At 42.2% G+C, this 72,089-nt stretch overlaps 1 protein-coding gene and 1 long non-coding RNA gene across 2 annotated transcripts; both read left to right on the plus strand.

The window, feature by feature from the left end:
* Positions 1-8,752: 8,752 nt before the first annotated feature.
* Positions 8,753-24,360, plus strand: LOC106605180 (uncharacterized). The gene is made up of 3 exons (XR_001328805.2): positions 8,753-8,862; positions 9,139-9,255; positions 24,028-24,360. It is a non-coding gene; the product is annotated as an uncharacterized lncRNA (long non-coding RNA).
* Positions 24,361-24,380: 20 nt separating this feature from the next.
* On the plus strand, positions 24,381-41,125 carry LOC106605132 (R-spondin-1). Its single transcript, XM_014200478.2, has 5 exons — positions 24,381-24,784; positions 28,995-29,186; positions 33,193-33,336; positions 34,399-34,605; positions 39,618-41,125. Exons 1-5 carry the CDS (start codon positions 24,685-24,687, stop codon positions 39,881-39,883), a joined length of 909 nt encoding a protein of 302 aa, XP_014055953.1. The 5' UTR covers positions 24,381-24,684; the 3' UTR covers positions 39,884-41,125.
* The last annotated feature ends 30,964 nt before the right edge of the window (positions 41,126-72,089 follow it).

Raw genomic sequence — 72,089 nt, forward strand, 5'->3', positions numbered from 1 at the left:
GGAGTTAAATAATGTATCCAGTCAAGCATACACTCATCATGTGGATGAATGAGCTAGTTGGATATTGAACAGGGTTGGCAAGAAGTGTGAGCTAGGATTAGACTTTTGAAGAGACATGCATGTTTGCATTACTTATGCTTTATTGGTCCCCATTCTCAATAAATTGCCTCGTGCATTGTCTACGATTTTTATCCAAGCTGTCTTTGTCGCCGTTTTAAATATTTCCCAGCCAATACAAACCCTCTAAGCTCCAGCAGCAGTAGGTGTGATGTCCCCTACAGTGGGGAGTTGAAAGCCCAGTTTGTGTCTGATTGAATGAGAGCTGTGTGTTCATTGCATGCAGCAGTGGAAAAGCACATAACTCATTTCAGAGGGCCTTAAGCAAATTTAATGTGGCTGCAAGTGTAGTAAGTGTGCCTAACTGAGATAAAAAATACTCCACTGAACTGATTAGTTCAATCAGACAAGAATGAGACATTCTGGAAGATAGTATTTAAGTAAAGACTTTATCCAAAAACACATTTTTCCCCCACCCAAATAAAAACCTCACAATTTCTTCACAATTATATTGACTTCCATCTAGATTGTTTACTGCTGAATACAATTGCAGCCAACATAAACGTGGGATGTTCTGACTTATTGAGCAACATCTCATATGAACAGAGTATGTAAAACAACCCCCTCTGTTTTCAGTTTTTTGGCTAAAAATATCAACTTAACAACAGCCAGTAGAACATTTATCCATCTACAGTATTAATAATTATTCCCAGCCAGTCCCATCCATTATGTTTGAAGTGCTCATGATCAAGCAAGGCTTGTCCATGCCCAAAAGGTTAAAGTACTTATGTTAGTACAGTAGTCTGAGAACGGCTATTCTTATATTCTGCATTAGGAACTAGGCATGTTTTTGCTATTACGTGGTGAACAACAGGGACTGTGCTTTATTTCATTTCATTTTTTTCTTTCTTTCCTCTTTTTGGCAACTTAAGTTGATATTATTTTCCTTTGTGTGTGATGGATTTGAAGCACATTGATATATTTTATTTTGACATTCACGTCCCGCTGTTCCGAACAGTCTGATTTTGGAGTCATAAACCTATCATTAGGCATCATTAATCCCCAGGCCCCTCGTTAAAGTAGCTCTGCTACACTCTACCCTGGAGGTATTACGATGACCTTAACTACCGTTGGCTGATAGACTATGACAGAAATTATGACCTTAATAAAGTCTATTTTGTAATATTTGCATGCATAAAAAATATCATATCTGACATAAAAAAAGACTGTCTGACTCGGTTTTAGGGCTCCCTCAGGATGTCTCTTGGCAGGCGGAGCGATATGTGGCACTGCAACTTCGAGAGGGATTGCAGTGGATGTGCGTATGACTAAACGACCATTGCGGTCATTAACAGCGACTTAGAAAGTGCTTAGGGATCTCCGGTCAAACTGGACCCATCACACATGGATTGTGCTGCTTGTTATTTGCTTTCTTTTCCTGTTATACTGTGAAAATAAGTGTTAACTGTAGAAAGTGGTAACATTCCTTCTGATGCTCCAACTGAGATCTTAAATATATGGCTTATAGAGACTGTGTGGTCACCAAATTTAGTGTTCAAGAAAAACACTGTGGTCACATCAAGAATCTATAGACATCCGGGTTGGTGGGTTCAAATGATGGCATTAACTTATTCTAATCTTTGACATGTTACAATTTGACATAGAAGGTGCCAAATTATAGTAAAATTAAAAGTTGGCTTTGAATATGTCGAATAAACAATAAGAAGCTGATCAAGATGGTTGTTTGTTACTAGTGCTCTGCTATACAGTGTCAATATGTATGCTTTGGTACATAATAGATTCACCTATTACAAAAACAGGCAAACTAAAATCAAACGACTTGTACAAAAGGTCCAAAAAGCCATAGGCATGCCATTTTGGACCAAATGTATGTAAATTGAAAGCTCCTAATAAGAATTTGCCCCCAACGTGTGCTTTGGAATGTGTACAGAGTTCTCGTTTTCCAAATTTAGATGTTTAATAGAACAACTGTAAAGAAAGTACAACAATAAAGCATGGCTATTATACTGTAAAACAGAACATGAGGGTGCACCATGCTGTCTATATACACTACCGTTCAAAAGTTTGGGGTCACAGAAATGTCCTTGTTTTTGAAAGAAAAGCAACTTTTTTTGTCCATTAAAATAACATCAAATTGATCAGAAATAAAGTGTAGACATTAGAGGTCGACCGATTAGGATTTTTCAACACCGATACCAATTATTGGAGGACCAAAAAAAGCCCATAGCGATTAATCGGCCGATTTTTATATATATATATATATATTTGTAATAATGACAATTACAACAATACTGAATGAACACTTATTTTAACTTAATATAATACATCAATAAAATCAATTTAGTTTCAAATAAATAATGAAACATGTTAAATTTGGTTTAAATAATGCAAAAACAAAGTGTTGGAGAAGAAAGTAAAAGTGCAATGTGTGCCATGTAAAAAAGCTAACGTTTAAGTTCCTTGCTCAGAACATATGAAAGCTGGTGGTTCCTTTTAACATGAGTCTTCAATATTCCCAAGTAAGAAGTTTTAGGTTGTAGTTATTATAGGACTATTTCTCTCTATACCATTTGTATTTCATATACCTTTGACTATTGGATGTTCTAATAGGTACTTTAGTATTGCCAGCTTAATCTCGGGAGTTGATAGGCTTGAAGTCATAAACAGTGCAATGCTTGAAGCAGAACGAAGAGCTGCTGGCAAATGCAGGAAAGTGCTGTTTGAATGAATGCTTACGAGCCTGCTGCTGCCTACCACCGTTCAGTCAGACTGCTCTTTCAAATCATAGACTTAATTATAATATAATAGCACACAGAAATACGAGCCTTAGGTCATTAATATGGTCAAATCCGGAAACTATCATTTCGAAAACAAAACGTTTATTCTTTCAGTGAAATACGGAACCGTTCCGTATTTTATCTAACAGGTGGCATCCCTAAGTCTAAATATTGCTGTTACATTGCACAACCTTCAATGTTATGTCATAATTATGTACAATTCTGGCAAATTAATTACGGTCTTTGTTAGGAAGAAATGGTCTTCACACAATTCGCAACGAACCAGGCTGCCCAAACTGCTGCATATATCCTGACTCTGCATGCACAGAATGCAAGAGAAGTGACACAATTTCCCTAGTTAAAAGAAATTAATGTTAGCAGGCAATATTAACTAAATATGCAGGTTTAAAAATATATACTTGTGTATTGATTTTAAGAAAGGCATTGATGTTTATGGTTAGATACACATTGGTGCAACGACAGTACTTTTTTCGCAAAGTGCAATGTAAGCGGCCATAATCGGTGTCCAAAAATGCCGATTACCGATTGTTATGAAAACTTGAAATCGGCCTTAATTAATTGGGCATTCCGATTAATCGGTCGACCTCTAGTAGACATTGTTAATAACTATTGTAGTTGGAAACTGCAGATTGTTTATGGAATATCTGCATAGGCGTACAGAGGCCCATTATCAGCAACCATCACTCCCGTGTTCCAGCGTTTATCATTTTAAAAGGCTAATTGATCATTAGAAAACCCTTTTACAATTATGTTAGCACAGCTGAAATCTGTTGTGCTCATTAAAGAAGCAATAAAACTGGCCTTCTTTAGACTAGTTGAGTATCTTGGAGCATCAGCATTTGTGGGTTCGATTACAGGCTCAAAATGGCCAGAAACAAATAACTTTCTTTTGAAACTCGTGAGTATTGTTCTGAGAAATGACGGCTACTCCACGCGAGAAATTGCCAAGAAACTGAAGATCTCGTACAATGCTGTGTAATACTCCCTTCACAGAACAGTGCAAACTGGCTCTAACCAGAATAGAAAGAGGAGTGGGAGGCCCCAGTGCACAACTGAACAAGAGGACAAGTACATTAGAGTGTCTAGTTTGAGAAACAGATGCCTCACATGTCTTCAACTGGCAGCTTCATTAAATAGTACCCGCAAAACACCAGTCTCAACGTCAGCAGTGAAGAGTCGACTCCGAGATGCTGGCCTACAATGCTTGTTTTGTCACATTGACTGAAATTAAGTGAACTATTAGAATTTAAGCAACCAGGAAATGGTAGAGCAATTTCTGCATAATGCACCTTTAATTTTTTGTGCGAGGCCTCTTTTATTGGTTATAAAGCAATTATTCTGTTTGGCATCAGTTCAGCTTTTGAACTCCAGTCTTCTCTCAGACAACATGAAGGGTCTGGACTGGGCACCGGTGCAGAAGAAGGCTCCGGCCATGGAGCAGGACTGGACGGCGTGCCTGGACATCGGCGCAGAGGAAGGCTCCCGCCCTGGAGCTGGACTGGACGCCGTGCCTGGACTGGGCACTGGCGCAGAAGAAGGCTCCGGCCTTGGAGCTGGACTGGACGCCTTGCCTGGAAGCTCCGGACCGTTGACCGTCGCAGGAGGTTCCGGACCGTGGACCGTCGCAGGAGGTTCCGGACCGTGGACCGTCGCAGGAGGTTCCGGACCGTGGACCGTCGCAGGAGATTACGGACCGTGGACCATCGCAGGAGGTTCCGGACCGTGGACCATCGCGAGTGCGAGGAGCAGGCACAGGACGTACCGGCCTAGGGACACGCACTTCAGGGCGAGTGCGAGGAGCAGGCACAGGATGTACCGGAGACACGCACTTCAGGGCGAATGCGAGGAGCAGGCACAGGACGTACCGTTGACACGCACTTCAGGGCGAGTGCGAGGAGCAGGCACAGGACGTACCGGACTGGGGAGGTGCACTGGAGGCCAGATGCGTGGAGCCGACACAGGTTTCACCAGACTGCTAACCGGACGTTCTGGTCGAATGTTGAGCAGAACACACTTGCACAACATCTCTCTCCCAACTTCTCCATTGCCTCCCTGACAGTCTCTGGCTCTTCCATGTGCCCCCCCCCGTAGCCGTGGTCTGACGACACGCTCTTCCAGAGTTTGCCATTCGGGCTCTGGCACTCTCCTCAGCTCGACCGGCCACCCCTTGTGCCCCCCCCAAAAAAAAAAATCTTGAGGTTGTCCTTGGGCTTTCATTATTACCTTCCGTCTGCCGCCAAGGAAGGGTTTCGCATCCACCCATCACTTCTTCCCATGTCCAAAACTCCTTTACCTGGTGAACATGCTGCTTGGTCCTGGTTTGGTGGGATATTCTGTCACGTTCTTGGAAATGAGCGGACCAAGGCCCATCCTGAGTATAGTTCCACATATTTGTTTAAGTGAAACTAACAAAACTTACAAAGACTGTGAGGACATAGTGCCCAAACACACTAAGAATCAATCAATATCCCACAAAACACAGGTGGGGAAATAACTACCTAAATATGATCCCCAATCAGAGGCAACGATAAACAGCTGCCTCTAATTGGGAACCATATTAGCACCAACATAGAAATAAACATACTAGATCATCCCCTAGCCACGCCCTGACCTACTACACCATAGAGAACCAAGGGCTCTCTATGGTCAGGGCGTCACAGGGGTGGATTTCAGCAATCACAGATTATTAATTTCCTCATAACTGACTGAAAAGAACAGCCTGGTCCACTGAGGAAAACTAGAGGAAAAAAGGACACTCTCTTCAGACTTGCTTCTGAAAGAGTCATTACTGTGTGCAGTTCTTATACAAAACCTTATTAAAAGAAAATTCATTGTCATTTATTCTACGTTTGTCATTTCGTTCTACTCTCACTCTCATTCTCTTATTCTATTGTCAGAAATACTCTGGTTGATTTGATGGGTATCTAAACAATTTTGGTATCTAAACATTCTGCAACACTTAGGTAAGCGAAACAAGTGTGCTGACTGTTATTCATCACTGGGAAAGAGAGCGGGAGAGCGTGAGAGAGATTGATGGAACTATGAGTTTCCTATTACTAAACAACACTTTAAGCATGATCATTCCATGTCATGCAAGATTGGTTTATATGAGGCCAGTTCTGGTGTAAATAATACATCATCTCTTATAGGTGGATTGGTGGGCCAAAACTCATTAGAAAACTTTCCTGCTCCTTATTAGTTAATAGCACAGACTCTCGATCTTGCCCCTCTGCAAAATAGAGAGGTGGTAGGAAGGAAATATGTGGGGAGTGTTAAGAGATACATGACCGAAGTACACAATATTTAGTTTAAAAGGGCCCAGGGTTGTGGAGGTATATATAATATTTGCAACTTTTCTGTTGAAATTGTGTTTATTTTGCTCTCTGACTAGGTTAATTATTGTTCATGACAATAAGTGCAACATTTTGGGAACTCAATGGCTTATTCAACATTTGCTATGACTCCAGGACCACTCTGCCTACTGGCCCACACAGTATAGCCTACATTTAATAATGCCCTTCTGTCACAGTTCTATAACTTTATCCAAAACAGGTGGTTTTAAATACGTTTTTGAACATTAGAAAAGGTAGTACTTTTAGACCATATTATAAAGGGCAGATCATTTTAATTGTATTTTATTTATTTATTTAACCTTTATTTAACTAGGCAAGTCAGTTAAGAACAAATTATTATATACAATGACAGCCTACACCGGCCAAACCCGGACGACGCTGGGCCAATTGTGCGTTGCCCTATGGGATTCCCAATCACAGATAGGCTACCAATTGAGACAAATGAACTAACCTTGCTCTTCGAAGTCATACTGTATGTCCTAGTCATGCCCATGTAGCAGTTGCTTCCATCCCTCCTTGCCTTTTTTTTCTACCTAAAGACAAGGACAATTCATTTAAGATAATGATTGGCAATCAGTGGTGTAAAGTACTTATTTAGAAATACTTTAAAGTACTACCTAAGTCATTTTTTGGGGTATCTGTACTTTACTTTACTATTTATATGTTTGACTACTTTTACTCCACTACATTTCTAAAGAAATAATGTACTTTTTACTCCATACATTGTCCCTGACACCCAAAAGTACTCCTTACATTTCAAATGCTTAGCAAGACAATAAAAATGTCAAATTCACACACTTCTCAAGAGAACATCCCTGGTCATCCCTACTACCTCGGATCTGGCGGACTCCCTAAACGTTGGATTGTGCCCTGGCTATCCATAAATGAAATAAAACAAGAATATCATGCCTTCTGGTTTGCTTAATATAAGGAATGTGAAGTGATTTATATTTTTACTTTTGATACTTAAGTATATTTTGGCAATTACATGTACTTTGATACTTAAGTATATTTAAAACCAAATACTTTTAGACTTTTACTCAAGTAGTATTTTACTGGGTGAATTTCACTTTTACTAGAGTCATTTTCTATTGGTATCTTTACTTTTACTCAAGTATGACAATTGGGTACCTTTTCCAACACTGTTGGCAATCAATATTACTTGAGCAAAACTGGACACTTGAAAAGAATCAAACATACTTCGACATATAAAAGACAATATTATTTGTTTGGCATTTTTCACCTTGTTCACACTAGCGGTTCTGGGGGGCAGGGGAGGCCAGTGCCCCTGTGACAACAATTTTGGACTCCCTTGTGGCCCCCCTAAATGTGGAGTATGAAATCATTTTTACATAAATACATTTTGCTATCATTCTTTTTCTTGCATCCGTTATTAGACAGTGGCAACAATGACGTGAAGAAAACGATATGACAACAATAGCGTCTAATGTAACTGGCCCCTCTAACAGTACAACTGGCCCCAGCTTGCCCCCCCCCCCCGTTTGAAATGGTCTAGAACCGCCACTGCTTGTTTGCACATGGCGCCAAAACGTCCAGTTCTCGCGCTCTTCTTTTGCACACATGTCGGCAAGCACCTGTCAAGGAGAGTTAGTGTTATCAGCTACTGCAAATAAAATGACAGATGCACAACCACCATGGACGATATATTTTGGCTACTATCCTAGATAATAAAAGAAAGGTAGCACTTTCGGTAAGTTACAACTTTTGTATCCTGTATAGCCTAAAGGCTATGAGTAGAACACGTTGCCCCTCAAAGTCATACAGTACTGTATGTACTCTAGTAGGATTTTAGGATAGTAATAGCATAGTCTACCTACTGTAGTAACCAAACGTTTTACCTCAAATCAATACTATTTCATTGAACAATTCCAATTGCCAGTTAATATTAGCCTAACGCAAATATGGCCAATTCAAAAAAAATAAACAAACAGCTAACTCAACATTTGAATGGTGATTTCGACTTGGGCAAAGTCTACCTTTCTTTTGCATTCTTTGCACGGTCCTTACACTGCGCCAAAACTACACGTTCGCGCCCTGGCAGGAAACACCTGTCAAGGAGAGATATGCATAATCAAATTGATTCAATAGTCTTATTAGTGTAGGCCTAGTTGTCAGTAAAAACGACTAGACCTACGCACAGCCACTGAGGATGGTGTATTTAAATGCAAGGTCAAAATATGTTATCTTAGGAAGAAAAATATTATCATTAGAAAAGTCGTTTGGCCCGTAAAATAAGATTGTAGCCTATCAGTTGTCGTAATAGCCCTAATTTAAATGCCTCACGTTAAGGGTAAACCAATTCAGCTGGGCAAGGCTTGATGGCCGAAAGTTACGGGTATTTTTTCGTGCTTCATTACAACACAGATTAGAGCTAATGGTATTTAACAAGATTTGTTGATAAAAAGAAACAGCACAACCCAACTGTGTTCCACCTCTGGTTTTTCGTTTCGCAGTCTGTGTGAGTTTGAGGGGTGGGGCCAACTCAACTTCATGCATGCGGAGACTCCTGCACTAAATGGGGTTGGATGCAAATACCCCAGGATTGTGAATGACTTGTCTGGGTTGGAAGGTTTCCGACGCTTAAAATTGGATTTATGTGGAAATTGCATCAAGTGAGTGATTTACTAGCACGAGCCTTCTTATAAATAACTGCGCTGACTGAAAGAAATAGCAAAAGTTATACAAACATTTTTCAGCGGATTGCAATTGAAAGATTAGTTTCTCATTTTATTTGAAATGAGTTGCAGATTTTTGAATTTCCATAAATAATGCACACGGAGAGCTCAAATGTTTGATGGCAACATAAATTGCCAGCTGATAAAATACAACAAAGGGAATGATTTGTTTCTCTATAATGATCTAATATCTCTTTCTCATCTCATGTGAAGGTGTCATGTAGGAGGAGTTCTTTGAAACCAAACAAGTTACGAATTCTCCCTTATAAAAAAGGAAATTGAGACCCGACAACTCACTGGATCTCATCATAAGAGGTTTGCAATGCACAGGTAGGTCGAATTTCCAAGCTGTTATTCTGCTGTGGATTCTGTATGACTGGAAACTGATAATGCATTTTGGAATAGTTTAGATCTCTATAATTCTCGTTTTAGTAATATGGGAAATAAATAAATCTAAATTACTCATTTTGTAGGCCAGCCTATTAGCCTACTATGGCTTAATTAACTTTTAATTAATTACGAATAATAGGCCTACCTCTAATAAACAACCCTTATTTAATTGTCAAAATGAAAGTATTTTTGAAGTGTTATTAATCTTTTTTTTTATTATTAGGTTTTTTTCATTATTGAATGATTTTAGTATTCAACTTTTTAAATGTCAGTGACATTGAAATTGATCTTGTTTTATTTTGTGAAATGCAACATTATGGAATTTGCTGTTATTATGCAGAACCAGGTCAGTGTCAGGAAAAAATTGTTTTTGTCTGAACAATATATTACTGTCATTAACATTCAGAAATGCATGTCGGAAGAGGAATCATCTGATTTCCAGTAACCTGTGTGCATAAGGAACCCCATGATATTTAATAAAACATATTTATCTCACTTTTTCTGGAGAAAAAAAATCTGAAATTTGAGACATCCTAAATGCTTCCGTTTGTATCCATTAGGGGTGCCCTGATTGTACGAAGGCATGCTTTTGGTTCTGCTGGTCGCTTTTCAAGCATATTTAGGGAATAGAGTGTGCAGAAATTGAGCATTTATTTTGGAACTCCACATGTGGCAGCAGCAATTTGGCAGTTAATTAAAACAGCACTGGCTCCTTTTATCTCTCCTCTCTCCCTCTCGCTCGCTCTCCTTCTTGCTCTCTCGTTCTCACTCTCTCGTTCTCGCTCTCTTTCTTTCACTCCGTTTTTCTGTCTCTGTCTGTATCTGTCTGTCTCTGTTTGCTTCTCCGCCAGTCTTACATTAACACTGACCACTTGAGTTCCTCTTCAAAAAGAGAGTGATAGGCAGGTAGGGAGACAGACATTTGTAGACTGAGATTATGGGAGAGAGAGATGCTGGAGTGGACTGGGGCAGGTGGGGATCTCCAATAGATTTTCCTTTCTCCTCAGAAGACCAATGTAGGCAGCTGTAAGTCAGCATGGTGTGCTAGCATGTGCGGCATGCAGACACACAGCGCGGCTAACCCTGACTGCTGGCGCCCCATAGACTATGGGTGCGTTTGAAAGTGCAGGGTGGTGATGGGAACACAGAGGAATTCTCCTCCTTGTACAACTCAGTGGGAGAGATCAGACAAGGAGGTGGAGGAGGAAGGAAGGAAGGAGAGAGATCTACTGTACTGTACAGAGCAGTCAGTCCTATAGTGTTGTAGTCTACATCTGTAGCACATTTTACCCAGCTTTCCCTGCACAGGAAGTGATTACCCAAATGGGCTGTGGAGGCTCCTGAAGCATTCCAGTGGCAGAGCCAGGTGTTTTTCAGCACACGTGCACATGCAGATGCCCTGCATGGTGCTACTACTACCTGCTGCTTTAGATTAGAGAGTGTCAATGGTGCTGAGCAGTCTATGGGGCCTAGAACATGAAGGAGAGTGACTACTGAAAACGCCTTCCTACCACCTATTTTCTCACAATCATTGCCTCACTCACTCTCTCAATTAAATTAAATTCAAAGAGCTTTATTGGCATGGGAAACACATGTTTACATTGCCAAAGCAAGTGAAATAGATAAACAAAAGTGAAATAAACAATAAAAAAACGAACTATATACATTGCACTCATAATGGTGTTTATTCTGCACTTGTTGCCCTTTTCTTGTGGTAACAGGTCACAAATCTTGCTGCTGTGATGGCACACTGTGGTACTTTATCAAAATTGAATTAGTTTTTTAATTCTTTGTGGGTCTGTGTAATCTGAAAGAAATACAGTGCCTTCGGAAAGTATTCAGACCCCTTGACTTTTTCCACATTTTGTTAGGTTACAGCCTTATTCTAAAATTGATGAAATTGTGTCCCTCATCAATCCACACACAATACCCCATAATGACAAAGCAAAAACAGATTTTTAGAAATTGTTGCTAATTTATTAAAAATAAACATCTGAAATATCAAATGTACATAAATATTCAGACCCTTTACTCAGTACTTTGTTGAAGCATCTTTGGCAGCGACTACAGTCTTGAGTCTTCTTGGGTATGACGCTACAAGCTTGGCACACCTGTATTTTGGGAGTCTCTCCCATTCTTCTGTGGATGGGGAGCGTTTCTGCACAGCTATTTTCTCGGTCTCTCCAGACATGTTCGATCAGGTTCAAGTCCGGGCTCTGGCTGAGCCACTCAAGGACATTTAGAGATATATCCCGAAGCCACTCCTGCGTTGTCTTGGCTGTGTGCTTAGGGTCGTTGTCCTGTTGAAAGGTGAACCTGCGCCCTAGTCTGAAGTCCTGAGCGCTCTGGAGCAGGTTTTCATCAAGGATCTCTCTGTAATTTGCTCTGTTCATCTTTGCTCGATCGTGACTAGTCTCCCAGTCCCTGTCACTGAAAAACATCCCCACAGCATGATACTGCCACCACCATGCTTCACCGTAGGGATGGTGCCAGATTTCCTCCAGACAGTGGTGTAAAGTACCACTTAAAAATACTTTAAAGTACTACTTAAGTATTTTTTTTTTGTATCTTTACTTTATTCTACTATTTTTATTTTTGACAACTTTTACTTTTTAAAATAATGTACTTTTTACTCCATACATTTTCACTGACACCCCAAAGTACTTGTTACATTTGAATGCTTAGCAGGACAGGAAAATGGTCCAATTCACACGCTTATCAAGAGAACATCCCTGGTCATCCCTACTACCTGATCTGGCAGATGAACTAAACACAAATGCTTCGTTTGTAAATGATGTCTGAGTGTTGAAGTGTGCCCCTGGCTATCCGTAAATGAAAAAAAAACAACAACAAGAAAATCGTGCCTCTTGGTCTGCGTAATATAAGGAATTTGAAATAATTTATACTTTTACTTTTGATACTTAAGTACATTTTATCAGTTACATTTACTTTTGATACTTAAATATATTTAAAACCAAATACTTTTAGACTTTTACTCAAGTAGTATTTTAATGGTTGACTTTCACTTTTACTTGAGTCATTTTCTATTAAGGTATCTTTACTTTTTCTCAAGTATGACAATTGGGTACTTTTTCCACCACTGCCTCCAGACGTGACGCTTGGCATTCAGCCCAAAGACTTCAATCTTGGTTTCATCAGACCAGAGAATCTTTTTTCTCATGGTCTGACAGTCTTTAGGTGCCTTTTGTCAAACTCCTAGCGGGCTGTCATGTGCCTTTTACTGAGGAGTGGCTTCAGTCTGGCCACTCTACCATAAAGGCCTGATTGGTGGAGTGTTGCAGAGATGGTTGTCCTTCTGGAAGGTTCTCCCATCTCCACAGAGGGACTCTAGAGCTCTGTCAGAGTGACCATCGGGTTCATGGTTCATGGTCACCTCCCTGATCAAGGCCCTTCTCCCCCGATTGCTCCGTTTGGCTGGGCGGCCAGCTCTAGGAAGAGTCTTGCAGGTTCCAAACTTCTTCCATTTAAAATGTATGGAGGCCACTGTGTCCTTGGTGACCTTCAATGCTACATAAATGTTTGGTACCCTTCGCAAGATCTGTGCCTGGACACAATCCTGTCTCGATGCTCTACAATCAATTCCTTCGACCTCATGGCTTTGTTTTTGCTCTGACATGCACTGTCAACTGTGGGACCTTATGTAGACAGGTGTGTGCCTTTCCAAATCATGTCCAATCAATTTAATTTACCACAGGTGGACTCCAAGTTGTAGAAACATCTCAAGGATGATCAATGGAAACAGGATGCACCTGAGCTCAATTTCGAGTCTTATAGCAAAGGGTCTGAATACTTATGTAAATAAAGAATTTTTGTTTTTAATAAATTTGCTAATATTTCTAAAAACCTGTTTTTGTCTTGTCATTATGGGGTATTGTGTGTAGATTGCTGAGGAAATTGTTTAATTTAATACATTTTAGAGTAAGGCTGTAACATAACAAAATGTGGTAAAAGTCAAGGGGTCTGAAAACCTTCCGAAGGCACTATATGTGTCTCTAATATGGTCATACATTTGACAGGAGGTTAGGAAGTGCAGCTCAGTTTCCACCTCATTTTGTGGGTAGGGTGCACATAGCCTGTCTTTTCTTGAGTGCCAGGTCTGCCAATGGCATCCTCACTCAATAGCAAGGCTATGCTCACTGAGTCTGTACATAGTCAAAGCTTTCCACAATTTTGGGTCAGTCACAGTGGTCAGCTATTCTGCCACTTTGTACTCTCTGTTTAGGGCCAAATATCATTCCAGTTGCTTTGCTTTTGTTCAATTCTTTCCAATGTGTCAAGTAATTATCATATACATTTTTTCATGGTCTAATTGTGTTGCTGTCCTGGGGCTCTGTGGTGTCTGTTTGTTTGTGAACAGAGCCCCAGTACCAGCTTGCATAGGAGACACTTCTCTACGTTAATCACTCTGTAGGTGATGGCTTTGTTATGGAAGGTTTGGGAATCGCTTCCTTTTAGGTGGTTGTAGAATTTAACAGCTCTTTTCTGAATTTTGATAATTAGCGGGTATTGGCCTAATTAATGGTGTGGTGTAGAAGGTCCTTCTTGCCTTGTGTTTCAGATCGTTCACATGTTTGTGGAAGTTACCTGTGGTGCTGATGTTTAGATCGAGGTAGGTATATTTTTTTTGTGTGCTCTAGAGCGACGTTGCCTAGATTAAATGTATATTTGTGGTCATGGCAACTGGACTTTTTTTGGAACACCATGTCTTACTGAGATTTACGGTCAGGGGCCAGGTCTGACAGAATCTGTGCAGAAGATCTAGGTGCATCTGTAGGCCCTCCTTGGTTGGGGACAGAAGCACCAGATCATCCGCAAACAGCAGACTCTCTCTGTCTCTACCCCTCTCTGTTTATGCTGGACTGTTGTCTCGAGGCAGCTGGCCATCGTGTTTGTCTCCCCTATCATCGACCTGTGGGCGGGTTTGGCTAATGCGACGAGAGCTTACAGCTCGGAGGCAGAGATGGGAGTATAAGAAAATAAAAGTAAATCAAACATTGATGTACTGTATACCTGGGTGAAAGTGCACATAACTTCCCTGTTTCTTCACTGCCTGCAGTTGTGGAACCAAATAATCTGGATCTGAATCCAAAGAAAAAGGCTCAGTTAAAAGCCCTTACGCTGGAGCCAATCTCTCCATTCGGTGCCCATGTGGCAGGCACCACCTAGCAGTAATTTCATTATATTACAAAAACAGGAGGATAGGAGGTGTGTTGGAGTACATAAGCAGCACCAGAGCAGGCTCTGTTGGCTGCCACAGTTTTTAGTTGTTTCCCTGTGCCTGTGTGGAAGCAGAGGAAGGCAAGGCAGCTTGTGGCGGTACTGGGGAGGACAGGGCATGAAATGTGGGAGTGGAACGAAACGTTTGTGTGTACTCTTACTTTATTCAGTGCTTTACCACCGGTTGTGTTTATGGCCTGTTTACTGCTCTGCTCTTTTGCATTGTCCCACTCACACTTGCTGGTGATTGCAACTGCTAGTGTTCTGAGTTTAAAAGTGCGCTATGCAGAAATCTCTCTGCCATTTCCTGGTTGCTAAAATTCTAATTGTTCACCTAATTTCAGTTTATGTGACAAAACAAGCAAGTATAGTGTAGAGAATCATTGTACCATCTAAACCTCTGTGAAATATATTTTCCATAACCTAAAATATTTTATTTTAAGCCATCTAAAGGTAAAGATGCAAAAACTATATTTAAGAACAGGAAGCATAGAAATGGTGCACAGATCCACCGCTTCTTAAACTTGCTTTCAATGAGAATGATAGCTAGAACTCATATTTCTATGTGAATTTGGTTGGGTGGCCCAAAAAGCTAGATATTGCAGCTTTAAAATGGCTAAATACGATAGAGAGCTAAAGACAGCTTTTTGAAATATTGCTGGATTTACGTGCAGTTTAGGGAGATTTTTATTTAAAAAATGTACATAGAAGTTGATAGTGGAGATGGCTGTTTTGGCTTCATGATTCTACAGTATAAGCAGTGCTTGATTTGGGCAGGAGCTCACCGGAACTTAGTACCGGCACCTCTGATTTTCTATTGCTTGAGTTCTTGCACCTGTTATAGATAGTATTATTAGCTCAAAGTATTGCTGAGTTCCTGCACCTAATTCAGTCCAAGTCAAGAACTAAGAATAAGTGTGTCTGATTTTAGGACCCCAAAATGTACAATGTTCTCGGAGTCACAATCAGAACATTGGTTTTGGCTAACCATAATAAACAGGACTATTTCAATGCACTTTTGGTCTCTTTAATGTTGTTGCATTAACTTAATTTACATTAGGGTATGCAGACAGTCCTGATTTTTGATTGGCTGGATGCAATAGAGTATGATACAGTGTCACTCCATTATTGCTTTACCGAGCTCACATTTTTCTTGTACTGCTCCTACCACATCAGCCAGTGAATTAGGCCTCTGTGAGATCTAAATTACGTTATTTTGACAGGTTCATCGATAGGCTAAGTTTCTGACTCTGAGCTCTGTGTAGTGGCACTTTCTCACTTTCAACAAATTCCCAGAACGGGAGCTCCCTTTCACTGGAGCCTGCCTGATTTAATAATTGATTCATCAAAAGGACTTACAAAGCAGGGCAATTGAATCTCCTGACTATTTGATGAGGGAGTTCAGTTCCATTCAGATGAATGGAGCCGGCAGTGAAGAAGAGGCCATAGTGCTTGTGTCTGTTTAATGGATGAGGGAACCGAGACAGAGCACATAGAAAACTGTCAAGAAGTGCCACTGTGACCCCAGAGCAGCTCAGTGAGATGTTCCTCATATCCAGAGGACAGGTCAGCTGTCATGTGGAAGGATGATACTTATGTTGTCATGTGAGTTTTGTGCCCATCTTGCGCTTGATCTGCCTTGCTTTCTTATCACTAGACATATTTTCAACTATTTTGTCTTTCTTCATCATATCTCTCTCGCTCGCTCTCTCACACACTACACTCTCTCTCTCTTCATCTCTCTCTCTCCTCCTCTCTAGCCCCCCTTCTCTCTCTATCTGAGTAGGAGTAGTGCATAGCCACTTCTAGGCTTATCGCCACGCTGTAATATAAAGGTCCGATACGGATGGATGGGACAGAGTGGCAGGTAGTAAAGAGTCGTAGGCAGATTTTGGTGTGAAACCGTCTCTGGCACATCTCCTAAATGACTCAGCCCTTGTCTGGACGTGTTGTTCTAGGTTGTTCATTCCCCTGGTCCAGGGCATGTCCTCCTCGCTCTCAAAGCATCCTTCTCAATTAACAAACCTTAGCGTTTTTGGCTCTTGACAGTAAATATAGAGGGAGTTGTTGAAGAAATGTGTCTAATATTCACCACAAAAGGCAAATAAACCCGGGCGGCAGCAGCAGCGGAGAAAGCTGGGGTGCAGGTGGGTGTGCGGGTGTTTTTGGAGCTAAAGAAGTCCCCCTCTTTATCCTTGTTAGGTTGTAATTCTCAGAGTAAGTATATTTCATATTCTCAGAACCCAAGATCCTCTTAAGCTCGTTAACTGAGATCTTTGACATGGCTTGGCAAGGCAGTCTGCCTAGAGGAGTATTTAGCGTGTCAAACTGTTTGTCCGTATGCATGTGGACCACAGTATGTGCGATAGGCTATACACTGTGTGCTGCTGTGGTGTGTTATTGTGTGTGCTTGTTGTTGTTCTGTTTCAGCTTCTTTACTTTGTGTGTTTTTCAAGTTTTATTAGTCACATGTATAGGATACACTTGGTATACACCGTCCAACTAAATTATTACTTACAGGTTCCTTCTCAACAATGCAACAACATTAATAAAAAACTAAATATAAGAATATGAACATAAAGTAAATGGCTCAGTAGAATATAATAAATATTTTAGCATAAGTATAAAACAGGAAGGCTCAATTTCTAGTCCAATATTTACATGTGTTTTGGTGAGAAAGTGTTTAAATTGTGCAGTATATAGCAATCATAATAAGAGTCTATTAGCAGCAGTGTGTGTGTGTGTGTGTGTGTGTGTGTGTGTGTGTGTGTGTGTGTGTGGCATGAAGGTGTGTGTTTGTATGTGACTTCTTCACATACTAACTCGCCGCAACAGAGGGACCCAGACAGCGGCCCTTAATCTCAGAGACTCCCCTCAGAAAGACACTCTTATTCAGCATGATGGACGAGACCCTGTAATTAAATACTGTCCCTGCTCACATTAATATTGTTTTACAATAGCAAGACATTTTTACACAAATGGGCTCACTGGAAAGGGGCTGCCTGGTCGATCTCAGCCACGCTGGCTATCAATCTGTATTCATTTTCTGCCATGTAGTTAATGACACGTGGATGAATGCTTTGTTATTTTTCATTCCAGTCCTCCTTAGTTTATTACAGAGTTCAGTGGATTACTCTCTGATTTTGTAATCTATCTGGATTCCTTGCACAGCCACTTGAGTTTAGGGTCAGAATTGGAGGCTAAACTGCCTTGCGGGGTTGTGGCAGTAATGTAAGACAAGCATGGTAAGATCTAGCTGGGATTCTTGCAGGTTTGATTCCAGCTTTCTTTAGGGACGCTATAGTGCAGTTTAGGGACATTGTAGTGGATTGTAGGGACGTTATAAGTCCTTTTGGAATGTTAAAGGGTGTCTGCACTAGAGGTCGACCGATTATGATTTTTCCACGCCGATACCGATTATTGGAGGACCAAAAAAATGCCGCTGCCGATTCATCGGCCAATTTTTTTTTTCTTTATTTGTAATAATGACAATTACAACAATACTGAATGAACACTTATTTTAACTTAATATAATACATAAATAAAATCAATTTAGCCTCAAATAAATAATGAAACATGTTCAATTTGGTTTAAATAATGCAAAAACAAAGTGTTGGAGAAGAAAGTAAAAGTGCAATATGTGCCATGTAAAAAAGCTAACATTTAAGTTCCTTGCTCAGAACATGAGAACATATGAAAGCTGGTGGTTCCTTTTAACATGAGTCTTCAATATTCCCAGGTAAGAAGTTTTAGGTTGTAGTTATTATAGGAATTATAGGACTATTTCTCTCTATACGATTTGTATTTCATATACCTTTGACTATTGGATGTTCTTATAGGCACTTTAGTATTACCAGTGTAACAGTATAGCTTCCGTCCCTCTCCTCGCTCCTACCTGGGCTCAGAAATTATGACCTTAATAAAGTATATTTTGTAATATTTGCATGCAGAAAAATATCATATCTGACATAAAAAAGACTGTCTGATTCGGTTTTAGGGTGATATGTGGCACTGCAACTTCGAGAGGGATTGCAGTGGATGTGCGTATGACTAAACGACCATTGCGGTCATTAACAGCGACTTAGAAAGTGCTTAGGAATCTCCGGTCAAACTGGACCCATCACACATGGATTGTGCTGCTTGTTATTTGCTTTCTTTTTCTGTTATACTGTGAAAATAAGTGTTAACTGTAGAAAGTGGTAACATTCCTTCTGATGCTCCAACTGAGATCTTAAATATATGGCTTATAGAGACTGTGTGGTCACCAAATTTAGTGTTCAAGAAAAACACTGTGGTCACATCAAGAATCTATAGACATCCGGGTTGGTGGGTTCAAATGATGGCATTAACTTATTCTAATCTTTGACATGTTACAATTTGACATAGAAGGTGACAAATTATAGCAAAATTAAAAGTTGGCTTTGAATATGTCGAATAAACAATAAGAAGCTGATCAAGATGGTTGTTTGTTACTAGTGCTCTGCTATACAGTGTCAATATGTATGCTTTTGTACATAATAGATTCACCTATTACAAAAACAGGCAAACTAAAATCAAATGACTTTTACATAAGGTCCAAAAAGCCATAGGCATGCCATTTTGGACCAAATGTATGTAAATTGTAGAATCTCCCAAGGCTCCTAATAAGAATTTGCCCCCAACGTGTGCTTTGGAATGTGTACAGAGTTCTCGTTTTCCAAATTTAGACGTTTAATAGAACAACTGTAAAGAAAGTACAACAATAAAGCGTGGCTAATATGCTGTAAAACAGAACATGAGGGTGCGCCATGCTGTCTATATACACTACCGTTCAAAAGTTTGGGGTCACATAGAAATGTCCTTGTTTTTGAAAGAAAAGCATATTTTTTTTGTCCATTAAAATAACATCAAATTGATCAGAAATAAAGTGTAGACATTAGAGGTCGACCGATTAGGATTTTTCAACGCCGATACCAATTATTGGAGGACCAAAAAAAGCCCATAGCGATTAATCGGACAATTGTTTTATATATATATATATGTGTGTAATAATGACAATTACAACACTTATTTTAACTTAATACATCAATAAAATCAATTTGGTCTCAAATAAATAATGAAATATGTTCAATTTGGTTTAAATAATGCAAAAACAAAGTGTTGGAGAAGAAAGTAAAAGTGCAATGCCATGTAAAAAAGCTAACGTTTAAGTTCCTTGCTCAGAACATGAGAACATATGAAAGCTGGTTGTTCCTTTTAACATGAGTCTTCAATATTCCCAGGTAAGAAGTTTTAGGTTGTAGTTATTATAGGAATTATAGGACTATTTCTCTCTATACGATTTGTATTTCATATACCTTTGACTATTGGATGTTCTTATATTGCCAGTGTAACAGTATAGCTTCCGTCCCTCTCCTCGCTCCTACCTGCGCTCGAACCAGGAACACATCGACAACAGCCACCCTCGAAGCAGCGTTACCCATGCAGAGCAAGGGGAGCAACTACTCCAAGTCTCAGAGCGAGTGACGTTTGAAACGCTATTAGCACGCACCCCACTAACTAGCTTGCCATTTCACATCGGTTACATCAGCCTAATCTTGGGAGTTGGTAGGCTTAAAGTCATAAACAGCACAATGCTTGAAGCATTGCGAAGAGCTGCTAGCAAACGCACAAAAGTGCTGTTTGAATGAATGCTTACGAGCCTGCTGGTGCCTACCATCGCTCAGTCAGACTGCTCTATCAAATCTTAGACTTAATTATAACATAATAACACACAGAAATACAAGCCTTTGGTCATTAAAATAGTTGAATCCGGAAACTATCATTTCGAAAACAAAACATTTATTCTTTCATCTAACGGATGGCATCCCTAAGTCTAAATATTGCTGTTACATTGTACAATCTTCAATGTTATGTCATAATTAATTATGGTCTTTGTTAGGAATAAATGGACTTCACACAGTTTGCAATGAGCCAGGCAGCACAAACTGCTGCATATACCCTGACTGCTTGCACGGAACACAAGAGAAGTGACACAATTTCCCTAGTTATAAGACATTCATGTTAGCAGGCAATATTGACTAAATATGCAGGTTTAAAAATATATACTTGTGTATTGATTTTAAAGAAAGGCATTGATGTTTAGGGTTAGGTACATTCGTGCAACGACAGTGCTTTTCTCGCAAATGCGCTTGTTAAATCATCACCCGTTTGTCGAAGTAGGCTGTGATTCAATGAGAAATTAACAGGCACCGCATCGATTATATGCAGCGCAGGACACGCTAGATAAACTAGTAATGTCATCAACCATGTGTAGTTAACTAGTGATTATATTAAGATTGATTGTTTTTTCTAAGATAAGTTTAATGCTAGCTAGCAACTTACCTTGGCTTCTTGCTGCCCTCGCATAACAGGTAGTCAGCCTGCCACGCAGGCTCCTCGTGGAGTGCAATGTAAGGCAGGTGGTTAGAGCGTTGGACTAGTAACCGGAAGGTTGCAAAAACGAATCCCCGAGCTGACAAGGTAAAAATATGTCGTTCTGCCCCTGAACAAGGAAGTTAACCCACCGTTCCTAGACCGTCATTGAAAATAAGAATGTGTTCCTAACTGACTTGCCTAGTTAAATAAAGGTGTATAAAAAAAGTTAAAATGTAAATTAAAAACAAATCGGCAAATCGGTGTCCAAAAATACCAATTGTTATGAAAACTTGAAATCGGCCCTAATTAATCGTCCATTCCGATTAATCGGTCGACCTCTAGTCTGCACTTCCTGATTTGGCCTCGTTTTAGATTTGGTTCATTAAGAAATGCTAGCGGCCATGACTGAATTCAAACGCGAGTTGGTTTCAGGGTGGGGATTAATGTGCATGTCTCGTGTTTGTTTGCAGGTGGGAAGAGATAGCTAATTTATTTAGACAATTGGCTTCAGTCGGCTGGTGTGAAACTGTGGCAAAATTGGTTTGACTTTGGATAACCTTGGATAACCTATCTCTGAGGCTAGTTAGGGACCGTCAATACATTACACAATGTAAATGAGACAATATTTGCACACCTTTTTTAGTTTTTTCATGAAATGCTTATCATTTTGTATATGAATTTCTACAATTTATAGTTGGTTTGAGGTTTTTAAGTCATTGGAATTTGGAGCTATTGGAATCTTAACAAATGTCCTATGTACATTTTGTAATTTACCCGATGGTCCCTAACTAGCCCCATAGGGATATCCAAAGTCAACCATGCAGCTAGCTGCCCCCAGTATTGATGATTACTTGTGTGCTGTCGGCATGTGACCTGGATTGAAACAAATCCAACTTTAATTTATATTGTGATGCAGTCACGGCCACAAGTAATAAAAACAACAACTATGTTTTGTTCAAGACTGACTATGACCAAAATTATCCTATTTACACTTTGTAGTACATTTTGACAGTAGAATACATGTTTCTGACTCATATCTATGCCACATAGGCTGTTTTCTAAATGAGAAGTTGTTTTTTTAGGGGAAGTTGCTCTTTAAGAACTGTCTTTGTAGGCCTACTCTGTATGATTCACAAGCCACAATAAGTACAACAGCCAAATATGGCCTTGTTTTGCTGTTTCACCCTTGGGGTAGGAGACCCTGTTTGCACTGTTCCAGACAAGCTATGCCTTATGTCTTCCGTGTGCAAGAGCTGTAAATATAGCTTGACATTATCTGAGAAGATCTCTGCACCAATGTTACAAGGTTGTTCATTCCAAGTGTTTGTAGAAGGACTATTGTGTTTTTTCATTATTTTATTTTATTTTAAGAATGGAGCAAACACATTTTTCAAATCAACTCTCTTCTCCAAAGGCAACTGGAAGTGTAGCAAGCGACCCAAAACTATTTGTGGTATTTTGTTTCATTGTGCCATAGCTGCTAATAATTTGAATGAATCTGCATCGATTTCAAAGCTTGGAAATGACTGAGGTCCATTTAAATCTGGAAAGAAAGTGCATTATCTTATGCTTTGATTTCAGGTCAAAAGACAAATGGATGCTGATTGCCCTAAACAAGTCTTTTACTTATCAGATGTAATACTGTGTACTTTGGAAATGTTTCAATACATTTTCCCTCAAAGTAGTTTAAAAAAAACAGAGGAATCAAATTACTGTCTTTGAATTCCAGTACTTATCATTGGTTCACTGTTGGTTGGAATTTATATAATTTCCGTTCTTGTTACAAAATCTTTTATCTGTTTCAGTCTTGGCCAAGAGGTGGATTTTCTCTTGACATGCTAACTTAATGGCTTGGTGTTTTAGAGCTCATGTCTTCTCTCCCTGTCTCTCTGTCTCTGTCTGTCTGTGTGTGTCTCTCTCTCTGTCTGTGTCTCTTTCTCTCTCTCTGTCATGCCCTGACCATAGAGAGCCCTTGGTTCTCTATGGTGTAGTAGGTCAGGGCGTGACTAGGGGGTGATCTAGTGTGTCTATTTCTTTGTTGGTGCTAATATGGTTCCCAATTAGAGGCAGCTGTTTATCGTTGCCTCTGATTGGGGATCATATTTAGGTAGTTATTTCCCCACCTGTGTTTTGTGGGATATTGATTGATTGTTAGTGTGTTTGGGCACTACGTCCTCACGGTCTTTGTCAGTTTTGTTATTTTGTTTTGTTAGTTTCACTTAAATGAATATGTGGAACTATACTATACCTTGGTCCGATCATTTTCAAGAACGTGACAGAATATCCCACCAAACCAGGACCAAGCACCGTGTTCACCAGATAAAGGAGTTTTGGACATGGGAAGAAGTGATGGGTGGATGCGAAACCGGGAGGCAATGTCAGGGAGGCAATGGAGAAGTTGGGAGAGAGAGAGATGTTGTGCAAGTGTGTTCTGCTCAACATTCGACCAGAAGATCCGGTTAGCAGTCTGGTGAAACCTTTGTCGGCTCCACGCATCTGGCCTCCAGTGCGCCTCCCCAGTCCGGTACGTCCTGTGCCAGCTCCTCGCACTCGCCCTGAAGAGCGTGTCACCAGTCCGGTGCAATCTGTGCCGGCCCCACGCATCAGGCCTCCAGTGCGTGGGGGGGGTGGTACTGTCACGCCCTGACCATAGAGAGCCCTTGGTTCTCTATGGTGTAGTAGGTCAGGGTGTGACTAGGGAGTGATCTAGTATGTCTATTTCTATGTTGGTGCTAATATGGTTCCCAATTAGAAGCAGCTGTTTATTGTTACCTCTGATTGGGGATCATATTTAGGTAGTTATTTCCCCACCTTTTGTTTTGTGGGATATTGATTGATTGTTAGTGTGTTTGGGCACTACATCCTCAGTCTTTCTAAGTTTTGTTAGTTTCACTTAAATTAATATGTGGAACTATACTCACGCTGCGCCTTGTTCCGATCATTTTCAAGAACGTGACACTCTCTCTGCCTGTGTGTGTGTCTCTCTCTCTCTCTGTCTGTCCTTTCTCTTCTTCTCTTCTCTTCTTTTCTCTTCTTCTTTTCTCTTTTCTTCATATTTTCTCTTCTTCTTTTCTCCAGCAGGTCCTGGCACAGACAGATGTGTTGTCACGCGTAGGAGTCCAGAACCTTTCTCCAGCTTCTATTAGCAGCCCCACTCCTCTCCCTCCCCCCACGCCTCCTCAGAGCATCTTTAATAAGACACATGCTCCGGGGCTCGGGCTCTCATTCACACCAAACGCTCCTTGGCGATCCTCCAACAGGCTGCCTGCTCCACTTCTAGCCCCGCCGAGTCTTCATGGGTTGAACCGACAGGAGTGCCACACTCTCCTCTCCTCCTTTTTCCTCCTCTCCTCTCATACACCACGCATCGCTCCTCCATTACATCGTCAACCGACCCCCCCCACCCCCCACCCCCCCACACACACACACCACCGTTATGGCTTGTGCCCCGGGCATGTTTGGATTTGCAGCTGCAGCAGCATAATCCTCTACTGAAGGGATTTGTGGACGCAGCAGCCCGTAGAGAGAGACAGTGAGAGACAGAGAGTGGGTGAGAGAGAGAGAGAGAGAGAGACCCAGTGGACAGAAGCAGCGGAGGGAGGGAAGCAGCAGGGAGGAGCAGCAACAGCAGCAGCGGCGGCAGAGTGATCCACCTGTCACAGAGTGGAAGGGGCCCCCCGCCTGATCCGTCTGCCTGCAGGGGGGACCCCGCGTGGCCGGTCAGCACCAGGGACTATGCAGCTGGGACTGGTGGCTCTGGCGATGGTCTTTCTCGGTTCCATGGGTCACAGCGACAGCGGACTCAAGCTCTCAAAGGGACGGAGGCAGAAACGGAGTGAGTTACCAAATCCCTTTCTCTCTTTCACACTCACTCTTTCTCTGGTTTCCATGCAGCCTCTGAGAGCCACAGTGGTACATTTCTTATAAACATTTAATGGCCGCAGTAAAGATTACATGTTGTTTATTTTTCTAGATCCTCATTATTTGTTTTGCCAAGATGGATTATGGTAGCCTCAGTTGTCTTTGAGTGACCCTCTTTTTATGATTATGCCTTTCTTGGTTTATGTTGAGCTTTTATGGGTATTAAGAATGTTTATAGTCGGGTTTTAGGCGGATTCACCCTGGGTTTTATGGCTAGAGCTTCAGCACCACAGTTCTCTCCATGTCTGCCTCTGAGGCACTGAGTGGAACAACTCTGACACTTCAGCTCATGGTTGTTGGACCATGTTGCGTTGTTTGGTTTTCAAGTAGTTTTATAAACACTTTTCTGACCTCATGCACCCACAAAGACAGAGCTTACTCTCAGCTTCAGTGTCTGCCCTCAGAGCGGGGTGAATCTCAGTGCAAGGCATTACCACTGGTTATAATATAATGCCTTTTCCCTCAGAAGAGCTTTTAGAGGATACCAGCCTCTGCACCCCTACACCCCCACCTCACAAAAACATCCAAGCAGTCAGGAGAGGTCAGAATTTTATTGAGCTTGGCTTTGGTAAATAGAGCTTGGCTTCGGCGTGGCAATAGATGTCCAGAAGAAAGGCTAATCAGATGGGTCTTGCTCGAATTTTTGTCTTTTCATTACACAATAAATATATATTTCTGATGCCCAAAGTGTGTTTTACCATACCTTACGAGTTAGCAATGACCTATGAATCATGTGTCAATTGTCATGTAAGAGCTTTATCCCAGGTGAACAGTGTTCCCCCTTGAATTTTGAAGCGATTTTTCAAGTTTATTTTCTGGGTTATTTAAAATATACTAGAGCGCCCTTTATAGAGACTGAGAGTCTCTGTGAGATTGTGAGATTGTGTGAGATTGACCCGGCATGGTTTAACCCACAGACTATGTTACCCACTGCTGTTGGCTGGCAGGTAGATAATCATGTGGTTGAAGTGTATAATTTAGGGTAACTCATCTTGTAGGAGTTAGACTCAGGGAAACAGGTGCTTCAACTTTGCCACGCGCAACAGCCTTTATATGTTAGGACCGAAGCTGTTTATAGATTAGAAATGAGAAATTGACATATCTGCATTGAATTTACAGAACATATTTTCATCACATCATCTCCGTATGTTCTGTGCCCGTCTGTCCTGGTTCGACAACACTTCATCCAGAGTAGTAATATGGCTGCTCATGCTCTAGTACGTGACCTCTATCAGCAGGGTCAAAAACTGTCCCAACATACAGTGAGGGGAAAAAAGTATTTGATCCCCTGCTGATTTTGTACGTTTGCCCACTGACAAAGAAATGATCAGTCTGTAATTTTAATGGTAGGTTTATTTGAATAGTGAGAGACAGAATAACAACAAAAATCCAGAAAAACGCATGTCAAAAATTTTATAAAATGATTTGCATTTTAATGAGGGAAATAACTATTTGACCCCTCTGCAAAACATGACTTAGTACTTGGTGGCAAAACCCTTGTTGGCAATCACAGAGGTCAGACGTTTCTTGTAGTTGGCCACCAGGTTTGCATACATCTCTGGAGGGATTTTGTCCCACTCCTCTTTGCAGATCTTCTCCAAGTCATTAAGGTTTCGAGGCTGACGTTTGACAACTCGAACCTTCAGCTCCCTCCACAGATTTTCTATGGGATTAAGGTCTGGAGACTGGCTAGGCCACTTCAGGACCTTAATGTGCTTCTTCTTGAGCCACTCCTTTGTTGCCTTGGCCGTGTGTTTTTGGTCATTGTCATGCTGGAATACCCATCCACGACCCATTTTCAATGCCCTGGCTGAGGGAAGGAGGTTCTCACCAGGTTCTCACAAGATTTGATGGTACATGGCCCCGTCCATCGTGCCTTTGATGCGGTGAAGTTGTCCTGTCCCCTTAGCAGAAAAATTTTTCCACCTCCATGTTTGATGGTGGGGATGGTGTTCTTGGGGTTATAGGCAGCATTCCTCCTCCTCCAAACACGGCGAGTTGAGTTGATGCCAAAGAGCTCCATTTTGGTCTCATCTGACCGCAACACTTTCATTCAGATGTTCATTGGCAAACTTCAGACGGGCATGTATATGTGCTTTCTTGAGCAGGGGGACCTTGAGGGCACTGCAGGATTTCAGTCCTTCATGGCGTAGTGTGTTACCAATTGTTTTGTTGGTGACTATGGTCCCAGCTGCCTTGAGATCATTGACAAGATCCTCCCGTGTAGTTCTGGGCTGATTCCTCACCGTTCTCATGATCATTGCAACTCCACGAGGTGAGATCTTGCATGGAGCCCCAGGCCGAGGGAGATTGACAGTTCTTTTGTGTTTCTTCCATTTGCGAATAATCACACCAACTGTTGTCACCTTCTCACCAAGCTGCTTGGCGATGGTCTTGTAGCCCATTCCAGCCTTGTGTAGGTCTACAATCTTGTCCCTGACATCCTTGGAGAGCTCTTTGGTCTTGGCCATGGTGGAGAGATTGTAATCTGATTGATTGCTTCTGTGGACAGGTGTCTTTTATACAGGTAACGAGCTGAGATTAGGAGCACACTCTTAATCTCAGCTCGTTACCTGTATAAAAGACACCTGGGAGCCAGAAATCTTTCTGATTGAGAGGGGGTCAAATACTTATTTCCCTCATTAAAATGCAAATCAATTTATAAAATTTTTGACATGCGTTTTTCTGGATTTTTTGTTGTTGTTATTCTGTCTCTCACTGTTCAAATAAACCTACCATTAAAATTATGAACTGATAATTTTTTTGTCAGTGGGCAAACGTACAAAATCAGCAGCGGATCAAATACTTTTTTCCCTCACTGTACATGGCATTCCATTCCCAGACAATAGTGCCACAACCCGAAAACACCCCCCTCACCTTTTGGTTAACTATTACACAGTGTGATTGTTACTTTTATCATTATTAAATTGTTAAGAGTCTGGCTGTGTCATGGCTACATCCCCATGCGAGGTTACCATGACTCAGGCATGGTGTACTTGATTTGCGGGGAGAACATTTTTAAAGCTTTTACCATCCCAACTTATCTCTGGGAGACAGGGATGGCAGATTGATTGCAGTGTGAGTGTGTGTATATTTAGATGCTGATATCACATAGGCCTGAAAATCAACCGGGATGAACGCCATTTTGGCACCAAATGGCCCCTAGAAACAGGATGTGGATATTGACACGCTTTCTGAGCAATCATTTACATTTACATTTTTTACATTTTAGTCATTTAGCAGACGCTCTTATCCAGAGCGACTTACAGTAGTGAATGCATAAATTTCATAAATTTCATACATTTTTTTTTTTGCTGGCCCCCCGTGGGAATCGAACCCACAACCCTGGCGTTGCAAACACCATGCTCTACCAACTGAGCTACAGGGAAGGCATTTAAATTACTGGCTGTAGCAGAGCAGAGTGTCCGAGTTCTAGCCTTTTGGGAAGATGAGGGAATAGGGATATGAAGTATGATCATGGGCTTATATGTGGATGAGAGCCAAATGCAGATGGGGTGCTTTGAGACAGCGTTTTGTGGCTCAGTAGAATTCTTAGATTGTTATATTCAGCTTCGTGGGCGGATGGTTAAAACACCAAAACATGTTCGGCTCTGTATAGAAGTGTTGGGAAGAAACTTAATGCATTTTTGCGCATTTCCCTTTTTGTCTGGCATGTTCGTGTAATTGGCGAGATCCCGATGGCTGAGTCACTTTTAGTTGACCCCGGGGGGGCCCCTGCTGTGTGATGTCATGGCATGATGTGGAATCGATCATCGCGGGATGTCAGTCCCAAACACCCGGGCTTCTTCAACTAAAATCTGTTTAGGATCTCCGGCGAGCAGTTTCAAGTAAACAGTGAGAAAACTGTTCAAACAAAGATGTTTGGCATGGCCCCTGGTTAGATTAGCTGCAACATGAACTACTGCCAGGTTTATGGCTATGTGGTGCAAAAATAGAAAAGGGCCATGTCCTCACTGATACTGCCAGTGTTGAATCTAGTGTTTGTAGCCAACAGATAAACACTTCTCTTTATTCACTTTGTGGTAACTGGACCTTATATGTTGGTTTTTAATGACTGTTGTCTTTCTCCCTCTCCTTCTCTCTTTCCCCTCATCTTTCCACAGTTAGCACTGAGGGGCCACCATCTTGCTCAAATGGCTGTGAGCGATGTTCCGAATACAATGGCTGTATAAAATGTAAGCCCAAACTCTTCATTCTCCTGGAGCGCAATGACATCCGCCAGATAGGCGTGTGCCTCGCCTCGTGCCCACAGGGATACTTCGGCATGCGGACTCCCGATACCAACAGATGCATCCGTGAGTTTGGATTCTTGGACTTTGTTGTTCGTTTTTTAAATGCATTGTGTCATAAGTAGGGCGAGGAGTTTTTCGTGACTATGATGTGAACTGACCAGGAAAGCCCCAGTAAGAAGGTTTCCAATATTTGTATTGACATTTTTTCTGTGTTGGACAAAACAAACCACATCCAATAATATTCCACCGTACAACATGTATATCATCTCAATGTTTCACCATAATGGTAAACACACAATGGGCACTAATGTGGTCCAGTTGGAAGTGAGGTGTAATTTCCATTTTGAACTGCTGTGCCATGTGTGGAAGGAGCTCTCTTCACCACATGACCACAGCCACAGCAATGACATGCAACACGACAACACACTCATAAAGACCAGCAAATAGTATCTGTCAAGCTGGAGATGGGCCTTGAACTGAGACATGATTTGTTTAACACTGTTTTGGTTGCTACATGATTCCATATGTGTTATTTGATAGTTTTGATGGCTTCACTATTATTCTACAATGTTCTAAAAAGTTTGACCGGTAGTGTACATGGGACAATATTTGAACATTTCAATAGCTCCAAATGTCAATGACTTAAAAACCATTAAACTGATTATAAATTGTAGAAATTCATATTGAAAGAATTCAATGAGAACTAAAACATGACATTTACATTGGGTAATTTATTGATGATCCCTAACGAGCCCGTGACATAGGCTATCCAGTCAAACCACTTTTTCAATGGTCGCACACCAGCCGGCTGAAGCTAATTGGCGAAAGAAGTTGGCTAGCACTAGCTAGCCTAGGCTAATTCCAGACACAAGACCTGGTTAGACTGTTTCAAGTTATCTAGAAGGGTGAGTGACTGTAACTGTGTGTAACGCTCGTCGTTCGAAAGAGAAGTGGACCAAGGCGCGGCGTGGTAAGTGTTTATGATTCTTTATTTTCACAACACACTCAAACAAAATAACAAAAGGCGAAAAAACGAAAGCGCACAGTTCTGTCAGGCAACAGAATGCTAAACAGAAAATAACCTCCCACAAACACAGGCTGAAAACAGGCTGGCTAAGTATGATTCCCAATCGGAGACAACGATAGACAGCTGCCTCTGATTGGGAACCACACTGGCCCAAAAACAAAGAAACAAAAACATAGACTTCCCCACCCGAGTCACACCCTGACCTAACCAAACATAGAGAATAATAAGGATCTCTATGGTCAGGGCGTGACACTGTACTGTTTTTGCAGAGTAAATGTACTAACACTTCCCACATGCAAACACACACCCACATTAAACCACACCCACAAGACAACTCTCATTTGGCTTCAGTCAAGGCAGCTGCATTTCTTAATGAGCAAGCAAAAATACAGAGAACAAATCAGTAGGTCCAGCCCTCCTTTAAGGGGTGTGGGTTGAAATAGGGTGGAATAGGGTTGGTATACATGTGTACATGTTAATGTTTACAAAACTACTCCATGTTGGTTCTGGTGGCGCAAACACCTTTTTTCTGAACCAGGGGTGCCAAGAGCCCGGCTCGTGGTCTGTTTTCTCTTACTTGTGGGTGGAAAACAGGAATGGAAGAAACTCAAAAGAAAAACATTTCTAATGCACTGTTGTTTGTCTGTTTCTTTCAAGGATGTCTTTTTTTATTTTGTCTCGCGAGCCAGGGGTTCATGCCAGTTCACAGTCCCTATTCATTGAGTTTTACCATTTATGTATCAAAACATCCATCTTTTTAAAGTAAATTTTAATTTTCTGGACACAACTGAATTATTCATTTGGCAAGTTCCCTTGTGAATCATACAACTAAACTTGCCTCTTCAAAGGTAAATTATATCTTCTTCTCATTTTTTAGGAAAGTGACTATGATGATAGGCAATTAGAGAGCAAGGCAACTAACTTGTAGTCATATTTTGTTACAGGAAGAACATGCAGGTTGTTTTGGTGTATGAAAGTTGTTTTGTTAGATAGGTTGTTGCAACATCATCTAATAGCAGATGTCTGTAATGTTTCGTTTATTTCTATTAAAAACAAACTTCCTAACAGGTAAACTCATGATGCAACACAAATATGGAACTGAAATGGTTCAGGGGTATTGCCCTTTAGTTTTTCTCCATCAGTCATAAGGCACATGTCTTTGAAAACAGAATCATAAGTCATGTTCATTAGTCACCAAATTGAAGAAATATGACTGAAAATGGGAGGGAATAACTGGACTTGTCCAAATAAGAAACACCCATTTTCGTTTTCTGTTGCAAAACATTTTAAAATGTGAACATGACCAAGATTTGCTAGTAGTCTCGAAACAAACAGAGGTGTCCTGTGGTTCTCCATATTACAGTACCAGTCAAAAGTTTGGACACCTACTCATTCCAGGGTTTTTCTTTATTTTTACTATTTTCTACATTGTAGAATAATAGTGAAAACATAAACTATGAAATAACACACATGGAATCATGTTGTAAACAACAAGTGTTAAACAAATCAAAATATATTTTATATTTGAGATTCTTCAAAGTAGCCACCCTTTGCCTTGATGACAGCTTTGCACACTCTTGGCATTCTCTCAACCAGCTTCATGAGTTAGTCACCTGGAATGTATTTCAATTAACAGGTGTGCCTTGTTAAAAGTGAATTTGGGGATTTGCAATAGCCTGACAAACATTTGTACATGTACTGTATGTGAACATTATCATAGGGCCATAAACTCAGAGCATGTCTGTCTGCTAGGTACTCAGGAAGTAGGTTTGGGAAAATAGTCAAATTTGGATAAAAACAACAAAACTTCTGGCTTACTCTAATCCCCACATTTTTGTTAATGTTTTACTGTCACTTGAAATTAACTTAACCTTAGCCGTTATTGTTTCAATGTTGTCCACTGAATCCTGAAAGGCCGCTGTGCATGCTGGTTAGTCTCCTCCACCTCCTTCTCAAGCCTCTCCGTGGCTAACCTGCTGTTAGTATCCAGTCAGCCGCTTCCATTTAGGACATATCGAAATCCCCAAGATGTCTTGTTAGCCACATTTGTTTTACATTATGTCTGCATTTGTAAAAGTATTTTCTCCAAACATCACTAAAGTCAAATTTAGCTGTCAAGAGCTTAAAGTAATAATTGAGGTTAGGTCATTAAAATCCCAACGAGGATTCTTCCCTTTAGCTCGTTTCGAACTCCTGGCAAGACTCCAGCCGACTAGACATTATTTATTTTAGTTGTTTATGGGAAAGGTGTCTAGTGTTTTGTGACTGGATATTCACAGATATTCCAACCCAGAGATGTAAGGATTACATCTGTGACCTTCGCTTAGCGTGCCTCTGTTTCTCCACTCTGGTTTTGGCAGAGAAAATGTTATTATTTCAGAATAAGATAATGATGGTAATGAAAAAGGTGGGCTAGGAGAAGGGTTGGGATGGGAAAGGGGGGCTCTTGGTAGTCCTCTAAGGTGTCTGTTTTTCATTCTCCCGTGCCCATAATTACCCTCAATTTAAAGTAGTTGTTTGTTTGACTGGAGAAGCTGAGTTTTTAACGAGGCAAAGGTGCGTGGAGACCTCTGGAAATCCGCTGACGTGCTTTCTACTCTTGGCCCGTACTCGGGGCCACCCGCTTTCCAAAAAATGTAGCCGTGGTATGCATATGCTTTTAAGACATGGGTGTTATTCATGCAGAATCCCCCCAAGAGTCTCTCCCCATTGTTTTATCACTAATAAATCTCTCATAGGAGATAAAAATCAGGCTACATTCTTGTCCTCCCCCGAGGAGAAGAGGATCCTTTCGTGCAGCAGAAAGGCTTCACATTTTTTAAACATACTTTGCTGTTTTTGTATAGTAATACTGTATTATTCTGTATTAACACGGAAGCTTGAAGCCAGAACAATTAACAGTGATGTGTTATGCTGTCAGTTAATGCAACGTGTACATGTATACTATGTTAACACAATGAATATGAACTCAACTAAGTGCGCTTTAATTTTCTCATTCTCTCCTCTCTTTGTCTCATGGTCCCCCCCCCCTTTTCCTTTCAGAATGTAAAATAGAGAATTGTGAGGAGTGTTTCAATCGAAATTTTTGCACAAAATGTAAGGAGGGCTTATATTCACACAGAGGGCGATGCTACCCCAGCTGCCCTGAAGGCCTCAGCACCACCAACGGTACCATGGAGTGTGTAGGTGAGTGACCTCTGACCTCTCTTCCTTTCACCCCCTGCCACAGCTTCACTCACAGCTGACACTGAACTGGATTATGAACTATGAGTTTAAGGGCATGTTGCCTTTTGGCACATATTAGCTTTTGAATAAGATGGCTAAAATGTTAGTTCACTATCTCAATGGCTCAGAGAATATTACTGTAAGTCCCACACTACCCATACATTGAGTGTTAAGCATATAAAGTTAAGTGTGATGAATTTTTGTGTTGAGAGCCTGTCACAAAGTCTTAAATGTTTCTCAGGTGCATATTTGACCCCATCATGCACCCCCGTTCACCCTAACCCATCGCACATGGTATACTAAATACCCTTCAGCTATCAGCAGCCAAGTATGTTCTGCCTGTCGGATGAATATCGTCTGCCATATGAGAGTTAAGTTCAAGACTTGATTGACGTGGAGAAGCTGTGTTCTGTTGAGCTCTCCTCCTCCTCTGTTCTTCTTTCTCTGTCTGCTGTTTCTCAATCACCAGCGAGCGAGCTGAACTTCTGAGGGAGGCCTGCTGGATGATAAGGACATTTTATTGATTTCTTTTGAAATTATTTCTGTCACAAGTAAGCAAATAGAGCACTAATGGCATTACTCTGCAAGGCTAATTTCCCTGTCATTGTTTTTGGCAGTATGAAGTTTGCTTGCTTCATCCCCTCCCACCCCCCAGCCTTTCACAAAAAAGTCAAAATATTTTCCCAGAAAAGGTAGAAATTTCCCCCACGATTGAAACCAGCTCCTGACAGATGGAGTCATGACTTAAGCTCAACAGCATGTCACTAGGGGTAAAACAGTTGAGGTCTCTAGATAAACTGGACAGACTTGGTAACATAGAGGCTTTGGGCTTGATAAGGCCAAATGGAGGATGTCTGATTTGGGTGAGATAAGTTCCTCTGCATTATTTTCTCACTGTGAACATGTAAGACCTGTTGAAATCTAAAGCTTACTGGGTTTCACTTGGGGCTTGTTGCATGTCATCTATGTGTGTGCATCTAAAACTGTATTTAACTTCTGTCCTCTTTTCTATCCCACCTGTAGAATGTGAACTGGGCGAATGGAGCCCATGGGGTCCCTGTATGAAGAAGAACAAGACGTGTGGCTTTAAGAAAGGCACACAGACCAGAATGCAAGAGCTTCTTCATGCCTCCAGCCCTGACACGGTCTCTGCGTCCTCCCCCCGGCCATGTGCTCCACAGACTGAGAGGCAGAAGTGCACAGTGCAGAAGACACCATGTGGAAAAGGAGGTGAGGACTAACACATACCTACAGTAGGGGAGTGGCAACGAGAGGAAATGGAGTAAAACAAATAATTAATATATGGATGGATAAAGGACAGGAATGAGACAGTAGATGAAAGATGACAAAACAACACTTCAACACAACTACAAAGTCAATAATATTGTGATTAGCACCTTTTCTGATGAAGTCATAAACTCCTTGCTCTAACCCCCTGTATGACCATGACCTGGAACCTCAAAAGTGTTGGCTCAGTAAGGACACTGAGCCTCTGACTGCGAACCATGTAAACAAACACTCCTAAAGAGCCAAACAGGCAAGGTAGATGGGAGGGTGCCATGCAGTGCACTGCAGAGTTGGACGACGATAAGAGCTGGAGTTGGACTGTTTGTTTTGAAGCTCAACGAGGCGTGAGGTTTACATGGCTCTGACATGTTTGCTCTAGCTCTTATCATTCATCCACCATCTTGTTTCAGAGCTGGCTAATGTTGCTAAGCTAAATATCTGCCCGGTAACACTCAATTTGATAACACATTAATCATGCTTTAATTAGTACTACTCCGTTGTTGTTCTTTGGCACATAACACTTTTTTAGTAGAATTTGGTTTTATAAGATGGAGTTTATTCAAGTAGTCAAGAAACCAAAAGGCCTCTCCTTTGGTCAGTAAGTGTTTTTATTGTATTATTTTTGTATTTTGTATTATTTTTGTACTTTTCTCCCCAATTTCGATCTTGTCTCATTGCTGCAACTTCCCAATGGGCTCGGGAGAGGCGAATGTGGAGTCATGCGTTCTCCGAAACATGACCCGCCTAACCGCGCTCCTAAACACCCGCCAGCTTAGCCCGGAAGCCAGCTGCACCAATGTGTCAGAGGAAACAACGTTCAACTGGCGACCGGGGTCAGCCTGCAGACACCTGGCCCTCCACAAGGAGTCGCTAGAGTGTGATGAGCCAAGTAAAACCCCCCCGGCCAAATCGTTCCCTAACCCGGACGACGCTGGGCTAAGTGTGTGCTGTCCTATGGGACTCCCAGCCACAGCCGGTTGTGGCACAGCCCGGGAATGAACCCGGGTCTGTAGTAACGCCTCTAGCACCGCTGCGCCACTCGGGAGGCCCGGTCAGTAAGTTTCAATGAACTCTGCCTTATAAAATAAAACGGACCAGTCAAAACTTTATTGACCAGCATGGCTGAGATGCTTAGCCTTGTGATCGACCCAATAAAAAGGTAGAGAAAGGTTTGGAGTCGATTTGTAAATGTTGATTTGAAGTGAAAGGAGTTGTTTTGTATGGCTTGGATCGGCTGACAACGGGCCCATTTGGCCACTGTTTCTATCTCCTACTTTTCCCACTGTAATTCCTGGTTTTAATCCATGTGAATATTTTATTTGGCAGCTAATTAATGTACATGTTGAATCAAAGTTGGAAGCTTCCATTTCTTTACAAGGACTTAGTGTGCAGTAAACAAACAATATTCCCAAACTTTATGAGCGGGTGGTACGCTTATTGGATTTCAGGGCTGCTACTATTTTGATTAACAGTTTTCAACAAACGTCAGTTTACCCATTGTAAAGAATCAATGAAGAATCATGTCAGTTATGCAATATGTAACAGATGGAATACGTGAAAATGCACACAGAAACAACATTATACAACATTAGATGTAGAAATCCTTAGAGGGAGGATATATACGAGCTCTTGCTTGTAATTCTTCAGGGAGGAGTGGGCTTGCTTCACACTGGACAGGACCAGGACAGCACTGTTTGAGAAATGAGAGGCAAATTTACACTGCTTGACGCCTGCATCCTGTAAAGAATTTCCACCATGGATTGAGAAGAGTAATTAACAGTGAAATATTATAAACTGCCCCATAAATGTGTAGTGCGGAATGCCAAATTTCTAAACTTAGCGAGTGGTGTTGTGAAAGGAGGGAAAATGAGGGAACGGGCTGCCGTGTTGGAACAATTGACTGTGGTGTGTCAGGACTCAGGAGTCTGAGACGTATGATTGAGACGTATGATGTGACTCCAGTTGTGAAATGTTGACAGCTTGACATTGAGAGATGACAGGCATTAGCTTCGACTTGTTTTCCTTATTCTGGTGTCAGAATACACTGTTGTGAAAATGAGTAAGTATCTCCTGTCAAGGCGCATAACAAATAAATGTTCTTATGTGAATTAATTCATAGGCGATGGGTATCATGACCTTGACTAAGCCCTTTTTCATGTGCTTAAAAAAACTTGCCATGTGCTAAATTAGCGAGGATGCGAATCCATCTGCAAGACTTGGCCGACGGGGCCGCTGTAAAAAAACACAGGGTGCAGTGCTTGTATAACACCAGTGATTTACTGGTCTGCAGATCTCACGCTTTGTGTCGATTTGGCCAAGCTTTCCCCTTTTTCTTCCTGCAGCTTTTTACAAATAGGCCCGCACGAAAACAGAATTTGCTAAATGCGTGATTGCTTTTGTCAGGCCATAGTTGTTTAGCTTGGATGGAGTGGAGCTTCAATCATGGCTGTCATAAATTGATGGAGTCCCCCTCGGTCCATTAGCGGGCTTGTCACGGGTCTAATTAAGTCCTTGCACAGTGAGAGAATCAGCCCAGGTCCTGCTGTACACACTCACACAACGGCCCTTACTGTAACTCCCCAGGTTCACTGACAATAGCACATTACTCTAAACAGAAACAAATGTCTTCCAAATTCAAATGGTCTCCATTTTGTTTTCATTAGGGGGAGAAATGAATCTCCCAGAAATGGTTTATTTACTCAAGGCAGTCAACACATGCATACTTTACAAAGCTAGTAATCAAGTCTTGTCAACACTCCCCTAAGAAATGTGACACAGCCCCCAATGTCAGGAGCCAACTGGCCAATAGGGCCCTACAGAGACAGATGCTTTAATGACTTTGGCCCTGCGTGTCTCAAGAAAAGTAACATCAACTACTTCTAGTTAGTGGACTACTGTATTAGGTCTGCCTCTGCCTGTTTTCTACCGAACAAAGGGAAAGAAACTGCACACCTGTGCTCCTGCCAGGTCCTCGTTAAATAAATGATAGGAATGCTTATTGAAACTCATTTAGTTTCAGGGGTCTCTTTATTCAAAATATGCGCCATTAAATACGTAAATGTTTGCAGGTCTACTAAATAGGGATTTTCATTGGTTTATACTGAGATGGAGCATATTTGAGTAATATCAAGGCTTTTTGTCTTTGCCTACTTTCAAATACATTCAAATAACAAACAAATTACTTAGAAAACAAGCTAACAAAGCACGTGGTGCAGAATGGAGAAAATAGGCGTAGGCCTATTACAACAGTTATATAATTTAGCAATAAGGCCCGAGGAGGTGTGGTATATGGTCAATATACCACGGCTAATATACGGTCTGATATACCATGGCAGCCAATCAGCATTCAGGGCTCGATGCAATGCGTCGTGCATAAGAACAGCCATTAGTCGTGGTATATTGGCCATATACCACACACCCTCGTTCCTTATTGCTTAATTATATAACTGTTCTAGCCCTAAATGCTCATTGGCTGACAGCCATGGTATACCAGACGGTATACCACGGGTATGACAAAACATGTATTTTTACTACTCTAATTACGTCGGTAGACAGTTTATAATAGCAATAAGGCACCTCGGGGGTTTGTGGTATATCGCCAATATACCACAGCTAAGGGCTGTGTCCAGGCAGTCCGCGTTGCGTCGTTCATAAGAACAACCCGTAGCCGTGGTATATTGGCCATATACCACACCCCCTCTGGCCTTATTGTTTAAATATAATATAATATTATTAAAGCAAACAAACAAGAATGCTCCATGAGCCTCCTGTTGTCAAACAATTAGCCTTGGCGAATGCTGTCCAGCCCCCTTAGTGAGTGTTTTGAGTCTCTGTTTCTAGGGAACGTGGAGACTCAACACACAAGTTCATAGAAAACATCCCTCAGCCTAACTGCCCAGTTTCCTCTCATCGTGGGAGTACTCATCAGCCCAGTATAAACAACCACTGTCTGACACCTGACACAAACATCCATTCCCGTTTATGTGCGTGAAAGATTGTTTATACCCACGCCTGATCGAACACACGAACAAGCCACACACACACACGTAGACACACACCCACACACGCTGTGATTAGAGCTCCAACATGTTAACCTCATTGTGGCTTAGCGGTGTAGTGGCGTAGCGCAATTTACATCAACAATGTCAAGAGGATGTCAATGAGTGCTCGCATGTTGAACAATCTATAGCTGTATGTACAGGACATGAAGGACTCTTTCACTCCACTTCAACCGTGTTGATTTACTTTCATTCCTCTGTTTTATCCTCTCCTGAATGTTTTTTCTGGAAAGCTACTCTTAATGGATGTTTGTATTTAGGGAGCAATTATGCACTTAAACTGTGTGCCAGGTGGAAGTCCAGACAACAGCCTGCAGCAAGAGTGAGAGAAAGAGGAGGGGAAGACGAGGGTGCGGGGGGAGGTGGAGTGGAGAGGGAAGGGAAGGCAGACATTAAGAAAGGAGCTCACCTCAACCGGCTCCCAACTGTTTACATGAACTATTATGTTCCATCAGCCATTGTCTCTGCGAGTGTTAAGACGTGTCCGGCTCGGAGTCGCGGCCACACTCCTCACAAAGGTTTGATTACTGTTTTCCGGCCTGTCGTTATGGCACTGCTGTGTGTTTCCTGTCAGCCCAATGCAGCACTGTGTTGCGTCATGGTGGCTTTTATGAAAGGCTCTGGATCCTGAGCTGCATACCTGGGGCTTTGTGGCAATTTGCCGGTATTAAAAGGGCCTGATAGGAAAGCTAGGAACCGGGGTATCCACACAATGCCACTTGTTGTTGAACTGTTGTGAATATGGGTTAATGTCAAGGTCTACCAACCTCATTCTGACTCTACTGTACTTAAAACACACACCATCAAAGCCCTGTTTATAAAAGCTGAGCCCAACTACCCTGTTATTTTGGTGTCGTAGTCGTGTTATAATGCATTTCAATCTGTTTTTCTATCCAGATGGGAATAAGAATAAGGGCGAGCGACGAGACCAGCAGAGGAGGCGAGACAAAGAAAACGTCCGAGGCCATGGCCACGAGGGCAAAGAGGGTGGCAAAGAGGGTGGCAAGAAGGGTGGCAAAGAGGGAGGAAAAGAAGGAAGCAGAGAGGGGGGCAAAGAGGGAGGAAAAGGAGGAAGAGAGGGTGGCAAGGGAGGCGGCAGGAGGAAAAAGGGCCAAAACCAGGCCACCACCGCGCCCAGCCTTACCCCTAGCACAGTAGCCTAGGCCTTACTCACGTTGGGACTTAGTGGGGACAAGGAGGGACAAAAACAAGGCGACTAGGCAACATCCACCTGCATTGGCCATTATTAAGAGACAGACAGTGGACAGAGGAGACAATATCAAACTGATGAAGAAAAGGATTAATGCTGCTATGCATTCTAGAAGATGCTCTAAGAGAACTGGAGGATTGCTGCAATAAATGAGGATCAGGACTTGGACTTATCAGACTTGGAGGGAAGAAGGTGAATGTGCAATGTGGAGGGTTCCACTGTAAGCCTTGCAGTAGGGTCAACATGTTTAATTTCACCGCTCCCAGGTTTATCATGGAGTTGGCAGATGGAGATCCCAGTGGCTGAACAGTGGAAGACACTGAATATGAGAATTTCAAGATGGAGTCTTCACAATGATCAAGGATCTCTACATTCCATTAGAATCCCTGATGTGCTTTTCAAAATCTATTTTTCAATGTTGACGACTCATGTTTTGTGAATGGTAGCAAGTAGATATTTCTAAGGAGATGTTGTTGTGATATAGAGAAAATGAACAGTATTAAGATTCTTTATTTTAATTCTATTTTATGATTAAACAAAAGAAAGGCACTGGAACAAATGTGTGGTTTTGAAGGAAAACATATTTTAATGAAATTTTTGGTTTGTAGAGAATCCACTCCAAAACAAACCAGCAACAATATAGAGAAAGTTTATACGGCTTTAGTTCAAATCCTGATCTGGTGTTAGACAAAGGTTACCCACATAATAGCTTAGTTCTTAATTTCAAATAGAATAATGTTTTGGTATCTTCAGCATAAAAAGTTAAGGATGAAAACTGTGTATGTGTGTTGTGAGTGTCTGTGTGTGCATTCGTGCCTGTCTGTATGTTTACAAAATTTCAGCAAAATGTTTTTGTGAAGTAGTGGTCAAACAAGTGTATGTATATTTGTGTGGGTATATATGTGTTTCTGCACATAAGCTTAATGTGTGTGTACGTATCAATCTGGTAGAATGGGAAATTTTATATAAACTCAGCAAAAAAAAGACACGTCCCTTTTTCAGGACCCTGTCGATCAAAGATCATTCGTAAAAATACAAATAACTTCACAGGTCTTCATTGTAAAGGGTTTAAACACTGTTTCCCATGCTTGTTCAATGAACCATAAACAATTAATGAACATGAACCTGTGGAACGGTTAAGACAGTAACAGCTTACAGACGGTAGGCAATTAAGGTCACAGTTATGAAAACTTAGGGACACTAAAGAGGCCTTTCTACTAACTCTGAAAAACACCAAACGAAAGATGCCCAGGGTCCCTGCTCATCTGCGTGAATGTGCCTTAGGCATGCTGCAAGGAGGCATGAGGACTGCAAATGTGGCCAGGGCAATAAATTGCAATGTCTGTACTGTGAGACGCCTAAGACGGCGCTACAGGGAGACAGGACGAACAGCTGATCGTCCTCGCAGTGGCAGACCACATGTAACAACACCTGCACAGGATCGGTACATCTGAACATCACACCTGCTGGACAGGTACAGGATGGCAACAACAACTGCCCGAGTTACACCAGGCACGCACAATCCCTCCATCAGTGCTCAGACTGTCCGCAATAGGCTGAGAGAGGCTGGACTGAGGGCTTGTAGGCCTATTGTTAGGCAGGTCCTCACCAGACATCACCGGCAACAACGTCGCCTATGGGCACAAACCCACCGTCGCTGGACCAGACAGGACTGGCAAAAAGTGTTCTTCTCTGACGAGTCGTGGTTTTGTCTCACCAGGGGTGATGGTCGGATTCGCATTTATTGTCGAAGGAATGAGCGTTACACCGAGGCCTGCACTCTGGAGCGGGATCGATTTGGAGGTGGAGGGTCCATCATGGTCTGGAGCGGTGTGTCACAGCATCATTGGACTGAGCTTGTTGTCAGTGCAGGCAATCTCAACGCTGTGTATTACAGGGAAGACATCTTCCTCCCTCATGTGGTACCCTTCCTGCAGGCTCATCCTGACATGACCCACCAGCATGACAATGCCACCAGCCATACTGCTCGTTCTGTGCGTGATTTCCTGCAAGACAGGAATGTCAGTGTTGTGCCGTGACCAGCGAAGAGCCCGGATCTCAATCCCCTTGAGCATGTCTGGGACCTGTTGGATCGCAGGGTGAGGGCTAGGGCCATTCCCCCCCCAGAAATGTCCGGGAACTTGCAGGTGCCTTGGTGGAAGAGTGGGGTAACATCTCACAGCAAGAACTGGCAAATCTGGTGCAGTCCATGAGGAGGAGATGCACTGCACTACTTAATGTAGCTGGTGGCCACATCAGATACTGACTGTTACTTTTGATTTTGACCCCCCCCCCCCTTTGTCCATGGACACATTATTCAATTTCTGTTAGTTACATCTGTGGAACTTGTTCAGTTTATGTCTGTTGTTGAATCTTATGTTCATACAAATATTAACATATTAAGTTTGCTGAAAATAAACGCAGTTGACAGTGAGAGGACGTTTCTTTTTTTTGCTGAGTTTAGACGATGAGCGAGACCATTGTAAAGGCACAGTTATATATCAACGCATCAATATTTCCATAATCATATGCCTCTGGTTACATGTAAACCGTCTACAGCTGCTTAGTAATCATGTATTTTTGCAACAGGGTCCGACATATTGCACAGCCTTTATGTTCTGTGCTATATACAGCTTTGTCAGTGGAAATAATCATTGCATTATTCAACTACTGTCAGCCTGATACGACAGAGCAACTAAAGCTTTTGTACCGTTTGACACTAATCTATGAGCAATCATTGTCACATTTTGTTTAGCTTTCCCTGGGTCTATTTGCTTTACACAAAAATATTAGCTTCATGAGAAGGTATACGTTAAATACGCGTTCATATTGTGGATATTGTGGATAGAAAATGCCGACGTCAGTATATCATTGATCATAACGACTATTAGTATCATTATGATATATCTTATTACTTCTGTGAAAGCTTGAATAAAATTCAGATTCAGTAAACATGGCAGACACACTAGCATGATCATTGTATATTTTACAGTAGTCAGTTTCTTCCTGTGTAATCAAATATTATTATTAGTCTTTCCATTTCCATGTTTCCATTTCCTTTTTGTTCTCCGTGGTCTCTCAATGGTTTTTACTTTTCACACATACAGTAGTTGGCCTGTATATGCCATAGATATACAGTACAGTAGCCTACATTTATACCAATGATCTGTATTTGTGTACTATACCAGTAAGTATACAGTCACCATAATAATTGACACACATATTAAGACTGCCTTTCACGGGCTCTTTAAATTTATAATGACAGCACCTGAGGAACTCAACATTCACGGCATATGTTTGTCATTGCTGAAGGAAGTGCACAAATCTCATGTAATGTCTCCATAAAAACTGAACCACGATGCACAAGCCCAAATTAAAATAACATAAATCTGACAACATTGCACATTCCCCACAGTCAATCTCTCCAACCGCTCTATTATGTCTCCATTATGTCTCTATTATAATGTTGATCTCATTCAGTGGCACAATAACAGTAGAACAACAGAGCAGGGTTGGGAAACTGGCAGCTCACGGCCTGGGGATCAATTTCCCAAAATGTTTCATGGGAAATCAAGTTGAGTCTCAATTTACTGTTGAGAGTTAGAATAGTAGAATACACAAGGTGCAATTCCGAAATGTGGTTGTGCATCAGAATTTTTTTCTCTTGTTATGTGAATCACTGACAGTCACTCAATTAGTCTGTCAGCTAAAATGTTTTAGATTTGTAAGTTAGTCTAGACGGCTATCTAAACTTGTAATAATCATGGTGGATTTACTGATCGTGGGCCCCCATTGATTTTCTTAGTCACTTTCACTTAGATATATTAAAGAATGCAAACATTTCTCTCCACCCTATGGCAAATTGTGTAGAATTGCAGGAAATCAGCTGTAAAACTGCAAATTTTTCTCTCTGTTCCATGGCAAAATGAGTAGATTTGCATGAAATTGGTTATAAAATTGCTAAATATTTTCCGCCCTATGGCTATATTTGTAGAATTGCAGCAAACTTACTTAAAAACTGCAACATTTTCTCTACGGCCCAGGCAAAATGTGTAGAATTGCAGGAAATTAATGCGAAAACAATGTTTTTTTCTGCTGTCAAGAGGGAGACCCCCAACAAAATGTAACTTAGGGCCCCCAAAAGGCTCAGACTGCATATGTGGGTATGGATGTGGGTATGCAACCCCTAATGATGAGTTCAGATTTTTTTTGTGGCACCCACCCCATCAAAGTTGCCCATCCCTGACATAGAGTATAATCACTCTGGGCAATGGAGGGCTGTGTTGGTGGTACATTCAGTGCTGGACTGTTAACATAGGCTGTATAAAATGGCTGTGAGTGGCCATATGGAGACAATACTGTATTTATTCCATTGAAGCATGGGAAAATGGCTTGAAATGTGGGGCAGGTTGGGGAATTTCAGTTCATCCAGGTGATGACGGTTTGGAGCAACAGTATGGAAAGCCAGCTTCCGCACTGCATGCCGCTGGGAGCAACGGGAGGCCATCTTGGGAGGTGGAACGGGAATGACCCAGCTAGTGCAAGCGGGGCGGCAGTCTCTGAGTACTGGGCCAAACGCTGGAGCCTGGGCAGGGGCTATAAAAGCAGGGACAGAAATAAAAACTAAGGATGTGTCATAGCTAGGGGGATGGGTCTACTCTGGTCTAATCTACCAGGCCTTCATCCTGTGCAACAAAAACAGCCGTTTCTCATTACAAGAGGGGAGGGCAGGGGAACGGTAGAGTTTGGACTGTAAATTACACTTTCATCCCTCTTCCTGACCATAAATTCTCAACCCCGGCTCCATGGACTGAGCTCTCCATCACAGTCAGGCTCCCACTCTCTTTTTTCTCTCTCTCTCCCTCCGTCTTTTCCAGGGAGAGAAATTGATGGTAAGTCTCGAGTATATAGGTGCCCTCGCTTTTCCAGGATCATAAACACTTGATCTCATTACTTTTGCTTGGCTTTTAGGACACAGTCTCTGTGTGTGAAACCTCATCGCCACGTCTGTGCTTGCTCACTTTCCCTTGTTTGTACTGTACCTGTCACCCCTATTAGGCCCTGCTAGCCAAGCCAACCCCCTGCAAACTATAGAGATGGGAATCCTTCCTGTTGTCATTTTCATAATTCACTGAAAAATAGGCCCCGGGGCCCTGGTTAGTTCCCATAGACTGAAGCAAGAGACCGGGGGCCTTTCTGAGCCACTGCTGCCCCCCTCCCCCTATTGTGTCATCCCATTCACCAATGGGGGTGAATGGGGGGTTGGGGCCACATGAGGCCACTGCACTGCTAGAGTCACAGCCTCAGTCACAGCAGCAACTCCAACAGCGGTGCACTACATTAGGGTTTACACTGTTATTACCAATTACCCATTGCTGTCCTCCATTCAAAGCCTCTCCCAAAATCCAGTGGAGCTCGCGGCTTCCATCCAGCTCTCCTAAGATGAACCCACTGAGACTTCCCCCCCAGAGACTACACTGATCCATGGTTTCCATCTCTGGAGCACAGCAGTCTCTCTCTCTCTCATGGCTGCAGATCTGAGAGGTAGACCATTAGGGGCCAGAGGGAATGTTCAAAGGGAGGCCTTGATTACTCCAAAATATATAGTGGGAAATGTGTCAAGCCAGAAAGAGACTGACAGGCCACCCACTTGATTTAGAGATGGCCATCCATTGATAGGGAATCCACGCTATTGGAGCTGAGGAACAATATCACAGAGAGAGCATAATGTCTGTGATCATTAAAGGCCATCAATGCTTTAGCCCTACACACAGCGAGTACTCTCATTGATTGAAGAAACGGACTGACAACATTACATAGTACACATATGAATCTGATGACAATTACAATTGAGACTACAAGTATCATTTATGAGTCAATTATCCTAAGGGATGAAGACTGAAAACCCCAAAGTCTTGAAAACATCCTCGTTGCTTTATGTTACTATACTGCCCCCCTTTGGGGTAAACCCATATTGCATCAATATTGATACAGTAGACCTAAACTACAGGTAACTGCCAAAATAAAGGAAACACCAATATAAAGTATCTTAATAGGGTTTTGGGCCACCATGGGCCGCAAGAACAGCTTCAATGCGCCTTGGCATAGATTCTACAAGTGTCTGGAACTATATTGGAGGGATACAACACCATTGGTGTTTGGTGTTTTGTTGATGGTGGTGGAAAACACTGCTTCAGAATCTCCCATACGTGTTCAATTTTGGTTGAGATCTGGTAACTGAGACACACACACACACACTTTAAACCCTCTATGCCCCTTTGAGACCCCTTTTTCAAAGTCATTGAGATCTCTTCTTCTACCCATGGTAGCCAAAAATAATGGGCAACTCAGCATTTTTATACATTAAACTATAGATGGTGGGCCGAAGCCTTAAAACGTGAAGTTGATTGATCCCCGTCGAGGGAGTTGCTGATTTTTTTGTATATGGCAGTAAAACATTCTTACTATAAAATGTCTTGGCACCTTCAATTCTTGCACATTTTCTCATAAAAAGTATATTTCAACACTCGGCCGTTCAGGCAAATTTGCTGAACTACTAAACTTGAAACCAATCAAACTCCCGTGCATACCCCTCGTGATGAAGGCAGCCAATGGCCGGATTCTATCTATGATGTAAACACAACCTCATGAAAACGCCAGCTGCTGTCTGATGAAGAGGAACAGATATAGTTAGCTAGCTCCCAGACTGAAATGAGATAAATATCTGTTTTTGAGTTCACTTAAAATATGCATCATGCAATACGAATTGTCTTGATCATATGAAGAGGTAACTCCATTAACTATTTACCCAATTTATTGAAAGCTAGCCAATGTTACAGACTAGCCAGCTACTGTACATGTAAATCTCAGTTCCTGTTTCATTAGTTACCTCTGTCAGTGAATTCATTTGTTGAATCATGTTTTGGCATGATTATATGTCTCATTTAAAGTAACTAGCTGCAGGCTTAAAGACACATTCAATCATATACTTTTCATAGAAACCCAATAAAGGCATGCAGATAGAAAGATGTGTGTCATGTACGCTAGAATGAAGGTTTAAAAACAACAGCTGCAGATGCATATTAGCCAATACATAACCCACACATATGGCAATACCTTGTAATACAATATTTTCTAAAAACAGTTGTATAATGTGCTCTGCAATAAGATAACTAATTTGGTTTAGAAATCAAACTCTGGTCACCAAAGAACAACAGCCCAATATTTGTATTTATTTAACTAGGCAAGTCAGTTAAGAACAAATGAACTTATTATTTTCAATGACGGCCTAGAAACAGTGGGTTAACTGCCTTGTTCAGGGGGAGAACGACAGATTTTTACCTTGTCAGCTCAGGGATTCGATCTTGCAACCTTTTGGTTACTAGTCAAACACGCTAACCACTAGGCTACCTAGTGGTGGACATGCATTTTGTTGGGTGCATTGGAATATAAGGTATGGCGAATGATAGAGCCTGTAGGATTATATAAAAAGCAGTTACTAAATGTTCAGTGAATGTGAGTATATTTAGGTGGTTTAAATTATAAACTTTCCTACTAACCTTCTAAATGTTGAGTGCCAAAGTCTTGCCAATGCATTCATTATTCTACTAACTATGACGGAGTGTGAGACATTTCCATCATGTACGTTTCCTGCATATACTGTACATACGAATAAAAAAAAAACATCACAATTAGTGATTCACCATTTATTGAGTAGAGACAAATAGCAAAGGTGTTTCATGCAATATTTGGACTATCTACAGTACATTATTTTGTCTTTTAGCAGACGCTCTTAGCCAGAGCGACTTACAGAAGGAACTAGGGTTGAAGAACTAGCGTTAAGTGCCTTGCTCAAGGACACGTCAACAGATTTTTTTACCTAGTTGGCTCGGGGATTCAAACAACCAAACTTAAGTTACTGGCCCAACACTCTTAAAAACCCACAAAGAAAAGACAACAGACAAATGCATTTGTGGTCTCAATGTCCAAATAGAACGTCAGTGCTAGTTCAAACTGCAGGACTTAGTGAATAGATCATGGGGGACAAAAGTGAGAGACAATGCTCAAACAAGCACGTGTATCTGTGCTGGGTGTTCTTCAACTATAAAATGTAAGACAAAATCCAGAAAAGACAACAGGCAAAAGCATACAGTATGTGGTCCCAATGTCTAAATTATAATGGCAGGGCCAGTTCAAACTGCAGTAGGATGGTTCTCCTCACAGAATGAATCAGTCCATGCTTGGTGAATTGAGTACCACAGTATGAGTCATAATACCCATAAAACCTAGTGGTAAAACCCAGAAATTGTTCCAATCATTTTCCACCATTCATATTTCTGTAGGGGATTTTAGAACTATTTAATTTAAGGTCTGTGTTTTGTGCAGGCTTACCCTTGCGTGACATTTTGATAGTCACGCAAATCTCTCTCGGACAAGGTAACTTTTATCAATATATTTGCCTGTAATTACCCCTGGCCTTCTGGGCAGAGTTGCAAAGAAAAAGCCATATCTCAGACTGGCCAATAAAAAGAAAAGATTAAGATGGGCAAAAGAACAGACACTGGACAGAGGAACTCTGCCTAGAAGACCATCATCCTGGAGTCGCCTCTTCACTGTTGACGTTGTCGTGTCTTTGGCATCATTAACATGAAGACTTATTTTATCAAATCAATTCTCTGTAATTATTATTACGTGATTAAACTAATCACGTAAATGTAATTAACTAGGAAGTCGGGGCACCAAGGAAAATCTTCAGATTACAAAATTATAATTTTCCTAATATAACTTTTCAGATATTTTAATATCTGATCAATTAGTCTTCTAATTAATGAATTATTCTTTACCTCACGTTAGTCTCATTCCAAACGTCGTAAGTTGTTGGTTATCTGCACGAACCCAGCCTTCATTATGGATCATCCATACATCAATTGCCTTAATCATTTATTTACTAACTAACTAACTAAATAATCACAGAAATGCATAAACAAACAAACAAACAGTAGATAGGTTACAAGGAAATGATAGGTGATGTTCTCTAAGCCGATATGACTGCTTGGCGGACAAAGGGAAGTGGGTGTGGACTGAGAAGGGCGCGAAAGACAAAAGTCACTACAACGTTGATAATTATATTGATTGAAATGCTAATCCTTTGCACATGAACGCTCACTCATTCGGGAATAATTGCAATCAATATATATATTTACGCTCAGTGTGTCATCGTGATCTCTGTTGGAATCGTCCGTCTTTCTGTTGGAAAGTTCATCCGCTTGTCTATCCATCTGCTTCCAAGGAGTCTTTCGTGGTTAGAATGGATACTTCAGAGTCCCATTCAGAAATGTTCTTATAGAATAGATGTTTCGGTGGTCGGTCTTCGCATTCAATGGTACATAATTCCTTGCTGCAGACTAGTAATTAGTATCGAAGAGTTGCTCTTATTCTGTCGGAATCGATAGTCTCAGAGTTTCAACAACCATTATAACCTTAGCTTATACTGAGATTCTTGTGGTCTCTACTCAAACCTTAGCTCCCTCAGCTGACCGAGATAGGCATGGTCTGAAGGAAATTTCTTCAGGTGGGGGTTATATTCATAACAGTAGGAAAGGGCTGTCCCATGACGCCAGATCAGTGTCTGTGCTCATGGGACGGGCCAATGACTTAGTTAAACCTTAAACAGAAATACAATTCTCTCACATTAGCGGTTCAACATCACCTTACATAATTTCACAAATAGTTTCATCTTTACTCATTCATTTTATACAATAATTAGATGCAAAACCTCATAACTGAGGCTCCTGTATAAACACAGTTATGGTAATGTGGCTGTATTGTCTTTCCTGATGTCACAATCATAAAACAAAATGGACCAGTCGTAGCTGGTTTCTCCACCGACCCTTTACACATTCTCCAAAACATGGATATTGTTCTGTGATGTAGAAGAAGTTCCTTTGTTCTCTCTGTGTCTCTTTCTGCTTGCTATACTGCCTGGCCCTGAGGAGAGTCTCCTCTAGGAATTTATGACCTGAGATAACAGAGCCTGGGTGTAAGAGGGAGAGAGAGGGGGAAGGCACTCGCTATACCCAAAGAGGGCCACGCCATGACAATGTTGAGACTGGTGTTTTGCGGGTACTATTTAATGAAGCTGCCAGTTGAGGACATGGGAGGCGTCTGTTTCTCAAACTAGACACTCTAATGTAGTTTTTCTCTTGCTCAGTTGTGCACCGGGGCCTCCCACTCCTCTTTCTATTCTGGTTAGAGCCTGTTTGTACTGTTCTGTGAAGGGAGTATTACACAGCGTTGTATGATATCTTCAGTTTCTTGGCAATTTCTCACATGGAATAGCCTTCAATTCTCAGAACAAGAATAGACTGACGAGTTTCAGAAGAAAGTTCTTTGTTTCTAGCCATTTTGAGCCTGTAATCGAACCCACAAATGCTTGTACTCCAGATACTCAACTTTTCTAAAGAAGGCCAGTTTTATTGCTTCCTTAATTAATAAGCACAACAGTTTTCAGCTCTGCTAACATAATTTCAAAAGGATTTTCTAATGGTCAATTAGTCTTTTAAAATGATTAACATGGTTTGCTAACACAACGTGTCATTGAAACACAGGAGTCAAGGTTGCTGATAATGGGCCTCTGTACACCTATGTAGATATTCCATAAAGAAATCTGCCATTTCCAGCTACAATAGTCATTTACAACATTAACTATGTCTACACTGTATTTCTGATCAATTTGATGTTATTTTAATGGACCAAAAATGTGCATTTCTTTCAAAAACGAGGACATTTCTTGTGAGCCCAAACTTTTGAACGGTAGTTTATCTCACAAGAGAGATCGAGCGAGCGAAACAGTGCCCCTCTGTCTCTCTGTGTCATGTCTGCTCCTGCTCCCCCTCTCCGGTGCTTGAGGTCACCAGTTCACTCATCATTACACACACCTACCACCATCGTTATGCGCACCTGTGCTTAATTATGGGACTCACCTGGACTCATCACGTCATTTACATCCCGTTGTCTGTCACTTCCTCAGTTTCATTCCCGAGCCAGCATTGATGTTGTTTTGTTTCTCCTGTCCAGACGCTGTTCTTGTTTTGTTTCATATCTATTTATTATTAAATCCACACCCTGTACTTGTTTCTCGTCTCCCAGTGTCTGTCGTTACAGAACCATTACACTATGTGTAGACCATCTATCTGATGCTGTCTGGTCGAAACGAGTAAGACATTTTTGCCACCGGTAGCATTGAAGGCAAGGGAAGCCTACGAGCATCTGGCCCCCGTGACAAAAAAAGTTTAAAAAAAAATATGCCAGTCAGCGTTGAGCTAAACTAAGTGAGCTCAACTGTGAATGGTCCTGGTGCAATATGTAGCTAGATGTAGAAGGCTAATGTTAAGTGGCTAACGATGCCCATGAATAACCTAGGACAACAAAAAATAAAAGTGTGTACTGTATGACAGAGTGATAGACCGCTTTGTCAACATGAAAGAGGGGAGAATGACATTGGCGTTTCTCAACAAGTAGGGTGAGTCAACATGTTTTTCTACTTGCACGAACACACACACACACACACACACACACACACACACACACACACACACACACACACACACACGTACACACACGTACACACAGAAATCAGAACCATGGACAGCCACATCATATTTAGCTTACATTGATTGGACTAAATTGTTTTCGGTATCTTTTAGTTGTCAATGTATTAGACTAAGTAGAGGTGATTTGATGATGCCTACCCATGTAGAATGCCGCCGGAAAGGATGGCTGATGTTTTACGTGCTCTTAACCAGCTGTGTTAATTAGTTCATTTTTTTTGCATTGTTTGTAACTTATTTTTTTACTTATTTTGTACATAATGTTGCTGCTGTCTCTTATGACCGAAAATAACTTCTGGACATCAGAACAGAGATTACTCACCACGAACTGGTAGAAGTTTTCCTTTAACCTGTTGGGGCTAGGGGGCAGCATTTGCACGTCTGGATAAAAAAAATGTACCCGATTTAATCTGGTTACTAATCCTACCCAGTAACTAGAATATGCATATACTTATTATATATGGATAGAAAACACTCTAAAGTTTCTAAAACTGTTTGAATGGTGTCTGTGAGTATAACAGAACTCATTTGGCAGGCAAAACCCTGAGACATTTTCTGACAGGAAGTGGATACCTGATGTGTTGTATTGACTTTAAACCTATCCCATTGAAAAACACAGGGGCTTAGGAATATTTTGGCACTTCCTATTGCTTCCACTAGATGTCACCAGCCTTTACAAAGTGTTTTGAGTCTTCTGGAGGGAGATCTGACCGAACAAGAGCCATGGAACGATGATGTCCCATTAGACACCTGGCGCGAGTTCATGTTGGGTACCCTCGTTCCAATACGTTATAAAAGAGTATGCATTCGTCCACCTTGAATATTATTCATGTTCTGGTTAAAAAAGGCCCTAATGATTTATGCTATACAACGTTTGACATGTTTGAACGAACGTAAATATATTTTTTCCCCCTCGTTCATGACGAGAAGTCCGGCTGGCTTAGATCATGTGCTAACAAGACGGAGATTTTTGGACATAAATGATGAGCTTTTTTGAACAAAACTACATTCGTTATGGACCTGTGATACCTGGAAGTGACATCTGATGAAGAGAATCAAAGGTAATGGATTATTTACATAGTATTTTCGATTTTAGATCTCCCCAACATGACGTCTAGTCTGTATCGCAAAGCGTATTTTTCTGGGCGCAGTGCTCAGATTATTGCAAAGTGTGATTTCCCAGTAAGGTTATTTTTAAATCTGGCAAGTTGATTGCGTTCAAGAGATGTAAATCTATAATTCTTTAAATGACAATATAATATTTTACCAATGTTTTCTAATTTTAATTATTTAATTTGTGACGCTGACTTGACTGCCGGTTATTGGAGGGAAACGATTTCCTCAACATCAATGCCATAGTAAAACGCTGTTTTTGGATATAAATATGAACTTGATAGAACTAAAAATGCATGCATTGTCTAACATAATGTCCTAGGAGTGTCATCTGATGGAGATTGTAAAAGGTTAGTGCATCATTTTAGCTGGTTTTATGGTTTTGGTGACCCTGTCTTTGACTTGACAAAACATTAATACACAACTCTTGTAAATGTACTGTCCTAACATACTCTAAATTTATGCTTTCGCCGTAAAACCTTTTTGAAATCGTAAAACGTGGTTAGATTAAGGAGATGTTTATCTTTCAAATGGTGTAAAATAGTTGTATTTTTGAAAAATTTGAATTTTGACATTTATTTGGATTCAAATTTGCCGCTCTTGAAATGCACCTGCTGTTGATGGAGTGCACCACGGGTGGCACGCTAGCGTCCCACCTAGCCCCAAGAGGTTAATCTGTCTGACGAGTCCGACGTGAAGGATATACTGCTTTCCCAGGAACAGGCCCAAATCCCCGTCATTTGCGTGACGAGAAGACAGAGAAAAAGGGCCGGAGGTTGCTGCTGTTTTCTGAGAATTTGTAGGTGAGCAAGTAAACCCCCACTGCCATCCGTTCTATTGGCAAACATGCAATCATTGGAAAACAAAATCGATGACCTACGAGCAAGATTAAACTACCAACGTGGCATAAAAAACTGTAATATCTTATGTTTCACCGAGTCGTGGCTGAACGACGACATGAACAACATACAGCTGGTGGGTTTTACACTGTATCGGCAAGATAGAACAGCAGCCTCTGGTAAGACAAGGGGTGGCGGTCTATGTATATTTGTAAACAACAGCTGGTGCACGATATCTAAGGAAGTGTCGAGGTTTTTCTCGCCTGAGGTAGAGTATCTCATGATAAGTTGTAGATCACACTATCTACCTAGAGAGTTTCTGTATTTTTCGTAGTTGTCTACATACCACCACAGACCAATGCTGTCACTAAGACCACACTCAATGAGCTGTATACCGCACTCAATGAGCTGTATATCGCCATAAGAAAACAGGAAAACGCTCATCTAGGCGCTCCTAGTGGCCAGGGACTTTAATGCAGAAATCCCGTTATGCCCACCGACAAACCATCAAACAGGCAAAGCGTCAATACAGGACTAAGATTGAATCGTACTACGCCGGCTCCGACGCTCATCGGATGTGGCAGGGCTTGCAAACTATTACAGACTACAAAGGGAAGCACAGTCGAGAGCTGCCCAGTGACATGAGCCCACCAGACGAGCTGAAACATGCATGAGAGCATCAGCTGTTCCAGACGACTGTGTACTTACTCTCCCTGCAGCCGATGTGAGTAAGACCTTTAAGCAGGTCAACATTCACAAGGCCTCAAGGCCAGATGGATTATCACTACGTGTACTCCAAGCATGCGCTGACCAACTGGCAAGTGTCTTCACTGACATTTTCAACCTTTCCCTGTCTGAGTCTATAATACCAACATGGTTCAAGCAGAGCACCATAGTCACTGTGCCCAAGAACACTAAGGTAACCTGCCTAAATGACTACCGACCCGTAGCACTCACGTCTGTAGCCATGAAGTGCTTTGAAAGGCTGTCCATGGCTCACATCAACACCATTATCCCAGAAACCCTAGACATACTACAATTTGCATACCGCCCTAACAGATCAACAGATGATGAAATCTCTATTGCATTCCACACTGCCCTTTCCCACCTGGACAAATGGAACACCTATGTGAGAATGCCCCAAGCCATAAGACTCCGGAATAGGTCATCAAATGGCTAGGCGGACTATTTGCATTGTGTGCCCCCCCCAACCCCCCCAAACCCTCTTTTTACGCTGCTGATACTCTCTGTTTATCATATATGCATAGTCACTTTAACGATATATTCATGTACATACTACCTCAATTGGACTGACCAACCAGTGCTCCCGCACATTGGCTAACCGGGCTATCTGCATTGTGTCCCGCCACCCACCACCCGCCAACCCCTCTTTTACGCTACTGCTACTCTCTGTTCACCATATATGCATAGTCACTTTAACCATATCTACATGTACATACTACCTCAATCAGCCAGACTAACCGGTGTCTGTATGTAGTGTCGCTACTTTTATAGCCTCGCTACTGTATATAGCCTGTCTTTTTACTGTTGTTTTATTTCTTTACTTACCTATTGTACACCTAACACATTTTTTGCACTATTGGTTAGAGCCTGTAAGTAAGCATTTCACTGTAAGTATTCGGCGCACGTGACAAATAAACTTTGATTTGATTTGATTCATTGACTACAGCTCAGCGTTCAACACCATGGTGCCCTCAAAGCTCATCACTAAGCTAAGGACCCTGGGACTAAACATCTCCTTCTGCAACTGGATCCTGGACTTCCTGACGGGCCGCCCCCAGGTGGTAAGGGAAGGTAACAACACATCCGCCATGCTGATCCTCAACACGGGGGCCCCTCAGGGGTGCGTGCTCAGTCCCCTCTTGTACTCTCTATTCACTCATGACTGCACAGCCAGGCACGACACCAACACCATCATTAAGTTTGCCGATGACGCAACAGGGGTAGGCCTGATCATCGACAATGACGAGACAGACTAAAGGGAAGAGGTCAGAGATCTGGCCGCGTGGTGCCAGGACAACAACCTCTCCCTCAACGTGATCAAGGCAAAGGAGATGATTGTGGACTACAGGAAAAGGAGGACCGAGCACGCCCCCGTTAACATCGACGGGGCTGTAGTGGAGCAGGTTGAGAGCTTCAATTTCCTTGGTGTCCACATCACCAACAAACTAACATGGTCCAAACACACCAAGACAGTCGTGAATAGGGCACAACCAAACCTTTTCCCCCTAAGGAGACTCAAAGATTTGGCATGGGTCCTCACATCCTCAAAAGGTTCTACAGCTGAACCATCGAGAGCATCCTGACTGGTTGCATCACTGCCTGGTATGGCAACTACTCGGCCTCCGACCGCAAGGCACTACAGAGGGTAGTGCGTACGGCCCAGTACATCACTGGGGCCAAGCTTCCTGCCATCCAGGGCCTCGATACCAGGCGGTGTCAGAGGAAGGCCCTAAAAATTGTCAAAGACTCCAGCCACCCTAGTCATAGACTGTTCTCTCTGCTACCGCATGGCAAGCAATACCGGAGCGCTAAGTCTAGGTCCAGGAGGCTTCTAAACATCTTCTACCCCCAAGACATAAGACTCCTGAACATCTAATCAAATGCATACACAGACTATTTGCATTGCCCCACCACCCCACCCCCTCTTTTACACTGCTGCTACTCTCTGTTATTATCTATGCATAGTCCCTTTAATAACTCTACCTACATGTACATATTACCTCAATTACCTCGACTAACCGGTACATTGACTCTGTACCGGTACCCTCTGTATATAGCCTCGCTATTGTTATTTTACTGCTGCTCTTTAATTATTTGTTACTTTTATTTCTTATTCTTTTTTTTACTGCATTGTTGGTTAGGGCTTGTAAGTAAGCATTTCACTGTATGTATTCGGCGCATGTGACAAATACAATTTGATTTGATGTTCAAATGTTGAAGTTGAAATGGTGCTGTAATAGTGGAGGAAGCTCCTGTTTTCTTTGCGACTTGTGGTAGCTCTCTGTGGTACTAAATGGTCATGTTACTGTACATGCAATATGCTTTGTAGACTTCACTGGGCAGAGATTGCTATCCGGTTTTGTGATATATTTATATGTATATACTCTTATTCCATTCCTTTACTTAGATTTGTGGAATTGTCAGACTACATGTTAGATATTGCTGCACCGTCAGAACTAGAAGCACAAGCATTTCACTGCACTCGCAATAACATCTGCTAACCATTTGTATTTGACCAATAAAATTTGATTTGATTTGAAGTGTAGAGGCAACTCCGGGATGCTGGCCTTCTAGGCAGAGTTGCAAAGAAAAAGCCATATCTCAGACTGGCCAATAAAAATAAAATATTAAGATGGGCAAAAGAACACAGAAACTGGACAGAGGAACTCTGCCTAGAAGGCCAGCATCCCGAAGTCGCCTCTTCACTGTTGAGGTTGAGACTGGTGTTTTGCGGGTACTATTTAATGAAGCTGGCAGTTAAGGACTCTAATGTACTTGTCCTCTTGCTCAGTTATCACCGGGGCCTCCCACTCCTCTTTATATTCTGGTTAGAGCCAGTTTGCGCTGTTCTGTGAAGGGTGTAATACACAGCGTTGTACGAGATCTTCAGTTTCTTCGCAATTTCTCGTATGGAGTAGCCTTCATTTCTCAAAACAAGAATAGACTGACAAGTTTCAGAAGATCTCAGAAGGCCATTTTGAGCCTGTAATCAAACCCACAAATGCTGATGCTCCAGATACTCAACTAGTCTAAAGAAGGCCAGTTTTATTGCTTCTTTAATGAACACAACAGTTTTCAGCTGTGCTAACATAATTGCGAAAGGGTTTTCTAATGATCAATTAGCCTTTTAAAATGATAAACTTGGATTAGCTAACACAACGTGCCATTGGAACACAAGAATGATGGTTGCTGATAATGGGCCTCTGTACACCTATGTAGATATTCCATAAAAAATCTGTCGTTTCCAGCTACAATAGTCATTTACAACATTAACAATGTCTACACTGTATTTCTGATCAATTTGATGTTATTTTAATGGACAAAAAATGTGCATTTCTTTCAAAAACAAGGACATTTCTTGTGACCCCAAACTTTTGAATGGTAGTGTACACTATGTAAAAACTAGCTGCTCCCTCTACAGAGAACGATTATAAAACAAATAAAAATAAGGCAGCTACTAAGCATGATGGGATCTTCATTGCTTAATTAACTCAGGAACCACACCTGTGTGGAAACACCAGCTTTCAATATACGTTGTATCCCTTTGTATGTTTTCTTTATCTTGGCAGTTACCTGTATATTGAAGAAGTAATGTTTGCCTCTCAATTAGGCATAGGAAACCCTATGATAGTAACGATATTATATATAAATAATCTGTCTACAGGTTAATTAAAGGTAAGTAAGGTATATTCAGAAAAACTGACCAGAAAACACCCCCAATTGTATCACTTTGATGGCCTGGCATAAATTATTGAAATTACATAGGCCTATAGCACCCCCTGTGGGTTGTCAACGGAATAATCAATTACTTGCATAAAGAAGACTACATCACTGTGGCTTTGTTTATGTTTTGTGCTTTACTGTGGCATTAGCCCTGTACTTTCTCTGTACATTTTAATGCATAGTCCTTGGCATAATTGCAATAATTATACAAAACAAAACGTTGGCATGCATTGCCTAGATTCGCCTAATGTAGGCTGCCATATATAGGATCCATACTGTTGTGCTCCATGTGACTCTGCATCATCACCCTGCAATCTGGGGAAGAGAATGATAGAGGCCTCTAGCGGAGTCATGTCAAACGGGGTCATCAGGAGGGATCAGCCAATCGTGAAGAATTCAATTGACTACTTCAAAATGGAGATAAAAAATCTATGAAAATTGCATTTGTAATTTGCGTGCATTAATTATTACCTAGATTCAGTCAGATCAAGTGTTAACTGGTGATAGCCGACACCCGTCTAGCTGATGTTTTGAGGGTGTCTGCGTTTGAGCTATCAAATCGGTGAGCAGTTGCTCTTGATCATTGTCACAAAGCCACACCCATCCAACTCTGTTAATAGTACAGAACGAGAAAGTGTACGCTATATTGAAATAATGAAATAATAGTCATTAAACAAAATAAAAAAGATTACTATCAGCCTAATTGAGGTGTTCCACATTCTAGTGTTCGAACTTTGTAAACAAGACTGCATGTGATTTCTCTGAAAGCCAGGCATATTTTTTCATGTATTTATCAATTTGGAGATTTCTTGGTATTTTGGTTCATTAATTAGTCATTTCAAAAAGTTAAAATACAAATGTAAAAAAATGAATGACATTTTTTATTTTATCATAATATCGTCATCAAAATATCATGAATTGTAACCACTTTTAAAATGGACATACATCATTTAAAAGTCAATTTCATAGAGAATGTTACAAACTGGACTATTATGTAGTAACTTACTTTGAAGAGATCGTGATTAGGTCTAAATGTGTATTTGGCATTTTGTAGTCTAAATTCAGTATACATTTACATTTTAGTCATTTAGCAGACGCTCTTATCCAGAGCGACTTACAGTAGTGAATGCATACATTTTTTTTCCTTTTTTTTTCTCCGTACTGGTCCCCCGTGGGAATCGAACCCACAACCCTGGCGTTGCAAACACCATGCTCTACCAACTGGGCCACACGGGACCCATATACAAATATACTTGTCTTTTTGACTCAATATGAATTTAAAATTCAAATATCTCTCACATGTTTTAAGTCATGCCCCCCTCCGTCCTTGACCTTTCATAAATATGTGTATTTAACACACACGTCTTAAGAATGTTTCATATCACAAACAGAATGTGTTATAAGCAGTTTTAAAAGGAAATGTTTTTCACCAGAGTGCCACTTTTTCACATCCTCCTACAGAGCCACATGCAGGTACAATGTTTTGATTTCTAAATATTATCAGAAAGAGCAGTTTCTGAAGTTTCCAAAACCCTTACCACTATCAAATAACTCTCAAAATGGAAGAGATGAGCACTATTTCCATAGTCTTTTTCCAATACTTAATCATTACAATAATTGCAGCAATAACACTTCATTTTAAGGGGTCCTTAATACAATGTAATTACATACATGTAATTACACTGTAACAAGTATTGTCATTAATTGTAATAATTAATTGTTACACTGTAATAACAACATGTAACTGCAATGGTTATGAAAATAAAATAAATAGGAAAAAGATTGGAAAAACATTCCTATGTCTAATTATAAGATTCCTATGTCTAATTATTTTAGATTCTAAAAATAAATTGATTTTTCGGTCTTTTCACTAACTGCAAATAGCTGCATTCTGGTTAATATGCTTCTCATCATATCCCCCAGTTGCACAAAATACTTAATTGCCAGCATGAAATACAATATTTCAACTGCTAACAGATGAACAGATAAATGTGTGTATGGTCTAAAGTTTGCGGGGTCGTAAGCACATTCTCACATCAAGATCATTTGTTATAAATGCAAACTTTTTCGTGAAAACTAACGCACACACATTTTGGAGTATATTATGTACATACGCACATGGTTTATAAATGAGGCCCCTGCCCATCTGAGCAAAATGCCTTGGTCAGGTGGATTGGGATTTCAAGAGGAAGCAGGAGAAACAAGCCAGCCCAAGGAGGGTCGCTAATGTTTATCAGATAATAAGAATGAAATTCAGTGTTTGCTATTATATGTTAGCTTTCCAAATACTATCTGAAAGATGGGGCAAAAGAAGAAAAAGAAGGTGGAAGGCTCAGACGATATGCTCGAGGTTAAAGGCCGGCTGGCTGCACCAGCTGAGCGAAAAATAGTGTTTTATAGTGCGAATATGGATAGTGAGGAAGAGAAAGAGGAGTTGAATTCTGAGGGAGGTGGGTGGGTGAAGGGTGTCATGTACAAGCGGGGTGAGCAGTACTCCAGTAGCTCTGAAGGTGAATTGGATGATAGTGAGGATGAATTACTTGGGAAGGGAGGTGTGGCGAGGGCTTCTGAGCCCGAGTTGCTGGGGATCAGAGGTGTCCGGTGCGAGAGAGGCAGGTTGAGGATTCCAGGGTTAGAGTTGTACAGAAGGTGTCATATGCTGAGGCAGTGAAAAAAGTAGAGTAAGATGGGATAAGGGGGAGGGATCATAAGAGGCACCTGGGGAATAGTAGAATTGTGCCCGTACAAAGTGATTGGCTTAGCGTTTATTGCTACAGTTATCAACTGTACTGCAGGTATGGAACGTAAGTCACAGAAAATAGCTGTTATGGTGGCAGCTGCAGAGAAATACTTGGGTTTACGAGATTTTACTGCAGAAGAGTTACAGGGGGTGTTTAGTGGTGGTGTTCCGTCCTCCCAGGCCGTTGGCCTGGTGTAGGACCAGATAGGGTTAAATAGTGTAATAGGGTGGTGGGTTTTATAATGGATTAATACTCCAGTCTAGTTGGTGGCGGTAATGCAACATATGTTGGATGCCAACCGCCATTAAAGCTCATCGAAGAAGAATCTGCACAACACGCTCAAAATAATGACGACCTTGAACGTGCCCACACTGACATCATGTGACACTCCGCAATGAACGGGGTAGAGAAGAAGGTCAGTGCAAAATATAGACATGAGAGATTGAACCTTGTTCTCAAGGTATCCGTACACCAAGGGTATTTATTACTAGCGACAGATTGTTACAAAATATGTGATTTAGTCAGAGATTTTTGGTATCTATTACTGGGAATTACAGGTTTGCCTATTTAAAATGTCGGCAGAGATTTTTAAATTGACCTGGTATTGGCGATACTCTCTTCGTTCTCGAAAATGTCATTGTCCAGTTGCAGGTGGTGCGTCTGAACTTAGAAAAAGCTCCGTTATTAAAATTCATCCATGAAGTAATCCAACAATGTGTACGCCACAATCTTGTCTATTTCAAATCTCTCATTGATTGAGACAGGTGTGTCCACCCCAAAGTGCTGCATGCATGATGACACTCACCATCCTTGCTTAACCCCAATGGCTACTGGTCAACTATAGGATTGACTTTAAAATCGTCCTAGTGTTTCATAAGAGTAGATGTCCGTGGCCCTGTAGAAATCTAATTGTCATTAGAAAACAATCTGCATCAAAAACCATCAGTTTAAACTAGAGATATACGTTTTTTGCATGGGCTGCATTTTAATCCACTGCATCTGCCGATGTCACCCTTCCACATCTGCAGTGAAAGGTGGTAGAGCTAGAGCGGTGTTTGTCAGATCATGAGACATCCCGAAAATTGGTCTTCTCACGAAAATGTCTGTAGTGCCGAACGGTTTGGCCTAGAAAACTATTTTGACTGTCACGTCCTGACCAGCAGAGGGCGTAATTGTATTAGTTTTGGTCAGGACGTGGCAGAAGTTTTGTGTTATGTGTTAGTTAATTGGTGTTGGACTCCCAATTGAAGGCAGGTGTGTTGAGTTGCGTTTGATTGGGAGTCCTATATAGTAGTGTGTGTTTTTCCTTGGGGTTGTGGGTAATTGTTTCTGTTCAGTGTGATATGCTGTCAGTACTGTTTAGCTGTCGGTTGTTTATTGTTTTGTAAGTGTATAGTGTTCCGTTTTTGAATTAAAATTATGAACACTAACTCCGCTGCACCTTGGTCCACTTCTCTCCATGATGACAGCTGTGACAGAATTACCCACCACCAAAGGACCAAGCAGCGGTGGAACGAGGAAGAAGGATGGACGTGGACAAAGATAAGGATGAGCGTTTCCAGGGCTATGGAAGAGTTAACCTCTTGGGGCTAGGTGGGACGCTAGCGTGCCACCTGTGGTGCACTCCATCAACAGCAGGTGCATTTCAAGAGCGGCAAATTTGAATCCAAATAAATGTCAAAATTCAAATTTTTCAAAAATACAACTATGTTACACCATTTGAAAGATAAACATCTCCTTAATCTAACCACGTTTTACGATTTCAAAAAGGTTTTACGGCGAAAGCATAAATTTAGAGTATGTTAGGACAGTACATTTACAAGAGTTGTGTGTAATGTTTTGTCAAGTCAAAGACAGGGTCACCAAAACCATAAAACCAGCTAAAATGATACACTAACCTTTTACAATCTCCATCAGATGACACTCCTAGGACATTATGTTAGACAATGCATGCATTTTTAGTTCTATCAAGTTCATATTTATATACAAAAACAGCGTTTTACTATGGCATTGATGTTGAGGAAATCGTTTCCCTCCAATAACCGGCAGTCAAGTCAGCGTCACAAATTAAATAATTAAAATTAGAAAACATTGGTAAAATATTATATTGTCATTTAAAGAATTATAGATTTACATCTTTTGAACGCAATCAACTTGCCAGATTTAAAAATAACCTTACTGGGAAATCACACTTTGCAATAATCTGAGCACTGTGCCCAGAAAAATACGCGTTGCGATACAGACTAGACGTCATGTTGGGGAGATCTAAAATCGAAAATACTATGTAAATAATCCATTACCTTTGATTCTCTTCATCAGATGTCACTTCCAGGTATCACAGGTCCATAACGAATGTAGTTTTGTTCAAAAAAGCTCATCATTTATGTCCAAAAATCTCCGTCTCGTTAGCACATGATGTAAGCCAGCCGGACTTCTCGTCATGAACGAGGGGAAAAATATATTTCCGTTCGTTCAAACATGTCAAACGTTGTATAGCATAAATCATTAGGGCCTTTTTTAACCAGAACATGAATAATATTCAAGGTGGACGAATGCATAGCCTTTTATAACGTATTGGAACGAGGGTACCCAACATGAAGTAGCGCGCCAGGTGTCTAATGGGACATCACCGTTCCATGGCTCTTGTTCGGTCAGATCTCCCTCCAGAAGACTCAAAACACTTTGTAAAGGCTGGTGACATCTAGTGGAAGCAATAGGAAGTGCCAAAATATTCCTAAACCCCTGTGTTTTTCAATGGGAGAGGTTTAAAGTCAATACAACACATCAGGTATCCACTTCCTGTCAGAAAATGTCTCAGGGTTTTGCCTGCCAAATGAGTTCTGTTATACTCACAGACACCATTCAAACAGTTTTGGAAACTTTAGAGTGTTTTCTATCCATATATAATAAGTATATGCATATTCTAGTTACTGGGTAGGATTAGTAACCAGATTAAATCGGGTACATTTTTTTTATCCAGACGTGCAAATGCTGCCCCCTAGACCCAACAGGTTAAGTAAACTCGAGAGGCAGCCCCAATAATTTTTTTTGGGGGGGGCACAAGGGCAGTTTTGCGGGGCAAGAATGGAGCCCCAGGCCAGCTCCCCGCACTAGCCCTGAGGTGCGTGTCTCCAGGCTGGCACGTCCAGTACCAGCCCCACGCATCAGGCGTCTAGTGTGTCAGCCCAGCCTCGCCAGTCAGGAGCTGCCAGAGCTTCCCGCCAGTCAGGAGTCGCCAGAGCCGCCCGCCAGTCAGGAGTGGCCAGAGCCGCCCGCCAGTCAGGAGTGGCCAGAGCCGCCCGCCAGTCAGGAGTCGCCAGAGCCGCCCGCCAGTCAGGAGTCGCCAGAGCCGCCCGCCAGTCAGGAGTCGCCAGAGCCGCCCGCCAGTCAGGAGTCGCCAGAGCCGCCCGCCAGTCAGGAGTCGCCAGAGCCGCCCGCCAGTCAGGAGTCGCCAGAGCCGCCCGCCAGTCAGCAGTCGCCAGAGCCGCCCTCCAGTCAGGAGCCGCCAGAGCCGCCCGCCAGTCAGGAGCCGCCAGAGCCGCCCGCCAGTCAGGAGCCGTCAGAGCCGACCGCCAGTCAGGAGCCGCCAGAGCCGCCCGTCTGCCCGGAGATGCCAGAGCGGCCCGTCTGCCCGGAGATGCCAGAGCGGCCCGTCTGCCCGGAGATGCCAGACCAGCCCGCCAGTCAGGAGCTGCCAGACCAGCCCGCCAGTCAGGAGCTGCCAGAGCCGCCCGCCAGTCAGGAGCTGCCAGAGCCGCCCGCCAGTCAGGAGCTGCCAGAGCCGCCCGTCTGCCCGGAGATGCCAGAGCGGCCCGTCTGCCCGGGTCTGCCAGAGCGGCCCGTCTGCCCGGGTCTGCCAGAGCGGCCCGTCTGCCCGGGTCTGCCAGAGCGGCCCGTCTGCCCGGGTCTGCCAGAGCGGCCCGACTGCCCGGGTCTGCCAGAGCGGCCCGACTGCCCGGAGCTGCCAGAGCGGCCCGACTGCCCGGAGCTGCCCGAGCGGCCCGCCTGTCCTCCGGCCCAGCCCGAGCGGCCCGCCTGTCCTCCGGCCCAGCCCGAGCGGCCCGCCTGTCTGCCAGGGTCAGCTCAAGTGGCCCGTCTGCCCGGCGCAGCTATCGGCGCCACCGAAGTGGATGACGCCGAAGGTGGAGCGAGGTTCACGTCCCGCACCTGAGCCACCTCCAGGATAGGTGGGTTGGGGGAGGGAGGGTGTAGCACAGTGCCGTCGTTGACGGCAGCCACCCTCCCTTCCCTCCCTTATTGTTTATTGGTTTTGTTGGGGTATTGGGGATTTTTGTGTTAAGGTGCATTCCGGGGTCTGCACCTTGAGGGGGGATACTGTCACGTCCTGACCAGCAGAGGGCGTAATTGTATTAGTTTTGGTCAGGACGTGGCAGAAGTTTTGTGTTATGTGTTAGTTAATTGGGGTTGGACTCCCAATTGAAGGCAGGTGTGTTGAGTTGCCTTTGATTGGGAGTCGTATATAGTAGTGTGTGTTTTTTTCCTTGGGGTTGTGGGTAATTGTTTTTGTTCAGTGTGATATGCTGTCAGTACTGTTTAGCTGTCGGTTGTTTATTGTTTTGTAAGTGTATAGTGTTCCGTTTTTGAATTAAAATTATGAACACTAACTCCGCTGCACCTTGGTCCACTTCTCTCCATGACGACAGCTGTGACATTGACCCATCTACAGTGGTGTAAAGTCCTTATATAAAAACACATTTAAGTACAACTTTAGTAGTTTTAAGAAGTATCTGTACTTTAATATTTCTATTTTTTGACAATTGTAAGTTTTATTCCACTATATTCCTGAAGAAAATATGTACTTTTTACTCCCATACATTTTCCCTGACACCAAAAAGCACTCGTTACATTTCGAATGCACAGGCAGGACAGAATTATGGTCCAAATCACCCACTTATCAATATAACACATCATCCCTACTGCCTCTGAACACTAATCACAAATAATGAGTTTGTAAATGATGTCTTAGTGCAGGAGTGTGCCCCTGTCTGTCCATAAATAAAATAAAACAATAAAATCTTGTCTGGTTTGCTAAATATAAGGAATTTTATGTATAGCATTTTGAGTACTTTTTCCACCACTATACTTAAATACATTTAAAACCAGATACTTTGAATAAAAAATAAAAAAAATGTTTTATTACTTTTTACCCCTTTTTCGTGGTATCCAATTGGTAGTTCCAGTCTTGTCTCATCGCTGCAAAACCCGTACGGACTTGGAGAGGCGAAGGTCGAGAGCCGTGAGTCCTCCGAAACATAACCCAACCAAGCTGCACTGCTTCTTGACACAATGCCCACTTAACCCGGAAGCCAGCCGCACCAATGTGTCGGAGGAAATACTGTGCACCTGGCGACCGTGTCAGCGTACACTGCACCTGTCCCACCACAGGATTCGCTAGTGTGCGCGATGGGACAGAGACATCTCTGCCGGCCAAACCCTCCCCTAACCCAAACAACACTGCGACAGAGCCAGGACCTGAACCCAGAATCTCTAGTGGCACAGCTAGCACTGCGATGCATTGCCTTAGACCATTGCGCCACTCGGGAGGCCCAAAACCAGATACTTTTACTCAAGTAATATTTCCCTCTATTAAGCTATCTTTACTTTTACTTATTACAATTGAGTACTCCAGATGCCCATCTATGGAACGATGAGACTCTCATGAACATGATGGTGTTCACGATGGTGTACCACAGATGGTGTTCACAATGGTGTTCTCCACAAGCGTCACGGGACTTGTCTGAAGCTGGTACATCCGATCTGTCTAAAATAAGGGGTTAAATACATATAGAAAAAATATAAAAACAGTTTCCTGATCTTTCTTATCTTTGCGATACAGCAGAGGCAACTACACAGAAACAAGATCCCACAAACACAGGTGGGAAAAATAACTACTTAAATATGATCCCCAATTAGAGACAATGATTACCAGCTGCCTCTAATTGGAAATCATACAAAACACCAACATAGAAAAATAAACTAGAACACAACATAGACATAGATATACTAGATCACCCCCTAGTCACGCTCTGACCTACTACACCATAGAGAAACAATGGCTCTCTCTGGTCAGGGCGTGACACTCCCCTAAATGCTACAAAAGTCAAACTTTGGGGGGGTCTCTAAATAATGCTAATTTAACCGTTCTCCTATTTGTTTAAAATGCAGTGGTAAATATGTTTTACAGAGGTAAATATTAAAATAAAATCATCCAATGAAACGAACACCACCTCCTCTCTGTCATGGTTTAAACCATTTATTTATATGTGCTACTACTCATCCAGTAGTGCTGAATTTTGGCCTCAGCCGAGCCCCTTTACGCATAGATTTTCCTTTGTACTTCCTAATTTTCACTGTTTGTTTGCCATGCGCCCTTGATTAAAAAAAATAGCCTTTATTCCAATGCATAAGATTTATCAGTTGATTTAGCATTGTTTTCTGTTGTCAGTCAGTTGTTTAGAGTGCTCATTGCTTTGTTTTTCGGGTGCGCGCGGGTAGTGGTGTTCTCTGTGCCATCTGTGGATTTGTTTTCACTGAAAACATAATGAAATGTTACGTAGGCATTGTTCCACTTTGGGGCGGCAGGGTAGCCTAGTGGTTGGAGTGTTGGACTAGTAACCGAAAGGTTGCAAGTTTGAATCCCAGAGTTGACAAGGTACAACTCTGTCGTTCTGCCCCTGAACAAGGCAGTTAACCCACTGTTCCTAGGCTGTCATTGAAAATAAGAATTTGTTCTTAACTGACTTGCCTAGTTAAATAAAGGTAACATTTTAAAAAACACAGTGTATTTTCTGACATCTCCAAGATCTCCAAGATGCATTTGTACAGGGTTTACGTTCAATGTTCTAATTCAATTGATAAATGCTTAATAATGACAAATAACACTGTCATTAATGTAAGGAAAGATAGTATTCTATGTCACACGATCTGTGAAGACTCCAAGCATTAACTCATGAATTATGGACAACTCATGAACTAGGGTGTAAAACATGTTTTGATTCAACTCATATATTATATTGAATGTAGGTTACCTATTCTGCGCTTGTTCATGTGTTTAAAATTGCCGGAGAGGGTAGGCTACCAGCAAGTGGTGTAGGCCTAGTGGATGGTAAATGCTGTCAAAGAATATGAATATGGATAGCCATCTCAAGACAAAGCGTTTTTTCTCAAAAGTTGCCAGGATGTCACTTGTCCTACTTATCAGTACACTTGTAACAACTTAAGAATTACAAAACTTATATTCGATCAAATTAACCTCACCTAGCAAATAAGCCATACATTCTTTTGTTGACCAAATTCGAGACTCTCTTTGACCTCCATACAAAAACTCTTTGCTTGGAGGGACGAAACAACAAAGAATCGCCACCTGCTGGAGGGTGACCGTTTTTACGCCGATTTGGGCCTCACTCTTCCTCTCTGACGCCAATTACCCACCTTTTGAAAAAAATGCATTGAAAGTAGAAGGAGTGTAACTTTTTTCACCGTGACCGTCAATCAGTTTACCCACCAATTTTTTTTAACACTACATCGCTGGCTACCAGTAGGACTATTTGAAGTTCATGATAGGCTTTGGCGGTGTCCAGATTGTTATACCTTTATACCAACCTTGTGCCATCCCAGGATATTTGGTAATACCGTGTCATGACTGTCCTGTGAGGATCCAAACAGGTCAGATCAGGTTTGCAATGAGTACCTTCAACCAGGGGAGGAGGAAACTGGTGAGGGTTAACACATCACGCCCTGTTGTAAATCAAGGAGAGAGGATTCAGGTCTCCCTCTCCAAATTCACCCAAGGAGTGTACCTTAGTTTCAAGAGACTAAACTCTAACAAGTTCTAAAGCTAATACTGGAACAATATTTCCAACATAGAACGTGGGGAATGGTCAGAGAAGATCTATAGAACACTTATGTAGTTTTGTTTGTTATTTTGTGATGTTATAAAGGAAAACGGTAACTGTAACTGTAGTGGGTATATACCCACTACTTGTGTGAAGTGGTCATCCCATATAATTTGAGAAACTATAAAGAGATAATAGTTTTACATAACTTTGTACAAGTGACAAGTCACGCCCCTGAGTGAGGTCAGAGAGTGTGTCAGCCTGACGGAACCACCCCTCTCGAACAAACTGCATAAATGATGGATAACGAAATTAACATACCAGACCAGAGAGACGTAGAGCTGCAGCTCACGTTAAAAGTGGTCTGAACTCTGAATCTCAACACGAGGTAGAGACGATAAAGTCCCCTCCCGGACAATCACTAGTACGATGATCCTGTCAATTAGTCAACTAAATGAAGAGGATCCTTCTGAATACAATGGTTGTGAATCATCCTCTAGTGCTGTCCCTCTAACCAACAAGCAGGAAGAAAGAAACCTAACAAACCACCTACAGAAATGGAAGAAGAGGAAGTGTCATATCCATTTCAACCTACAGAAGAGGAAGTGTCATATCCATTTCAACCTACAGAAGAGGAAGTGTCATATCCATTTCGACCTACAGAAGGAGAAGTGTCATATCCATTTCGACCTACAGAAGAGGTGTCACGTCCTGACCAGCAGAGGGAGTAATTGTATTAGTTTTGGTCAGGACGTGGCAGAGGGTTTGTGTTGTGTGTAGGTTCTAGGTAGGTTTTCTATGTGTAGGTTGGGTGCTGGACTCTCAATTGGAGGCAGGTGTTTCTAGTTGCCTCTAATTGGGAGTCCTATAAACAGGTGTGTGTTTTTCTTTGTGGTTGTGGGTAGTTGTTTGTGAGCACTGCTTTTGTTTAGCCTGCTACACTGTTCTTGTCGTGAGTATTGTTTATTGTTTTTTTTCCTGTGGATGCTTTGCTCATGTTTTATTAAAAAAGATGAGTATCCACATTCCCGCTGCGTATTGGTCCTCCCTTCAACACAACGACATTATTTGTGACAGAACTACCCACCATACCAGGACCAAGCAGCGGAGGAATTCTGGCGAGGACTGGGGAACACGGCGGGTAAGGGAGCCCGAGAGGCAGCCCCAAGAATTCTTTTGGGGGGGGCACAAGGGCTGTTTGGCGGGGCGAGATTGGAGACCCAGGCCAGCTCCCCGTACCCTTTTTGGACAGAAACAGACTGGACAGGTCCCGTGCTTTGGGGTAGGTGCTGTGGTGAGGCCTGGTATTTTCAGGCCGGTATGCGCAGTACCAGCGCCCCGCATGTGCCAGGGGAGAGTGGGCATCGAGCCTGAAGGGGTGATGCCAACCCTGCGCTCGAGACCACCAGTGCGCCTCTATGGTCCAGTGTTTCCCGTTACACGCACTAGCCTTGAGGTGCGTGTCTCCAGGCTGGCACGTCCTGTACCAGCCCCACGCATCAGGCATCTAGTGCGTCAGCCCAGCCTCGCCAGTCTGGGGCCGCCAGAGCTGCCCGCCAGTCAGGAGTCGCCGAGTGGCCCGCCTGTCCTCCGGCCCAGCCCGAGTGGCCCGCCTGTCCTCCGGCCCAGCCCGAGTGGCCCGCCTGTCCTCCGGCCCAGCCCGAGTGGCCCGCATGTCCTCCGGCCCAGCCCGAGTGGCCCGCCTGTCCTCTGGCCCAGCCCGAGTGGCCGCCTGTCCTCCGGCCCAGCCAGAGTGGCCCGCCTGTCCTCCGGCCCAGCCAGAGTGGCCCGCCTGTCCTCCGGCCCAGCCAGAGTGGCCCGTCTGCACGGTGCAGCCAGGGGCGCCACCTAAGTGGGCGACGCCGAAGGTGGAGCGAGGTCCACGTCCCGCACCTGAGCCGCCTCCTATATAGGTGGGTTGGGGCAGCCACCCTCCCTTCCCTCCCTTTAGTTTAGGGGGATATTCTTTGTTGTTTGGGGGTTTTTGTCTTTTCTTTTAGGTGCAGTCGGGGTCTGCACCTTTAGGAGGGGTACTGTCACATCCTGACCAGCAGAGGGAGTAATTGTATTAGTTTTGGTCAGGACGTGGCAGAGGGTTTGTGTTGTGTGTAGGTTCTAGGTAGGTTTTCAATGTGTAGGTTGGGTGCTGGACTCTCAATTGGAGGCAGGTGTTTCTAGTTGCCTCTGAATGGGAGTCCTATAAACAGGTGTGTGTTTTTCTTTGTGGTTGTGGGTAGTTGTTTGTGAGCACTGCTTTTGTTTAGCCTGCTACACTGTTCTTGGCGTGAGTATTGTTTATAGTTTTTTTCCTGTGGATGCTTTGCTCGTGTTTTATTAAAAAAGATGAGTATCCACATTCCCGCTGCGTATTGGTCCTCCCTTCAAAACAACAACATTATTTGTGACAAGAGGAAGTGTCATATCCATTTCGACCTACAGAAGAGGGAGTGTCATATCCATTTCGACCTACAGAAGAGTGAGTGTCAGAGCCAGAAGAAGATAATGATCCCGTCAGTTATAGTCAAATGATTGTTGAAGATTATCCCAATGATTGTGATAAAAAAAATAGGATTTAGTGGAGGAAATTGATGGAACATCTCGCTCTAGCCAACAACCACAACCACGTACAGAAACAGAGATGTTTATGTACAGAAAGGGCAATATAGCCTGGTCCCCACATCATGTACAATGGAATTTAGGCAGACTGACAACCCAACAAAATCTTGAAAGTGCACCCAGGGCCTACCGAATTACGCCTCCGTGGCTGTGGCCGTGGCATGTAACCGATCCTATTCAAAATATCCTTATTAAAATTACCCCTTTGGAGGGGAAGCGTATGTACCAGGACAAGTGGAAGACACTGGATAGGATACAGTTGCATGCCTACAAATGGTTACTGAGGTGAAGCATTGCACAGTTTATGGAACCAAGACACTGGCAGGGGAATATTTCCAGCCACAATGTCAATGGACACATTCTGAGTGATGTCCTGAGTGATTTGATTTGACAACTGCAAAACAAGAAAAACCCTAACAAGTGAAGGTGCAAGAGACAAGTTGGCCCAAATCAGAGATGTATGGGATATATGGGTAGAGTGCTTGCCCCTACTGTACAACCCTGGCCATAATGTCACGGTAGATGAACATCTTGTTCCATTCAGATGGCACTGTCCCTTTAGGTAGTACATGCGCAGCAAATCAAGAAAGTATGGCATTAAGATATGGGTTGCTTGTGATGCTGAGCATGGATTTACAAATTTATACAGGAAAATGAGGAGGAGTACCTGAAAAGAATCAAGGAATGCAGGTGGATTTGGACATGGTAGAAGGGCTCCAAGATCACATGATCATGTGTGACAACTTATTCACATCCTAAGAGCTGCTGGATAGAGGCTTGACCATGCTGGGAACAGTGAAGAAAAACAAGCCCGAACTGCCCAATGAGCTTCTGCGAATTCAGGACAGAAAGCTGCATGTTCTAAATTTGCCTCACCAAGACTAAGACTACAACCAACAACTACTGTCCCAAGAAAAA

Source organism: Salmo salar, chromosome ssa05 (genome assembly GCF_905237065.1).
Source record: "Salmo salar chromosome ssa05, Ssal_v3.1, whole genome shotgun sequence".
NCBI lineage: Eukaryota > Metazoa > Chordata > Actinopteri > Salmoniformes > Salmonidae > Salmo > Salmo salar.

What these genes read in the sequence shown, in the direction of transcription:
- LOC106605132 (XM_014200478.2), top strand. Translation starts at nt 24,685, where the DNA reads ATGCAGCTGGGACTGGTGGCTCTGGCGATGGTCTTTCTCGGTTCCATG. An exon ending in CGATACCAACAGATGCATCC is followed by an intron (nt 29,187 to 33,192) that starts GTGAGTTTGGAT and finishes TTTTCCTTTCAG; the next exon opens with AATGTAAAATAGAGAATTGT. An exon ending in GACACCATGTGGAAAAGGAG is followed by an intron (nt 34,606 to 39,617) that starts GTGAGGACTAAC and finishes TTTTCTATCCAG; the next exon opens with ATGGGAATAAGAATAAGGGC.